The sequence below is a fragment of the Oncorhynchus masou genome, chromosome 23, assembly GCF_036934945.1.
Source record: "Oncorhynchus masou masou isolate Uvic2021 chromosome 23, UVic_Omas_1.1, whole genome shotgun sequence".
In the NCBI taxonomy this organism is placed as follows: Eukaryota; Metazoa; Chordata; class Actinopteri; order Salmoniformes; family Salmonidae; genus Oncorhynchus; species Oncorhynchus masou.
Window position 1 is genome coordinate 13,569,362 of NC_088234.1, and position 72,089 is coordinate 13,641,450.

Genomic DNA, 72,089 nt, shown 5'->3' on the forward strand with positions numbered 1-72,089 from the left:
AAGTATAGCCCACAAAGATCTCCGCCACGGCACAACCCAAGGGGGGCGCCAACCCAGACAGGAAGATCACGTCAGTGACTCAACCCACTCAAGTGGCGCACCCCTCCTAGGGACGGCATAGAAGAGCACCAGTAAGACAGTGACTCAGCCCCTGTAATAGGGTTAGAGGCAGAGAATCCCAGTGGAGAGAGGGGAACCGGCCAGTCAGAGACAGCAAGGGCGGTTCGTTGCTCCAGTGCCTTTCCATACACCTTCACACTCCTGGGCCAGACTACACTCAATCGTAGGACCTACTGAAGAGACGAGTCTTCAATAAAGACTTAAAAGTTGAGACCGAGTCTGCGTCTCTCACATGGGTAGGCAAACCATACCATAAAAATGGAGCTCTATAGGAGAAAGCCCTGTCTCCAGCTGTTTGCTTAGAAATTCTAGGGACAGTTAAGAAACTACCTGCCCTCCAGGACACTTACAGCACACGATGTCACAGGAAGGCCAAAAAGATAATCAAGGACAACAACCATCTGAGCCACTGCCTGTTCATCTCACTACCATCCAGGAGACAAGGTCAGTATAGGTACATCAAAGCTGGGACAGAGAGACTGAAAAAACAGCTTCTATCTCAAGGCCATCAGACTGTTAAAAAACCATCACTAACACAGAGGCTACTTCCAACATACATACTCAAATCATTAGCCACTTTAATAAATGGATCACTAGTCACTTTTAAAAAATGGCACTTTAATGTTTACATATCTTACATTACTCATCTCATATGTATATACTTTATTTTATACCATCTATTGCATCTTGCCTATGCCGCTCGGCCATTGCTCATCCATATATTTATATATACATAATCTTATTCCATCCCTTTACATTTGAGTGTATTAAGTAGATTACTGTACTGTCAAAACTAGTAGCACAAGCATATCGCTACACTTGCATTAACATCTGCTAACCATGTTTATGTGACCAAGAACATTTGATTTGATTTTTGAAGAGTGTGCAAAGCTGTCATCAAGGCAAAGGGTGGCTACTTTGAAAAATCTCAAATCTCAAATATTTTTTTATTTGCTTAACACTTTTTTGGTTACTATATCATTCCATATGTGTTATATATACATATAACACCCACAGTCTCCCTCACATGTATCCAAAATAACTTAATTGACACGGGCCTCTCCCTTCAGGCCTGAGATTCCTGTGGAGAATTTAAAAGCAAATATGTTAGGAACATGGTATGAAATATGTTAGGAACATGGTATGAAATATGTTAGGAACATGGTATGAAATATGTTAGGAACATGGTATGAAATATGTTAGGAACATGGTATGAAATATGTTAGGAACATGGTATGAAATATGTTAGGAACATGGTATGAAATATGTTAGGAACATGGTATGAAATATGTTAGGAACATGGTATGAAATACTACTGATGGACTTCTGTAAATAACATACATGTTACATGTGAAAGAGTAGGTCATATGGAGTGACAAATAAAATCATATTATCAACAAGTGGAAGATGTGTGTGTGAGAGAGAGAGAGAGAGAGAGAGAGAGAGAGAGAGAGAGAGAGAGAGAGAGAGAGAGAGAGAGAGAGAGATGGAGAGGGAGTAGAGAGAGAGAGAGAGAGAGAGATGGAGAGAGAGTAGAGAGAGAGAGAGAGAGAGAAGAGAGTGAGAGTGAGAGTGAGAGAGAGAGAGAGAGAGAGAGAGAGAGTAGAGAGAGAGAGAGAGTAGAGAGAGAGAGAGAGTAGAGAGAGAGAGAGAGTAGAGAGAGAGAGAGAGAGAGAGAGAAGAGAGAAGAGAGAGTAGAGAGAGAGAGAGTAGAGAGAGAGAGAGTAGAGAGAGAGAGTAGAGAGAGAGAGAGAGAGAGAGAAGAGAGAAGAGAAAGAGAGAGTAGAGAGAGAGAGAGAGAAGAGAGCTTAGAGTGAGAGTGAGAGTGAGAGAGCGAGTGAGAGTGAGAGAGAGAAAGATGGAAAAATGTACTGCATTGTTTTTATTTTGACAGGATTATTTAGGCAGCATGTTGCTCCTGGACCGCAAGCTTAGCCTCGACGGATTCACGGCTCAGAGGTCAGAGGTGACAGCTGACATGACGCGATGGGAAAACAGGATATTTCAGGGAGGACAAAAATGTCACAACATCATCTCATTGTGTATTGGCATTCTAGCCCAAACGGCTAAAAAAGTAGTGCCCTATGTAAAGAACAAGGTTACATTAAGGATGCAACCTCAGTGTAGTCAAGGATGCCCAGGCCCGCATCTCTAATAAGATGACAGCTTTAAATGAAGTGAAACACTACAGTACATTGCAATGGCTTTTTACCCTAGTCTCGATATTTTCCCTAGAGTCTTCCCACTGGGCGCAGACATCAATTTAACGTCTATTCCAAGTTGGTTTAATGTTATTTCATTGATATGACGTGGAAACAACGTTGATTCAACCAGTGTGTGCCCAGTGGGTTGCCTCAATACTTTTTGCTTATTAAAATGCAAATGGTTCACCCAAACATTCTCCCACGGAGGTGGGTGTCATAATGGATTCATTTGATGTGCAGATTATTGGGTCAACAATGGACAGGGTTGAAACTAATGAAATGGAATTCTCAGAATTTCAAAGTACAAGACGGAGTGAGGAGGAATATGATAAGCTCGCAAGCAGACACGCAAGCACAAATGCTCACTCGCACACACACACACACACACACACACACACACACACACACACACACACACACACACACACACACACACACACACACACACACACACACACACACACACACACACACACACACACACACACAGGTTTGATATGAGGGGCACTTTGGTTAGAGGTTCACGCTGCCCTGGCTAGAGAGTCCTGCCTGCACAGCCTACACTTGCGCTATTAAGGCTGGGCTAGAGTAAAATCCTGCACTCCCTACTTTACCATAGATCAGGGGTAACTATAACTACTGCTATATCCCACTGATAAAAGCATCATCTCTATCTGTCACAAGGTGTCATTAAAAACCAATGATCTGATAAAGTAGACCGTGGCTGTGAATGATCATTACCCCATTTACATCAAAACGTCACTTTAATCTACTTCCTCCACACATTCAGGCATAACCTAGAATGTATTGTCTGACTAGAACATGTTGTAATCTGGGGACAGTGGAAACCAGATGACTTCCCCAAATCTCTGAAGATTAAAGAGATTACCGGCCGGCCGGCCAGCCTCCCAAATGGCACCCTATTCACTATATAGGCTACTAGTGCATTATTGACTAGAACCCTATGGCCCCTGTTAAAGCAATGTGCACTATAAAAGGGCAAATTTGGAATGCTGCCGGGGATAACTGCTGCATTCATATGATACCCCTCCCTCACGATAACAGCTGTTATTCCCACTACTTCCAAGACGAGTCACACTTATCCACTGATACCAGACCCTAGTCATCCAACCATCCCACATCCAGTTGCCATGCTGTCATTGCACTTATCCACTGATACCAGACCCTAGTCATCCAACCATCCCACATCCAGCTGCCATGCTGTCATTGCACTTATCCACTGATACCAGACCCTAGTCATCCAACCATCCCACATCCAGCTGCCATGCTGTCATTGCACTTATCCACTGATACCAGACCCTAGTCATCCAACCATCCCACATCCAGCTGCCATGCTGTCATTGCACTTATCCACTGATACCAGACCCTAGTCATCCAACCATCCCACATCCAGCTGCCATGCTGTCATTGCACTTATCCACTGATACCAGACCCTAGTCATCCAACCATCCCACATCCAGCTGCCATGCTGTCATTGCACTTATCCACTGATACCAGACCCTAGTCATCCAACCATCCCACATCCAGCTACCATGCTGTCATTGCACTTATCCACTGATACCAGACCCTAGTCATCCAACCATCCCACATCCAGCTGCCATGCTGTCATTGCACTTATCCACTGATACCAGACCCTAGTCATCCAACCATCCCACATCCAGCTGCCATGCTCTCATTCTGCCAAAACCACTTTGGGTTCTCAAAACGAGTTTGAGGTACATTGATCTAATAATTTGTAATTTAGAAAATATATATATCACAGGTGGTTGGTGGCACCTTAATTGGGGGGGGCAGGCTCGTGGTAATGGCTGGAGCGGAACAGGTGGAATGGTATCAAATACATCAAACACATGGTTTCCATGTCATTCCATTTACTCCGTTCCAGACATTATTATGAGCCGTCCTCCCCTCTGCAGCCTCCACTGAACTATATATATGTTGATCTGTTTTTAGTTGAAGTAGTATCCCTAACCGCCCACCCTAATGGGGCAAACTGCCCCCAGGGCAATCAATGATACTTATTATTAGCATTTTCCATATGATCTATAAGTAACTTCTTTGAGTTAAACAATAGATTTTGAGATGCTTTAGAATGGATTTCATATTGACTGCAGACTCCATGTGAAATATCATACCAGTTATAATGATGCCAATTTAAAAAAAATAATTGAACCTTTTTTGATTAACCTCCTTTAAATGTTCACACCCAATGCAACAAAAACATGTTCTCTGATTTATGCCCTTACTAATTTTGTAATTTATTTTGTAAAGGAAGGGCGAAAATAAAAGAGGGGGGAGAACATCAAAACCTCATCATAGTGAGGATATTAATCATGTGCAACATAATTTGGTTCCGATATTTTACTTATTTAATTGAGATAAGATACCTAGACTTTAGCTTTTAAGGTTCAATGACTCTGAAATTCCAAAATAAAATATATAAAATTGATTTTTAACGCACTAATCTTCAGGGTCCATTTTGCCCAGAATATCGGCATTTCTCTTAAGGTGGACGTTACCCTATGACATAACATAAGCATGCTGCATTCATGAATCCACTGTTCATCCATATGATATGAGAAAGAAAGACCATAGCCTTTCCTAACTTTGGGATCCATCATTTAATGCATATGATTACATTAATTACAAGTCAATTGATTACTAAGCAATTAGTATTAAAATAGGGTATGCATGCCATTTCAATTCTATTTCATACTGTTACTACTGTATAGCCTAATCATTTTTTCTCTTTAATTGTGTTCAATATTAAATGTTGATATTGTCATGTTTCTAGGCCTACTTTAGCAATGTATTCAATTCAAATTGCGAGAGAGTGAGAGACAAAGAGAGAGTGAGAGAGAGTGAGAGAGAGTGAGAGTCAGAGACAGAGAGTGAGAGAGAGTGAGAGAGCGCCGAGAGAGAGAGAGCGAGAGAGAGTGAGAGAGAGAGCGAGCGAGAGAGCTAGAGAGAGAGTCAGAGAGAGAGCGCGTGAGAGAGAGTCAGAGACAGAGAGTGAGAGAGCGAGAGAGAGAGCGAGAGAGAGAGCGAGAGAGAGAGCGAGAGAGAGAGAGTCAGAGAGAGAGAGTCAGAGAGAGAGAGAGAGAGTGGGGGCTATACTGGTGATGATGGTGTGGGGTTAGACAGGATAGCCTAGCCTACTACCAGGGGGAGAGGGTTTGTAGGAGGGGCTTAAACTTATACATCTCTTATATTGAAAGTTCGAGCCAGTGGCTTGGATAATTTGTATTTTATCCTGAAACTGAACAGTAGCCGCTGTAACCATCCACCTCTCGCACCTGGCAATACACCTGCCTGTTGTTACCGTCAACACCCGCACGAGACCTCCGGGCTTCACTAACGGTAAGAGGGAAAAAATTCCACCGGCCGGCAGCGCTAGATATTTGGAGCACGTTGTCGGCTGTGAACATAGTCTAGCCTATCGATCACTTACGATAACGGTATCCATCTATGATCGATCATTATGATTTCGTAATATTTTTTGTCTGACTTCTAAATACTGTTTTCATATAAGGCAACGTAGCCTATAGCCTACGTGTGGTCGCGTTTTCTGCATAACCTTCAGTCTCTGTACCAAGCCTTTTCTCATATTAGGAACCGTTTATCCCACCATCATATTCTTTTCCGCCATTTTGTGTCCAATTTAAGGAATTTATAAGAGACTGAGTAACGGGATGGTAAAGCTAACACAATGATTCGATGGATAGTCTAATGAAACGGGTTCAATCCTCCACATTTGTAGCCTTATGTAGGTTTGCTATTCTACTGTATAGCATTATGGCATTGTGTGTCTGTCTGTATTCCAGGCCTATATGCAATGCATAGGGATGAATGATGCCGGTAGCCCATATGATTGAATATCGATATGATTAAAGATTCATCCAATCACCGTTGAGGATGCAATGCTGTACTTGACAGCGCCTCAGACTAATTTAATAAATGCATAGTCTGAAACGAAAAAGAAAACACACATATGTTCATCAGATATCACCTTACGGCATCACTTTTGTGATATTTGTTTCTTCTTATATCCAATGAAAGCTATGCAGTCTATGTGGAACGCTGAAAGCCACGGCTAAAGCAGTCCCATACGGACAGATGGGGGCGGGCAGAATAGGGGGATATAACGGGGCAGAGTTGCCAAGGTATGATGAATAATTCCTTTATCCACAACATTGATTCGGAGTATTCCTTAAATTTCGGGTGCGTACATGTGTTCTATGAAAACGTATGTGCGCAATGCCATGGCAGCGGTAAGGGAGCCTCTGAGCGGTGCGCCCGCCTCCAGTGTGTCTGCATACAGCATGTGCTTGGGTAGAAGAGTCGTGACAACTACAATTGTGAGGTTCTCTATACGCTGGTGCACGTGTGGTGCCATTTACGTAGGTCCCTAGGTAGGCCTATAAGCTTAGGCTATTTCTCAGAAATGAGCTATAACAGCAATTCCTGTAATTCTAGGTATACATTTACCTTCAATTGTAAAGACAATGTATAGGCGCAAATGTTAATTTCTAGCCTATGGCGGGTTTTATTTCTCCACATTCCATTGGGGTTGAGATACTCGGTCACGGGCAGCACGAGGAGGTGAGTGCTGGAGACGGAGTGAGACATTTCTTATATCCAACCTGCCCATACAGTGCGCGTGCCGTGCGCGCTCGCGTGTCTGCTCCTTCCCTCGGCCTGCCTTGTGATCTGATTCCACTTGACAGTTTGGAATTCGGGAATGAAAGAGGGGAGACGTGACTGTGTACTCATGATTAGACGCATCAAGGGACAGTTGGAAGATGAGAGCAGATTCGGAGCATCAAACTGCCCAACATTTTATAGATAGACAAGTTTCTCTTTCATCCCACTCTGTCATTCTCTCTCTCTCCAGGCCCTCTTGCTCTCACTCGACCTCTCTCCCTTTACTCTTATGCATTCTCTCACTTTCGCTCTCTCTCTCTATCTCCCCTGTCTCTCTCTCCCACTCTCTCTCTATTTCCAACCCCTCTATCTCTATCTCCCCCTCTCTCTCGCTCTCTCTATCTCCCCCCTCTCTCTATCTCCCACCCTCTTTCCCCTACCCCCCCTCTATATATCCCCCTCTCTCTCGCTTTCACTCGTTCTGTTTCTATCTCTCTTTTCCTCTCACTTTTATTGTATATATCTATCTCTCTATCTGTCTCTGTTGTCTGTCTTTTTCTAAACTCCAACGCTGTCTCAGTCAAACAAACACCTTGTAGCATCATCCATCCCTCCATCCCTCTGCACCTTGCACATTTACACGTTTCTAGCAAGTTTCTTATATGCTAGCATCCTTCCATCTGTCTATAAAAATATAGCAACGCAGCTTTTAACAGAGGCTCCGTAACAAGTAGCCTGATAGACTCAGAGTAAGTAAGCTGTTTGGGACATTAGCCTAAAGCATTTTTAAAGAGCATGCCCGAGGGAGTGGGTGTGCTGCCCAAATGGTGCCTATTCCCTATGTAGTGCACGACTTTGACGATGGTCCATAGGGGTTCTGGTGAAAAGTAGTGCACTACATAGGGTATAGGGTGCTATTTGGGACATAGCCTGGGAGATTATTCAGTCTATAGGTGCTGGTGAGGCAGAGGGGGAGAGGTGGGGGACCAGAGGTGAGGGGGAGGAGGCGGAGAGCCTGGCACTATTGTCCCGCCTGAGCAGTTTTATGTTTTATCATGAAGGGCCCCTACTACTTACTCATGGTTGATCAGGGCAACTGCAAAGTCATCTAGGGAGTAAAGCTTTAGTTTGTGCGCACAAACACACACACACACACACACACACACACACACACACACACACACACACACACACACACACACACACACACACACACACACACACACACACACACACACACACACACACACACACACACACACACACACTCTTACATCTGCTCCCCCCTTCATCCGTTCTCTTTTTCATCCATTCACCCCCTCTTTTACACACACGTGCACACAGCACACACCCATAACTCTATAAACACTCAATCACCACCCGCTCTCCACCCGATATTCATTCGCCTGGTCACATTTATCCACCCCTACCCCCTCCCTCCCGTCCTTTTTCACCCAAAAGCAATTCTGGTGAAGCTCATTGATTCAGACTCACTGGGGTGCCCTCTATATCCACACAATGCTGAGTACCGACTCTGCAGTACACACACACACACACACACACACACACACACACACACACACACACACACACACACACACACACACACACACAGTTGGTCCTCATGCATAGCCTACATACTGATCCAAGAAAAGGTCTGTATATTTCCACCGTAATAGTTAAGGTTAGGTGTAGGTGGAGGTTAAGCTGATCCTAGATCTGTGTGGATGGGCTCACTCTCTTCCCGGAGTGAGTGACAGATAGAGAAAGGTAAAAGCAGGGATGAGATCAGTGCAGTCATCAACATAATTACCATCAGCTGTTCAATCTTGGCAGTCTCTTGCTACGTTTGCTTGTTCTTGATGCCGACCTAAAGGGTCGTGTTGATTGGGCACAAAACAGAAGACAAAAGACTGAAACAAAAATAAACTCTAATTTTATTTTCCGTTGCGTGTCCTACTGAAAATGACGAGCCATCTTTCTTGTTTAATGGACCTCTAGGGAGACAGCCTCAAGCCTTCATCATTCACACCTGGATAAGAATAGGATAGGATTGTTACCCATCGCCCCCACCCCCAATCCCATCCCATCACCCCCACTCCCCAATCCCATCCCATCTCCCCCACTCCCAATCACATCCCATCGCCCCCACTCCCCAATCCCATCCCATCGCCCCCAACCCCAATCCCATCCCATCGCCCCCACTCCCCAATCCATCCCATCGCCCCCAACCCCAATCCCATCCCATCGCCCCCAATCCCATCCCATCGCCCCCACCCCCAATCCCATCCCATCTCCCCCACTCCCAATCCCATCCCATCGCCCCCACTCCCCAATCCCATCCCATCGCCCCCACCCCCAATCCCATCCCATCGCCCCCAATCCCATCCCATCGCCCCCCCTCCCCAATCCCATCCCATCGCCCCCACCACCAATCCCATCCCATCGCCCCCACCCCCAATCCCATCCCATCTCCCCCACTCCCAATCCCATCCCATCGCCCCCACCCCCAATCCCATCCCATCGCCCCCAATCCCATCCCATCGCCCCCACTCCCCAATCCCATCCCATCGCCCCCACCCCAATCCCATCCCATCGCCCCCACTCCCAATCCCATCCCATCTCCCCCAATCCCATCCCATCGCCCCCACCCCCAATCCCATCCCATCGCCCCCACCCCCAATCCCATCCCATCTCCCCCACTCCCAATCCCATCCCATCGCCCCACTCCCCAATCCCATCCCATCACCCCCAATCCCATCCCATCGCCCCCAATCCCATCCCATCGCCCCCACTCCCCAATCCCATCCCATTGCCCCCACCCCCAATCCCATCCCATCGCCCCCACTCCCCAATCCCATCCCATCGCCCCCTCTCCCCAATCCCATCCCATCGCCCCCAATCCCATCCCATCGCCCCCACCCCCAATCCAATCCCATCCCATCGCCCCCACCCCCAATCCCATCCCATCTCCCCCACTCCCAATCCCATCCCATCGCCCCCAATCGCATCCCATCGCCCCCACCCCCAATCCCATCCCATCGCCCCCAATCCCATCCCATCGCCCCCACTCCCCAATCCCATCCCATCGCCCCCACCCCAATCCCATCCCATCGCCCCCACTCCCCAATCCCATCCCATCGCCCCCACCCCAATCCCATCCCATCTCCCCCACCCCCAATCCCATCCCATCGCCCCCACCCCCAATCCCATCCCATCGCCATTAATCCCATCCCATCGCCCCCACTCCCCAATCCCACCCCATCGCCCCCACCCCCAATCCCATCCCATCGCCCCCACCCCCAATCCCATCCCATCTCCCCCACTCCCAATCCCATCGCCCCCACCCCCAATCCCATCCCATCGCCCCCAATCCCATCCCATCGCCCCCACTCCCCAATCCCATCCCATCGCCCCCACCCCCAATCCCATCCCATCGCCCCACTCCCCAATCCCATCCCATCGCCCCCACCCCCAATCCCATCCCATCTCCCCCACCCCCAATCCCATCCCATCGCCCCCACCCCCAATCCCATCCCATCGCCATTAATCCCATCCCATCGCCCCCACTCCCCAATCCCATCCCATCGCCCCCACTCCCCAATCCCATCCCATCGCCCCCACCCCCAATCCCATCCCATCTCCCCCACCCCCAATCCCATCCCATCGCCCCCACCCCCAATCCCATCCCATCGCCAGTAATCCCATCCCATCGCCCCCACTCCCCAATCCCACCCCATCGCCCCCACCCCCAATCCCATCCCATCGCCCCCACCCCCAATCCCATCCCATCTCCCCCACTCCCAATCCCATCGCCCCCACCCCCAATCCCATCCCATCGCCCCCAATCCCATCCCTTCGCCCCCACTCCCCAATCCCATCCCATCGCCCCCACCCCCAATCCCATCCCATCGCCCCCACTCCCCAATCCCATCCCATCGCCCCCACCCCCAATCCCATCCCATCTCCCCCACCACCAATCCCATCCCATCGCCCCCACCCCCAATCCCATCCCATCTCCCCCACTCCCAATCCCATCCCATCGCCCCCACCCCCAATCCCATCCCATCGCCCCCAATCCCATCCCATCGCCCCCACTCCCCAATCCCATCCCATCGCCCCCACCCCAATCCCATCCCATCGCCCCCACTCCCAATCCCATCCCATCTCCCCCAATCCCATCCCATCGCCCCCACCCCCAATCCCATCCCATCGCCCCCACCCCCAATCCCATCCCATCTCCCCCACTCCCAATCCCATCCCATCGCCCCACTCCCCAATCCCATCCCATCACCCCCACCCCCAATCCCATCCCATCGCCCCCAATCCCATCCCATCGCCCCCACTCCCCAATCCCATCCCATTGCCCCCACCCCCAATCCCATCCCATCGCCCCCACTCCCCAATCCCATCCCATCGCCCCCACTCCCCAATCCCATCCCATCGCCCCCAATCCCATCCCATCGCCCCCACTCCCCAATCCCATCCCATCGCCCCCACCCCCAATCCAATCCCATCCCATCGCCCCCACCGCCAATCCCATCCCATCTCCCCCACTCCCAATCCCATCCCATCGCCCCCAATCGCATCCCATCGCCCCCACCCCCAATCCCATCCCATCGCCCCCAATCCCATCCCATCGCCCCCACTCCCCAATCCCATCCCATCGCCCCCACCCCCAATCCCATCCCATCGCCCCCACTCCCCAATCCCATCCCATCGCCCCCACCCCCAATCCCATCCCATCTCCCCCACCCCCAATCCCATCCCATCGCCCCCACCCCCAATCCCATCCCATCGCCATTAATCCCATCCCATCGCCCCCACTCCCCAATCCCACCCCATCGCCCCCACCCCCAATCCCATCCCATCGCCCCCACCCCCAATCCCATCCCATCTCCCCCACTCCCAATCCCATCGCCCCCACCCCCAATCCCATCCCATCGCCCCCTCCCCCAATCCCATCCCATCTCCCCCACTCCCAATCCCATGCCATCGCCCCCACCCCCAATCCCATTCCATCGCCCCCACCCCCAATCCCATCCCATCTCCCCCACTCCCAATCCCATCCCATCGCCCCCAATCCCATCCCATCTCCCCCACTCCCAATCCCATCCCATCGCCCCCACTCCTCAATCCCATCCCATCGCCCCCAATCCCATCCCATCGCCCCCACTCCCCAATCCCATCCCATCCCATCGCCCCCACCCCCAATCCCATCCCATCTCCCCCACTCCCAATCCCATCCCATCGCCCCCACTCCCCAATCCCATCCCATTGCCCCCACCCCCTATCCCATCCCATCGCCCCCAATCCCATCCCATCGCCCCCACTCCCCAATCCCATCCCATCGCCCCCACCCCCAATCCCATCCCATCGCCCCCACTCCCCAATCCCATCCCATCGCCCCCACTCCCCAATCCCATCCCATCGCCCCCACCCCCAATCCCATCCCATCACCCCCACTCCCCAATCCCATCCCATCGCCCCCACCCCCATTCCCATCCCATCGCCCCCACTCCCCAATCCCATCCCATCGCCCCCACCCCCAATCCCATCCCATCGCCCCCACTCCCCAATCCCAGCTCATTAAATGGGTCTCTGTTTTGTTTATGGTTATGTTTGTGTGTTAGTGTTTGCTTGGTCCAGTGCAGCTCTAGTATGATGTATTTCTATATTTCTGCAGCTCTATAATCATGTATGTCTACATTTCTGCAGCTCTAGTATGATGTACATCTATATTTCTGCAGCTCTAGTATGATGCATGTCTATATTTCTGCAGCTCAAGAATTATGTATGACTATATTTCTGCAGCTCTAGTATCTACATCTATATTTCTTCTTTTTGAAGTTTCCTAACCTAAACCAAGGTTATTATTTGTAATCACCCTTTAATAATCAGATAAAGACATAGAGGGGGAAATGAGTCTTGAAATTATGCCAGATATCAGGATAGTAAGTTTGGGATTGGGACAAAAAGATAATGATAGGATAAGAGAGAGAGAGAGATAGAGAGAAAGAGGTGGAGAGATAGAGACAATAAGATAGATAGATAGATAGATAGATAGATAGATAGATAGATAGATAGATAGATAGATAGATAGATAGATATATGGCTAAAGAGAGAGAGAGATAGATAGCGAGATAGATAGAGAGAGAGGTAGAGGGAGAGATAGATAGAGAGGTAGAGAGAGAGAGATGGAGAGAGAGGTAGAGGGAGAGATAGATAGAGAGGTAGAGAGAGAGAGATAGAGACAGCGAGAGTCAGAGAGATAGAGCGATAGATAGATAGAGAGAGAGCTACAGATGGGGTGATAGAAAAATACAGTAAAAATAAGTAGAAAGAGAGTGAGATTTACTGCACTCGTGTTTGATGATGATGCCCTCAAAAAGCTCTAAAACTAGGCCACATATTTATGACAGTTAAATGCGATGTCCCATAACGTGTGTGATATTCTCTAGCGGAGAAATGATCTAACTCCGACTGATTAACCATTATACGAATGAGAGCTCCGGGTACATGCTGCCAAAAGAACAGATCTAGGATCAGTGCACCCTCCCCCAATACTAACCTTAACCATTAGAAGGGGGAAGCCAAAACTGATCTCAGATCAGCAGCTATAGGAGTGAAATACTGCACAGGTGAAATCAAGAGGACAAGTGTATAAATATATCATGGGATTTTACCACAGAGAGTTATGTAAACACACAAGCATGAACACATGGACTAGATATGGAGGGAGGGAAGGAGGGAGGGAGGGAGGGAGGGAGGGAGGGAGGGAGGGAGGGAGGGAGGGAGGGAGAGAAGGAGGGAGAGAAGGAGGGAGAGAAGGAGGGAGAGAAGGAGGGAGAGAAGGAGGGAGAGAAGGAGGGAGAGTGGGTGGGAAGGAGGAAGAAAGAGATGGAGGGAGGTAGAGAGGGCGGAAGGAGAAAGAGAGAGAGGTGGGAAGAATGGAGGGAGGGAAGGAGGGAGAAAGAGATAGAGGGCGAGAGAGAGAGGGAAGGAAGGAGGGAGGGAGGTAGAGAGGGAGAAAGAGTGAGAGAGACAGGGGGGGCACTGCAGCAAACGAGGAAGAGAGATTTATTTAAATGCCAGAACCTTCAGTGTAGCCTAACTCAGGAATCAGGACTGATGTTTAGTATATGGAAATTCACTGTAATCTCCTTTTAGATCATGTTGATTGGTCCGTCCTGTTTACATGAGAAGAGAGAGAATTGTCTAATGAATTTATTTCAGTTGGCTGATTTCCTTCTGTGAACTGTCACTCAGAAAAATCTTTGAAATTGTTGCATGTTGCATTTATATTTCTGTCCAGTGTAATAGGTATAAAAAAAGATTAAAGAACATTTCATGGAGACTGTGAGGAGACACACACAGACACAGTACAATTATTATTATTATTAGCGTTGTATTTTTAATGTGTGTGACTGTCCTTGTCTATCGCTGCTGCTTCGGAAAAATCAAATGGGGATCCGAATAAACCAAACACTCACGTGTCTTCACTAACATTTTCAAACTGTCCCTGACCAAGTCTGTAATACCAACATGTTTGAAGCAGCCCAAGAATGCCATGGTAACCTGCCTAATGACTATCGCCCCGTAGCACTCACATATGTAGCCATTAAATGTTTTGAAAGGCTGGTCATGGCTCACATCAACACCATCATCCCAGACACCTTGGATCCACTTCAATTTACATATCGCTCCAATAGATCCACAGATGACGCAATCTCTTTTGCACTCCAACCTGCCCTTTCCAACCTGGACAAAAGGAACACCTAGGTGAGAATGCTGTTCATTGACTACAGTTCAGCTTTCAACACCATAGTGACCTCTAAGCTCATCACTAAGTTCAGGAGCCTGGGACTGAACACCTGCAACTAGGTCCTGGACATCCAGATGTGACGCACCAAGGTGGTGAAGGTAGGCAACAACACATCCGCCACGCTGACCCTCAACATGGGGCCCCCTCAGGGATACGGCTTAATCCCCTCCTGTACTCCCTGTTCACCCACGACTGGTATGGCTGGGGCTGTTACAGTGTCCGTATTACAGCCACTCTGGCGGTCACGAGTCATGAAGGCAGTCAAATTCCATGTGAATGTTTAGTCACGGTAACTAGGCTTCTCCAAACTCTGATGCTGCTGCTGGTCATTAGTAACCTACCAAACTTGCTAACTGCCTGGTACCATCAATGCAAATGTGATAGGAAATCTAATCGAACACTTCATGAGCTCATGTTGCGTAAAATTTCTATAGGCTATGCAATTGCGTGAGAAAACAGAGTGATGGCCTCTATTAAAAGAAGGAGGATCCCATCAGCTTTCTATAGGCTAGGCCTACTATATTTATTTATCAACTTTACTAATATTAAGCACATTTCTTCTCTTGACAACAGGAGTATAACCTACCTGTCTGGCATGAAAATGAAACACAGGAAACAGCGTCCTCCATTCGCTATTTAAGTGCAGAGATGACATTTTTCCACCCCCTGCCCCTGTTTCGAGACAGGTGCATGATAATGGTCCATTCTAAATAAAAACAAATTTAACACATATTATTTAGTATATGCAAAGACAAAATTAAATCAAGAATAGTCTGATTGGTGGGTGACAATATCAGCCTATCGGTTGTGAATCATGCCCAGCTTTTGTGCAGTAAGGCAAGAAAGTGCCTTTTCTTTGTGACTTTTTCAAATCATAGTCGCAGTAGTCATAGGTCTATACACCTTAGATCAGTGGTTAGATGTAACCACTGATGTGTACAGTGCATTCAGAAAGTATTCAGACCCCTTCCCTTTTTCCACATTTTGTTACGTTACAGCCTTATTCTAAAATGGATTGTTTGTTTCCTCATCAATCTACACACAATACACTGTCGTGTCTTTACTATCATTAAATTGAAGACTTATAGTTTTTATCAAAGATTCTCTGTAATTGATTAATCAACTGATTAATCATGTAACTAATTAACTAGGAAGTCGGGGCACCTATAGAAATATTCAGATTACAAAGTTATCATATCCTAAAACAACTTTTCAGATATTTTATCTGATCAATTAGTCTTCAAATTAATGAATTATTTACTTTACCTCACGTTAGTCTCATTCCAAACGTCGTAAATTGTTGGTTATCTGCACAAACCCTGTCTTCACTATGAGTCATCCATACATCAATTGTCTTAAATCATTTATTTAATACTAACTAAGTCATTCACAGAAATGAATAAACAAACAGTAAATATGTTTACAAGAAATGATAGGAGAATGTGCCCGAGTGGGCTAAACCGGTATGGCGGCTTGTTAGACAAAAGGGTAGGTGGGGGTCGACTAAGAAATCACTACAAAGTGATAATTACAACATTTGAAAAGCTAGTCCTTTGCACATTAACGCTCACTCTTTCGGGAACAATTGCAATCAATCAATATATTTACGCTCAGTGTGTCTTCTTGATCGCTGGTGACAAGTTTGCTTCTTTAGTAGAATTGTCCATTTCTCTCCCTCTCTCTCTCTGTTGTGGTTAGAGTGGATAGTTCAGAGTGAAATTAATTTGTTTCGTTATAGAATGGATGTTTTGGCGGTTGTCATTCTTCGCGTTCAATGATACCGAATTCCTAGCTGCAGACTAGTAATTAATATCAAAGACTTGTTCTTATTCTGTCGGTATCGATAGTCTAAGAGTTTAACCACGTGGTATGGTTAAAAGAGTCAGCAAGGGTTTACAACCTTTGTCCCCTCCTAATGGAAAAAACATGGTCTGGTGATAATTTCTCAAAGTTAGGTTTTATTCGGAATTGCAGAAAAGGGCCGTCCCAGAATGCCTGACCTTAACTGGGCTCAGGGACGGTCCTCTGATTTAGTTAACTCCAATCCCCTTTTTGAGTTTTCCTTCATTAAACAGTCCAAAATCACAATGTAAAATTGTGTAAACAGTATCATACTCACTCATTCATCTTATACAACAATTAGATGTAAACATCATATCTGAGGCTATTATATAAACAGCGTTATGGTAATGTGGCCACATCGTAACCCATGAGCTTCCCCAAGTTGTAACAAACGGACCAGTTCGTAGCTGGATTCTTCACCGATCTTCTATACTTTCTCCGGAACATGAAATTTGTTCAGACCTCGAGTTCTGTGAGGTGGAAGAAATTCCCCTGTTCTCTATGAAAATGTACTCTCTCTATACTGTGTGTCCATGAGGAGATCCTCGGGAATTTACGATGTCTCTCTGACCACAGCAGCCTAGTTGAAGGAGGAAAGGGGGAGGCAGGGAGAGGGGGATGGGGCTCGCCACACCCAAAGAGGGCAACGTCATGACAACACCATAATGACAAATTGAAAATAGCTTTTTTTTAAATGTAGCAGTATATATAAAAAAACAGACCCTTTGCTATGAGACTTGAAATTGAGCTCAGGTGCATCCTGTTTCCATTGATCATCCTTGAGATGTTTCTACAAATTGATTGTAATCCACCTGTGATAAATTCAATTGATTTGACATAATTTGGAAAGGCACACATCTGTCTATATAAGGTCTCAAAGCTAACAGTGCATTTCACAACAGAAACCAAGCCATGCGGTCGAAGGAATTGCCCGTAGAGCTCCTAGACAGGATTGTGTCATGCACAGATGAGGAAGGGGAAGGGTACCAACAAATGTCTGAAGATCACCAAGAGCATAGGGGCCTCCATCATTCTTAAATGGAAGAAGTTTGGAACCACCAAGACTCTTCCTAGAGCTGGCCGCCCGGCCAAACTGACCAAGAACCCAATTGTCACTCTGACAGAGCTCCAGAGTTCCTCTGTGGAAATGGGAGAACCTTCCAGAAGGACAACCATCTCTGCTGCGCTCCACCAATCAGGCCTTTATGGTAGAGTGGCCAGCCAGAAGCCACTCCTCAGTAAAAGGCACATGACAGCCCGCTTGGAGTTTGCCAAAAGGTACCTAAAGGACTCTCGGACCATGAGAAACAAGATTCTTTGGTCTGATGAAACCAAGATTGAACACTTTGGACTGAATGCCAAGCGTCATGCCTGGAGGAAACCTGGCACCATCCCTACAGTGAAGCATGGTGGTGGCAGCAACATGCTGTGGGGATGTTTTTCAGTGGCAGGGACTATGAGACTAGTCAGGATGGAGAAAAAGCTGAATGGAGCAAAGTACAAAGAGATCCTTGATGAACACTTGCTCCAGAGCACTCAGAACCTCAGAATGGGGAGAAGGTTCACCTTCCAACAGGACAATGACCCTAAGCACACAGCCAAGACAACTCAGTAGTGGCTTCGAGACAAGTCTCTGAATGTCCTTGAGTGGCCCAGCCAGATCCCAGACTTGAACCTGATTGAACATCTCTGGAGAGACCTGAAAATAGCTGTGCAGTGGTGCACCCCATCCAACCTGACAGAAATTGAGAGGATCTGCAGAGAATAATGGGAGAAACTCCCAAAATACAGATTTGCCAAGCTTATAGCGTCATACCCAAGAAGACTTGAGGCTGTGATCGCTGCCAAAGGTGCTTCAAAGAAAGTACTGAGTAAAGGGTCTGACTTATGTAAATGTGATATTTCTATTTTTTATTTATACATTTGCAAAAATGTCTGATAACCTATCTTGCTTTGTTATTATGGGGTATTGTGTGTATATTGATCAGGGGAAAAAAAACAATTTAATACATTTTAGAATAAGGCTGTAATGTAACAAAATGTGGAAAAAGTCAAGGATTCTGAATAGTTTCCGAATGCAATGTATGTTTTGATAAGGTTTGTATCACAACTAAAGTGGCCAAATAACTTCTTGAAATGAAGCATAGTAATCCACTTTACAACCGGTGTTTACAACCCTAACTGGCATAAGAGGCGTGTGAGTTTGGGGAAGATCATTTTCACCATAAAAATGCACCATTATAATAATGCATTACATGCATAATCGCATTTGTGGTCATTTTTGAGAATGGCGTTTTTCTGCTAATTGATTGCATTTAGGAACATTCGTGCTTATAGCCTTCTGCCTTGTGTGCATCGCTGTGGTTATAATGTGAAGAAAGAGCCTAATAAACTCAGCAAAAAAAGAAATGTCCTCTCACTGTCAACTGCGTTTATTTTCAGCAAACTTAACATGTGTAAATATTTGTATGAACATAACAAGATTCAACAACTGAGACATAAACTGAACAAGTTCCACAGACATGTAACTAACAGAAATTGAATAATGTATTCCTGAACAAAGGGGGCAGGGTGGTCAAAATCAAAAGAAGCAGTCAGTATCTGGTGTGGCCACCAGCTGCATTAAGTACTGCAGTGCATCTCCTCCTCATGGACTGCACCAGATTTGCCAGTTCTGGCTGTGAGATGTTACCCCACTCTTCCACCAAGGCACCTGCAAGTTCCCGGACATTTCTGGGGGGAATGGCCCTACCCCTCACCCTCCAATCCAACAGGTCCCAGCCGCACTCAATGTGATTGATTTCCGGGCTCTTCGCTGGCCATGGCAGAACTCTGACATTCCTGTCTTGCAGGAAATCACACACAGAGCGAGCAGTATGGCTGATGGCATTGTCATGCTGGAGGGTCATGTCAGGATGAGCCTGCAGGAAGGGTACCACATGAGGGAGGAGGATGTCTTCCCTGTAACGCACTGCATTGAAATTGCCTGCAATAACAACAAGCTCAGTCCGATGATGCTGTGACACACCACCCCAGACCATGATGGACCCTCCACCTCCAAATCAATCCCGCTCCAGAGTTCAGGCCCCGGTGTAACACTCATTCCTTTGACATTAAACATGAATCTGACCATCACCCCTGGTGAGACAAAACTGCCACTCGTCAGTGAAGAGCACTTTTTGCCAGTTCTATATGGTCCAGCGACGGTGTGTTTCTGCCCATAGGCGACATTGTTGCCGGTGATGTCTGGTGAGGACCTGCCTTACAACAGGCCTACAAGCCGTCAGTCCAGCCTCTCTCAGCATATTACGGACAGTCTGAGCACTGACAGAGGGATTGCGCATTCCTGGTGTAACTCGGGCAGTTGTTGTTGCCATCCTGTACCTGTTCCACAGGTGTGATGTTCGGATGTACCGATCCTGTGCAGGTTTTGTTACACGTGGTCTGCCACTGTGAGGACGATCAGCTGTCCGTCCTGTCTCCCTGTAGCGCTGTCTTAGGCATCTCACAGTACGGACATTGCAATTTATTGCCCTGGCCATATCTGCAGTCCTCATGCCTCCTTGCAGCATGCCTAAGGCACGTTAACGCAGATGAGCAGGGACCCTAGGCATCTTTCTTTTGGTGTTTTTCAGAGTCAGTTGAAAGGCCTCTCTAGTTTTCATAACTGCGACCTTAGTTGTCTACCGTCTGTAAGCTGTTAGTGTCTTAATGACCGTTCCAAAGGTGTGTGTTCATTAATTGTTTATGGTTCATTGAACAAGCATGAGAATGAAGATCTGTGAAGTTTTTGGGATTATTACAAATTGTCTTTGAAAGACAAGGTCCTGAAAAAGGGATGTTTCATTTTTTGCTGAGTTTAGTTTATCAACATTTTAAGCTAAACATTCTGATTTGTTGCATTTTTTTATGCTAGTGGTTGTATTCATTTGAGATCTATCGCATCCCACAACTGTCCCAGACTATGCTTGGAATGTTTATTTCTCGCACAGAAGGACAAGTTGACCACTAGAATAGGTCAACTTTTTACTATGGGGGATAGTAGATTGACATAGGCTAGAACCTTTGCTGTTCATCAGGCCTACTCATCTTGTTGGCTGACGAAAAGTAAATATGGACAGTTCTTCCAACATTTTCAATATGCACCTCGGAATTCAATAAGGTCCAAGAGGTGTCTGTCTTCACTTGTAGCCTGTGAGAAGGACCCGATCACATGATGGGTCACATTGGCTAATAATAATTGAGATATCTAAGAAAGCCATGTGAGTGAGAGGTGATTCTGAGCAGGCAGCCGGGAGAAGGGAATTATAATTATTATATTTTGCCCAAGGGTACAATGGCCGCTAGCCGCGAAAGGCATTCATTTTTTTAGGGGCATTACAGCCACACTAAGGGGATGCTGCCGTGAAATTCTAGGCATTATCAAGTGCTTCTCAAATTGTGAATGAGAGACTGATGAATGTGTGTAGCCTGCGTAAGAAACCAATCAGAGCTCATGTCTTTCATGTGACTTTTTTCATATCATCATTAGAGTCGCATCATGCAGCCTTAGAATGTATTAAAAATCAAAACATATAGCCCAACATTTGTATCACAACAAAAGTTGCATAAATAACTCTAAAGGAAGCATTTAGCAGGACCAGTTTCTTTGTTAACCGCTCAACACAGAATAGCCCCATGTGCGCACACTATTTTTTGGAGAAAATATCCTTGCTATTTTATTCAATCAATTGTATTGTTTATACTATAAATAATATAAAATAATGCCACAGAATTCTAAGGAAATTTTGTCTGAACTAGTGTAGCCCACAGCCATATGGCATAGCCAGATCACGGCCTAACATAAGGACAACTCAGTGTATGCTATTCTGTTCTTCTGAAATAGACTACATTTTCTTCATATCATGTTTCTTTAGCCATGTTCCAAAGGTTTGCATCAGCGGCTTGTAGGCTATGCGTGGAAACCTAGAGATGTTAAATGTGTTTATGTTAATTCATGGTCAATTATTGCGAGACGGAAGTTAATTGCTTGACAATCACCGGCTGACCAAATTTCATGACTGCCACAGCCCTCGGTTTTACAACTGCTTGGCATCCGACTGCAAAGCGACACAGAGGGTAGTGCGGATGGCCAAGGACATCACTGGGGCCAAGCTCCCTGCCATCCAGGACCTTGTCAAAGATTCCAGCCACCCAAGTGATAGACTGTTCCTTCAGCGGTACCGTTTAACAAGTCTGGAAACAACGGGACCCTGAACAGCTTCTACCCCCAAGCCATATGACTGCTAAATAGTTATTAGTTTACCAAATAGCTACTCGGACTATCTGCATTGACCTGTTTTGCACGAACACTTTTAACTCATCACATACCCTGCTGCTACTGTTTAATATCTGTCACTTTATTCCTAGTTATCCTCTTGATACTACCCATCCTGGATCCGGTATCGTGAATACAGCCTCAGGCTCATTACCATAACGCAACGTTAACGATTTCTGAAAATCGCAAATGAAATGAAATAAATATGCCTGCTCTCAAGCTTAGCCTTTTCTTAACAACACTGTCATCTCAGATTTTCAAAATATGCTTTTGAACCATAGCAAATCAAGCATTTGTGTAAGAGTATTGATATCTAGCGTAGCATTTAGCGTATCATTTAGCACGCAACATTTTCACAAAAAACAGAAAACCAATCAAATAAAATCATTTACCTTTGAAGAACTTCGGATGTTTTCAATGAGGAGACTCTCAGTTACATAGCAAATGTTCAGTTTTTCCTGAAAGATTCTTTGTGTAGGAGAAATCGCTCCGTTTTGTACATCACATTTGGCTACCGAAACGAACCGAAAATTCAGTCACCAAAACTTCAAACTTTTTTCCAAATTAACTCCATAATATTGACCGAAACATGGCAAACGTTGTTTAGAATCAATCCTCAAGGTGTTTTTTCACATATCTCTTCATTGATATGCCGTTCGTGGAAGCCTGCTTTCGTCTCAGAATCCCATGGAAAAATACCAGCAGCTGAAGATGACGCACCAATTTCGACGGAGGACACCGGGCGGACACCTGGCAAATGTAGTCTCTTATGGTCAATCTTCCAATGATATGCCTACAAATACGTCACAATGCTGTAGACACCTTGGGGAAACGATAGATAGGGCAGGCTCATTCCTGTCGCATTCACAGCCATATAAGAAGACAATGAAAAACAGAGCCTCAAAAATCCTGCTCATTTCCTGGTTGCAGTTTCATCTTGGTTTTGCCTGTAGCTTCTGTTCTGGGGCACTTGCAGACAATATCTTTGCAGTTCTGGAAACGTCAGAGTGTTTTCTTTCCAAAGCTATCAATTATATGCATAGTCGAGCATCTTTTTGTGACAAAATATTGAGCTTAAAACGGGCATGTCTTTTTATCCAAAAATGAAATACTGCCCCTAGAGTTCCAAGAGGTTATATGTAGATATCTACCATGATTACCTCGTACCCCTGCACATCACTAGCCTGTTCAACCTCTCTTTCGTATCGTCTGAGATTCCCAAAGTTTGGAATGCTGCAGCGGTCATCCCCCTCTTCAAAGGGGGAGACACTCTAGACCCAAACTGCCCCAGACCTATATCTATCCTACCCTGTCTTTCTAAGGTCTTCGAAAGCCAATTTAACGAACAGATTACCGACCATTTCGAATCTCACCATACATTCTCAGCTATGCAATCTGGTTTCAGAGCTGGTCATGGGTGCACTTCATCCACGCTCAAGGTCCTAAATGATATCATAACCGCCATCGATAAGAGACATTACTGTGCAGCCGTATTCATCGACCTGGCCAAGGCTTTCAACTTTGTCAATCACCACATTCTTATTGGCAGACTCAACAGCCTTGGTTTCTCAAATGATTACCAACTACTTCTCTGATAGAGTTCAGTCTGTCAAATCGGAGGGGCTATGGGGGTGCCACAGGGTTCAATTCTCGGGCCGACCGTCTTCTCTGTATACATCAATTATGTCGTTCTTGCTGCTGGTGATTCTCTGATCCAACTCTATGCAGACGACACCATTCTGTATACTTCTGGCCCTTCGCTGGACACTGTGTTAACTAACCTCCAGACGAGCTTCAATGCCATACAACAATCCAAAATTAAATTCCTTCCTATTTCGCATCACAGCATCCTTCACTCATGCTGCCAAACATACCCTCGTAAAACTGACCATCCTACCGATCCTCGACTTCGGCAATGTCATTTATTAAATAGCCTTCGAACACTCTACTCAACAAATTGGATGCAGTCTATCACAGTGCCATCTGTTTTGTCACCAAAGCCCCATATTCCTCCACCACTGAACCTCTTGTTGGCTGCTCCTCGCTTTATACTCGTCGCCAAACCCACTGGTTCCAGGTCATCTACAAGTCTCTGCTAGGTAAAGCCCCGCCTTATCTCAGCTCACTGGTCACCATAGCAGCACCCACTCGTAGCACGCACTCCAGCAGGTATATCTCACTGGTCACCCCCAAAGCCAATTCCTCCTTTGGCCGCCTTTCCTTCCAGTTCTCTGCTGCCAATGATTGGAATGAACTGCAAAATTCACTGAAGCTGGAGACTCATATTTCCCTCACTAGCTTTAAGCACCAGCTGTCAGAGCAGCTCACAGATCACTGCACCTGTACATAGCCAATCTGTAAACAGCCCATCCAACTACCTCATCCCCATACTGTATTTATTTATTTATCTTGCTCCTTTCCACCCCAGTATCTCTACTTGTACATTCATCTTCTGCACATCTACCATTCCAGTGTTTAATTGCTATATTGTAATTACTTTGCCACCATAGCCTTTTTATTGCCTTAGCTCCCTTATCTTACCTAATTTGCACTCACTGTATATAGACTTTTTGTTTTATTATTGACTGTATGATTGTTTATTCCATGTGTAACTCTGTGTTGTTGTATGTGTTGAATTGCTACGCTTTATCTTGGCCAGGTTGCAGTTGCAAATGAGAACTTGTTCTCAACTAGCCTACCTGGTTAAATAAAGGTGAAATAAAAAAATAAAAATCATTGACTTGGTACTGGTACCCCTTGTATATAGCACAGTTATCATGTATATATTACTAGTTTTGTTCTTGTTTTACTTTTCTATTATTTCTCTATTTTCTTTCTCTCTGCATTGTTAGAAAGGGCCGGTAAGTAAGCATTTCACTGTTAGTCCACACCTGTTGTTTACGAAGCATGTGGCGACTAAACATGTTTTTGGTTTGATTTGCCACACACATAATTGCGCCTGAGTTATAGGACAGGTTGTTGTTTTGATATTGGACTGCAATAGCATAGAATACTGAGGTCAGACTCATTGAATGATTGAATACTCCTCTTTGTTTTGTTTTGGGTTCCGGCATTCTAAGAGTTCTAAAACTCATAATAACTTGAATTTTAGGCCCGAGGCCAACAGGCACAGTTACAGAGATGACTACTGTACAGTATTATTGTTGATTAACACCTAGAGAACTTCTACATTTCCACAGAAACATCATCTGCGTCTCAACTTCCACAGTGAAGAGGCGACGCCGGGATGCTGGCCTTCTGTGTTCTTTTGCCCATCTTAATCTTTTCTTTTTATTGGCCAGTCTGAGATATGGCTTTTTCTTTGCAACTCTGCCTAGAAGGCCAGCATCCCGGAGTCGCCTCTTCACTGTTGACGTTGCGACTGGTGTTTTGCGAGTGCTATTTAATGAAGCTGCCAGTTGAGGACTTGTAAAGCATCTGTTTCTCAAACTAGACACTCTAATGTACTTGTCCTCTTGCTCAGTTGTGTACCGGGGCCTCCCACTCTCTTTCTATTCTGGTTAGGGCCAGTTTGCGCTGTTCTGTGAAGGGAGAAGTACACAGCGTTGTACGAGATCTTCCGTTTCTTGGCAATTTCTCGCATGGAATAGCCTCCATTTCTCAGAACAAGAATAGACTGAAGAGTTTCAGAAGAAAGTTCTTTGTTTCTGGCCATTTTGAGCCTGTAATAAAACCCACAAATGCTGATGCACCAGATACTCAACTAGTCTAAAGAAGGCCAGTTTTATTGCTGTTTTATTGATGTTGTTGCCTACCCTCACCACCTGGGGGCGGCCCGTCAGGGAGTCCAGCACCCAGTTGCACAGGGTGGGGTCGAGACCCAGGGTCTCGAGCTTGATGACGAGCTTGGAGGGTATTATGGTGTTAAATGCCGAGCTGTAGTCGATGAACAGCATTCTCACATAGGTATTCCTCTTGTCCAGATGGGTTAGGGCAGTGTGCAGTGTGGTTGAGATTGCATCGTCTGTGGACCTATTTGGGCGGTAAGCAAATTGGAGTGGGTCTAGGGTGTCAGGTAGGGTGGAGGTGATATGGTCCTTGACTAGTCTCTTAAAGCACTTCATGATGACGGAAGTGAGTGCTACGGGGCGGTAGTCGTTTTGCTCAGTTACCTTAGCTTTCTTGGGAACAGGAACAATGGTGGGCCTCTTGAAGCATGTGGGAACAGCAGACTGGGATAGGGATTGATTGAATATGTCCGTAAACACACCAGCCAGCTGGTCTGCGCATGCTCTGAGGGCGCGGCTGGGGATGCCGTCTGGGCCTGCAGCCTTGCGAGGGTTAACACGTTTAAATGTTTTACTCACCTCGGCTGCAGTGAAGGAGAGGCCGCATGTTTTGGTTGCAGGCCGTGTCAGTGGCACTGTATTGTCCTCAAAGCGGGCAAAAAAGTTATTTAGTCTGCCTGGGAGCAAGACATCCTGGTCCGTGACGGGGCTGGTTTTCTTTTTGTAATCCGTGATTGACTGTAGACCCTGCCACATACCTCTTGTGTCTGAGCCGTTGAATTGAGATTCTACTTTGACTCTATACTGACGCTTAGCTTGTTTGATTGGCTTGTGGAGGGAATAGCTACACTGTTTGTATTCGGTCATGTTTCCTGTCACCTTGCCCTGATTAAAAGCAGTGGTTCGCACTTTCAGTTTCACGCGAATGCTGCCATCAATCCACGGTTTCTGGTTTGGGAATGTTTTAATCGTTGCTATGGGAACGACATCTTCAACGCACGTTCTAATGAACTCGCACACCGAATCAGCGTATTCGTCAATGTTGTTGTCTGACGCAATACGAAACATAACCCAGTCCACGTGATGGAAGCAGTCTTGGAGTGTGGAATCAGATTGGACGGACCAGCGTTGAACAGATCTCAGTGTGGGAGCTTCTTGTTTTAGTTTCTGTCTGTAGGCAGGGATCAACAAAATGGAGTCGTGGTCAGCTTTTCCAAAAGGAGGGCGGGGCAGGGCCTTATATGTGTCGCGGAAGTTAGAATAGCAGTGATCCAAGGTTTTGCCAGCCCTGGTTGCGCAATCGATATGCTGATACAATTTAGAGAGTCTTGTTTTCAGATTAGCCTTGTTGAAATCCCCAGCTACAATGAAGAAACCAGGTGGCTGTACCGACTCCGATAACGTCTCTCCAGTGAGCCATGTTTCCGTGAAGCAAAGAACGTTACAGTCTCTGATGTCCCTCTGGAATGCTACCCTTGCTCGGATTTCATCAACCTTGTTGTCAAGAGACTGGACATTGGCGAGAAGTATACTAGGGAGTGGTGCACGATGTGCCCGTCTCCGGAGTCTGACCAGAAGACCGCTACGTTTCCCTCTTTTACGAAGTCGTTTTTTTGGGTCGCCGGCTGGGATACATTCCGTTGTCCTGGGTGAAGGGCAGAACACAGGATCCGCTTTGCGAAAGTCATATTCTTGGTCGTACTGATGGTGAGTTGACGCTGCTCTTATATTCAGTAGTTCTTCTCGACTGTATGTAATGAAACCTAAGAGGACCTGGGGTACTAATGTAAGAAATAACACATAAAAAAACAAAAAACTGCATAGTTTCCTAGGAACGCGAAGCGAGGCGGCCATCTCTGTCGGCGCCGGAAGTAGTAAGAACATTTCTAAGTGACCCCATACTCTTGAACGGTAGTATATATCACACACTACTTTTGGCCAGAGCCTATGGGCCCTTAGAGCCTATGGGCCCTCAGAGCCTATGTGCCCTCAGAGCCTATGGGCCCTCAGAGCCTATGGGCCCTCAGAGCCTATGGGCCCTCAGAACCTATGTGCCCTCAGAGCCTATAGGCCCTCAGAGCCTATGGGCCCTCAGAGCCTATGGGCCCTCAGAGCCTATGGGCCCTCAGAGCCTATGGGTCCTGGTCAAAAGTAGTGCACTAAATAGGGAATAATTGGGATGCAGACATCTATTTCAAACCTTGACACATCTGTCGCCGTGTCCCTTCAATTACGTGAAGGGATAACGTACAGTAGTGTTCTAATCTCTTTCAAGTCCTCTGTGTTTATTACAGGACAGCTGTGTGTGTGTGTGTGTGTGTGTGTGTGTGTGTGTGTGTGTGTGTGTGTGTGTGTGTGTGTGTGTGTGTGTGTGTGTGTGTGTGTGTGTGTGTGTGTGTGTGTGTGTGTGTGTGTGTGTGTGTGATTAGGTGTACTGTGTGTGAGTATGTACTGTCTGTGTGGTGTGTGTGTTTTTGTGTGTGTGTGTAGTCAGAGCACCACAAGAGTGTGACATCAGCACTGTATAGCCTAAATCCTCCTCTTTGCTGTCCTCCTCTGTTGACATCATGTGACTACTAGTCTGTTTCACTGCGGTTTCAAAGGAAGAGAGAAACAATTTGAGGGCAGATTATATTCTGTTCAGTATTATATTACATTATATGTACTATATTACATTATACAGTATGTGGTTTGAGCATATCACTCAGTGCCTCTTTGTACACTACATTGCCTGCCTTCCGTCCAATGTTGTTAAAGGACATAATTTACTGTATGTTTCAATAGGGAATGGTTGTTTGAGTTTGACGCATCCATATCTCCTGTTACCAATAGACCTTCAACTCCTATCTTTAACACTGATACTATGACAAACGGTGTGTGTGTGTGTGTGTGTGTGTGTGTGTGTGTGTGTGTGTGTGTGTGTGTGTGTGTGTGTGTGTGTGTGTGTGTGTGTGTGTGTGTGTGTGTGTGTGTGTGTGTGTGTGTGTGTGTGTGTGTGTGTGTGTGTGTACGTACAGTGGATTCAGAAAGTATTCAGACCCCTTCCCCTTTTCCACATTTTGTTACGTTACAGCCTTATTATAAAATTGATTTTTTTTAAACATCATTGTACACACAATATCCCATAATGAATAAGCGAAAACAGGTTTTTTTAAATGTTTTTTTTAAAGTTTAATTTAAAAAATTAAAAACCTGAAAATAGTTGTGCTGCGACGCTCCCCATCCAACCTGACATACACTCCCGGTCAAAAGTTTTAGAACACCTACTCATTCAAGGTTTTTTTTTTTTTTTTTTACAATTTTCTACATTGTAGAAGAATAGTGAAGACATTAAAACTATGAAATAACACATATGGAATAATATAGTAACCAAAAAAGTGTTAAACAAATCAAAATATATTTTATATTTGAGATTCTTCAAATAGCCACCCATTTTTTACCTTTATTTAACCAGGCAAGTCAGTTAAGAACAAATTCTTATTTTCAATGACGGCCTTGGAACAGTGGGTTAACTGCCTGTTCAGGGGCAGAACGACAGATTTGTACCTTGTCAGCTCGGCGGTTTGAACTTGCAACCTTCCGGTTACGAGTCCAACGCTCTAACCACTAGGCTACCCTGCCGCCTCTACACTCTAACCACTAGGCTACCCTGCCGCCTCTACACTCTAACCACTAGGCTACCCTGCCGCCCCAGCTGTGGCAGAAGAATCAGAATTAGTTAGGTAACATAGATAATTAAGATGTCTTATCTGCATGATATGCTTATATGATATGCTTGTTATTAAAATGTATCCCTTCGGACTCTGGTGTTGGCAGTTGCACTTCCTCCCTCAGTTGGGGCTCAGTCACCTGGGGCCCAGAGAGGGGAGAGGTCAGGCTTGTCTTTCACATGTCCCTGTTGCTATGCAGAATATCAGAAAGAGAAGAGGACAGGAGGGATTCTCTTCATATGTGAATGTGTCTTTACCTATTCTAAACCATGTGAATGTGTTTTTACCTATTCATAAACCATGTGAATGTGTCTTTACCTATTCTAAACCATGTGAATGTGTTTTTACCTATTCATAAACCATGTGAATGTGTCTTTACCTATTCTAAACCATGTGCATGTGTTTTTACCTATTCATAAACCATGTGAATGTGTCTTTACCTATTCTAAACCATGTGAATGTGTCTTTACCTATTCATAAACCATGTGAATGTGTCTTTACCTATTCTAAACCATGTGAATGTGTCTTTACCTATTCTAAACCATGTGAATGTGTCTTTACCTATTCTAAACCATGTGAATGTGTTTTTACCTATTCATAAACCATGTGACTGTGTCTTTACCTATTCTAAACCATGTGAATGTGTCTTTACCTATTCTAAACCATGTGAATGTGTCTTTACCTATTCTAAACCATGTGAATGTGCCTTTACCTATTCTAAACCATGTGAATGTGTCTTTACCTATTCTAAACCATGTGAATGTGTCTTTACCTATTCTAAACCATGTGAATGTGTCTTTACCTATTCTATGCCATGTAAATGTGTCTTTCCCTATTCTAAACCATGTGAATGTGTCTTTACCTATTCTAAACCATGTGAATGTGTCTTTACCTATTCTAAACCATGTGAATGTGTCTTTACCTATTCTAAACCATGTGAATGTGCCTTTACCTATTCTAAACCATGTGAATGTGTCTTTACCTATTCTAAACCATGTGAATGTGTCTTTACCTATTCTAAACCATGTGAATGTGTCTTTACCTATTCTATGCCATGTAAATGTGTCTTTCCCTATTCTAAACCATGTGAATGTGTCTTTACCTATTCTAAACCATGTGAATGTGTCTTTACCTATTCTAAACCATGTGAATGTGTCTTTACCTATTCTAAACCATGTGAATGTGTCTTTACCTATTCTAAACCATGTGAATGTGTCTTTACCTATTCTATGCCATGTAAATGTGTCTTTACCTATTCTAAACCATGTGAATGTGTCTTTACCTATTCTAAACCATGTGAATGTGTTTTTACCTATTCATAAAACATGTGAATGTGTCTTTACCTGTTCTAAACCATGTGCATGTGTTTTTACCTATTCATAAACCATGTGAATGTGTCTTTACCTATTCTAAACCATGTAAATGTGTTTTTACCTATTCATAAACCATGTGAATGTGTCTTTACCTATTCTAAACCATGTGAATGTGTCTTTACCTATTCTAAACCATGTGAATGTGTCTTTACCTATTCTAAACCATGTGAATGTGTCTTTACCTATTCTAAACCATGTAAATGTGTTTTTACCTATTCATAAACCATGTGAATGGATGGTGTGATTAATGAGGAACCAATTACTTGTCTCCACAATGTCTGTGTGCTTGTCACTCCCTCCTTTGGCCTTGGAGTAGATAGTGTCTAAGAAAAGATGTGTGTGGTAGTGTCTGGAACCATCGTATGTCATCTCTGATGTTGCACCTATCCTGGGGTAGTGTATGACCTAGAGGCTCACTCCCCTCAGTCAGCTTGTCCAGGTATGTGGTCAAGAAGGGGTTTTACTTGAGATGGGAGTATCTGAAGTTGACAATTGATTTATGCCATAGAATGAATTGATGTTTCTGTGCTTGATGTTTCTGTTTTCGGAGCCTCATCTTAGGGGCCAGACTAAAAAGTAAGTATAGTCTTCATAGCAAATGCTGTCTGGCTACGGGAGACTCCTTTCTCATATATCAAGTTTTACCTTGTGACCCATTCCATACATCTGTTGTTTGTAATGAAGACTAAAAGGGCGTGTCTTTTCTATAAAATATATTTGTATTCTTCCTGTGTCAGAGGTACTCGTCACAACACTTGGAAGTGTTGAGCCCACAAGCCTCATCATTATAGAAGCAATTGCTCTATGCTTTCCTTATGAATACATTTTAAATAAAGTAATATCCTGATTGGTGATTGACCTTGTTTCTCCTCATTACAGATTAGAATTTCCACGACACAGCTTTGAACACTCTTAACATTTTCTCAACCAGCTTCATGAGGTAGTCACCTGGAATGCATTTCAATTAACAGGAGTGCCTTCTTAAAAGTTCATTTCTGAAATGTATTTCCTTAATGCATTTGAGCCATTCAGTTGTGTTGTGACCAGTCCATATCATGGCAAGAACATGTCAAATAAGCAAAGAGAAACGACAGTCCATCATTATTTTAAGACATGAAGGTCAGTTTATCCCGAACATTTCAAGATCTTTTAAAGTTTCTTCAAGTGCAGCTGCAAAAACCATCAAGCGATATAATGAAACTGACTCAGAGTTACCTCTGCTGCAGAGGATAAGTTCATTAGAGTTACCAGCCTCAGAAATTGCAGCCCAAATAAATTCTTCACGGAGTAACAGACACATCTCAGCATCAACTATTCAGAAGAGTCTGTGTGAATTAAGCCACATTTCTGCAAAGAAATCACTACTAAAGGACACCAATAAGAAGAAGAGAATTGTTTGGGTCAAGAAACACAAGCAATGGACATTAGACTGGTGGAAATGTGTCCTTTGGTCTGGAGTCCAAATTTAAGATTTTTGGTTCTAATCGCCGTGTCTTTGTCTTTGCCTCCACAATCCCCTGACCTCAACCAAATTGAGATGGTTTGGTATGAGTCGGACTGCAGAGTTAAGGTAAATCAGCTAACATGTGCTCATCATATGTGGGAACTCCTTCAAGACTGTTGGAAAAGCATTCCAGGTGAAGCTAGTTGAGAGAATGGTGGCTATTTGAAGAATCTCAAATATAAAATATATTTTGATTTGTTGAACACTTTTTGGTTACTACATGATTTGATATGTGTTATTTCATAGTTTTGATGTCTTCACTATTATTCTACAATATAGAAAATAGTAAAAATGAAGAAAAACCCTTGAATGAGTTGGTGTTCTAAGACTTTTGACCGGTAGTGTAGCTTGAGAGGATCTGCAGAGAAGGTTGGGAGAAACTCCCCAAATACAGGTGTGCCAAGCTTGTGGTGTCATACCCAAGAAGACTTGATGCTGTAATCGCTGCCAAAGTTGCTTCAACAAAATACTGAGTAAAGGGTCTGAATACTTATGTAAATGTGATATTTCAGTTTTGAATTTTTATACATTTGCAAAAAAAAAAATCGAAAAACCTGTTTTTTCTTTGTCATTGTATGTAGATTGATGAGGAAAAAAAATACAATTTAATACATTTTAATGTAAGGCTGTAACGTAACAAAATGTGGATAAAGTCAAGCTGTCTGAATACTTTCCGAATGCACTGTATATATATTTTTTATGTTTATCTTACATAATATAATGTAATAATGTAAAAGTATGCATTAAGGTGTCTGTAATAGAATAAACAAATATAGATATTAATAAAAGCCTTTCTATAGCTTCCAACACATTTTTTATTTTTTTTACAATTGAGGAGTACCAAGATGGCTGCGCAGTGGCTTCAATTCAGTCATCCTGGGTTTATACACATTGTTGACGGCACCATGTCTGTGCATGCCAGTTGATGGAAAAGTACCAGAGAGAAAGAGAGAGAGAGAGAGAGTTGGGATCTGGTGGGGCGAGACAGTGTTTTCTCTGTCTCATGCAGGCGTCCGGCCTCTCTCTCTCCCTCCCTCCGTCCCCGCCGCCCCTTCTCCAGACTCACATCTCCCATCGACAGATTATCAGAAATGTCCGGCCCTGCTTCACCGCTTCAGCTAGAAGCCTCATTCCCCCTGGGGCCAACTAACGCTGACTGTCCATGCATGCATGGGGCTGAGAACACACAGACGGAGACAGAGACACACACATGGACAGAGACACACCCACACACACATACAAACAGTCTTTAACTGCCCAAGCTTCTCTGCACCTTTCTGGAATCACATTCCAACGACCTGAGCCCTCCGCTCCTCTCGCCCGTCTCGCCACGTTTTTTTCCCAAGCCTGGAGAAATGGTGTTTGTTTTCCGAGCGAGACTGTGTTTTCTGAGGAATCCAAAGAGGTTACAAAGGGGATTAGGGGGGTAGGGGGTTGGTAGAGAGGAGTGGGAGGGGGACAGATGCCAGTCTCCTCATTCCGTGCCACATGTAAACTGGTGCCAAACTGGACAGGCAAAGTGGCCTGGCATCCTGAAAATGACCAGACCAGAAAATACACTAGTGCCGTCTGTGTGGTTAGGGGGTCCTGTTGTCTGTGTGGTTAGGGGGTCCTGTTGTCTGTGTGGTTAGGGGTTGTGTTGTCTGTGTGGTTAGGGGTTGTGTTGTCTGTGTGGTTAGTGGTTGTGTTGTCTGTGTGGTTAGGGGGTCCTGTTGTCTGTGTGGTTAGGGGTCCTGTTGTCTGTGTGGTTAGGGGTTGTGTTGTCTGTGTGGTTAGGGGTTGTGTTGTCTGTGTGGTTAGGGGGTCCTGTTGTCTGTGTGGTTAGGGTTTGTGCTGTCTGTGTGGTTAGGGGTTGTGTTGTCTGTGTGGTTAGGGGGTCCTGTTGTCTGTGTGGTTAGGGGGTCCTGTTGTCTGTGTGGTTAGGGGGTCCTGTTGTCTGTGTGGTTAGGGGTCCTGTTGTCTGTGTGGTTAGGGGTTGTGTTGTCTGTGTGGTTAGGGGTTGTGTTGTCTGTGTGGTTAGGGGTCCTGTTGTCTGTGTGGTTAGGGGTCCTGTTGTCTGTGTGGTTAGGGGTCCTGTTGTCTGTGTGGTTAGGGGGTCCTGTTGTCTGTGTGGTTAGGGGTCCTGTTGTCTGTGTGGTTAGAGGTTGTGTTGTCTGTGTGGTTAGGGGTTGTGTTGTCTGTGTGGTTAGAGGTTGTGTTGTCTGTGTTGTTAGGGGTTGTGTTGTCTGTGTGGTTAGGGGTTGTGTTTTCTGTGTGGTTAGAGGTCCTGTTGTCTGTGTGGTTAGGGGTTGTGTTGTCTGTGTGGTTAGAGGTTGTGTTGTCTGTGTGGTTAGAGGTTGTGTTGTCTGTGTGGTGAGGGGTTGTGTTGTCTGTGTGGTTAGAGGTTGTGTTGTCTCTGTGGTTAGAGGTCCTGTTGTCTGTGTGGTTAGAGGTTGTGTTGTCTGTATGGTTAGGGGTTGTGTTGTCTGTGTGGTTAGGGGTTGTGTTGTCTGTGTGGTGAGGGGTCCTGTTGTCTGTGTGGTTAGGGGTTGTGTTGTCTGTGTGGTTAGGGTTCGGCTGTCTGTGTGGTTAGGGGGTCCTGTTGTCTGTGTGGTTAGGGTTCGTGCTGTCTGTGTGGTTAGAGGTTGTGTTGGCTGTGTGGTTAGGGGGTCCTGTTGTCTGTGTGGTGAGGGGTCCTGTTGTCTGTGTGGTGAGGGGTCCTGTTGTCTGTGTGGTTAGGGTTTGTGCTGTCTGTGTGGTTAGAGGTTGTGTTGTCTGTATGGTTAGGGGGTCCTGTTGTCTGTGTGGTTAGGGGTTGTGTTGTCTGTGTGGTGAGGGGTCCTGTTGTCTGTGTGGTTAGAACCTTTTTGGTTCCTGGTAGAACCCTTTTGATTTCCATGTAGGACCCTTTCCACAGAGGGTTCCACATGGAACCTATGTGGAACCAAAAATGATCTCCCTGGAACCAAAAATGGTTACCCTACGGGGACATCGGAAGAACCCTTTAGGAACCCTTTTTTCTAAGAGTGTGATTGATGCCAGACTGGAGGTACAAGGACAGAGGACACACTGATTATTCACTGTTATACATTTTGCTTGGCTAGTTATAGCCATATATACCTGGTTGGTTAGCTACCTGCAGATTCACGCAGGGTAGTAAGGTCATGAGTTGTGATTATGGTTAATTGTTTAGCTAGCTAGCTAGCTACATGTCTTAACAAAAGACTCCACTATGCCAGTATCCATTTCAATAGAATGTTACTGTGACAACTGTTGATAGACGTAGCTGGTAAATTCGCTCTGGCTATCTACTCCGATTTCTGACCTGATTTTCAGATATTACAAGTTTCAAATTTTGACATGAAGTCTTTTCATTTCAAGTTAAAGTGTACTGTTAGATAGCTAGCTAACGTTACGTGTATGATCTTATTACTTGTATCTCAGAGCTATTTGCTTGGCTAGTTAAAGTCTAATGTTAGCTAGCTAACTGTTAGCTAGCTAACATTGAACCTGGTGGTTAGCTACCTGTAGATTCATGCAGGGTAGTAACATCATGAGTTGGGATTATGGTTCATTGTTCAGCTAGCTAGCTACATGTCTTAACAAAAGACTCCACTATGCAAGTGTCCATTGTAATAGAATGTCACTGCGACAACTGTTAGCTAGTTAGCTTGGGAGCTTGACTGCTGTTGTTAGGACAGAACGCTCGCATCAACCCTTAAAGAGATTGGTTGAACTAAAGCTTAAGAGGGTGTGAACGATGCTGAATGGGGGTAGACAAAGAAGAGCTCTCCAGTAGGTACCAAAACATTCAAAGGCCATTTTCTCAAAAGTGAGGTTACAAGTTCATCAACTTTCAAAGCAGAATTGCTTTCCCATTGTAGCTCTGTGTCTCTGATTTTATCCAATGTAAAAAAACACAATTTCAAATTTTTATACAGTACATAAGACCAAATCAAGGCTCTGAGATACGAATAATAACATTGTAAACGTAACGTTAGCTAGTGAGCCAGTCAACTAACATCAGCTCGCTAGCTAACAGCACACTTTAACTTTAAATGAAAATTACTTTGTCAAAATTAGAAACATGTAATATCTGAAAATGCAGCTTGCTAGACTATTTTACCCGTATACATCATGGTTGGATGCTTCTCCCTGTCACAGATGCCATGGTAGCACTTAGTTTGAAGATGTAATCCGGAGACAGGTGTTTTCTCCATCTCCTTAGCTATCATACTCGAATTCCACTGATTTCAAAACTCGTTCCTCCAGAAAGTGGAGAGTAACACTTATGCAGTTTTATTACACAATACATTTTTTTTAAAAGCTGCATTAGACAGGATTACCAAGACGTACTGACCAGCTCAACGAGACAGAAGCGTGCTATATAGCAGACCAATCTGAACTCATCTCTCGGCATGTCCAGCCCCTTCATTATCTCAACCAATCCTGGTTAGCGGGAAGGTTGCTGACTTTTTCTGTGGTTAAACCAGCTAGGCTCGTAATTTAACAATTTTATTTGAATTTACAGATTGAATACAAGTTTGTTAGTTAGGCACATGAAAGTTCATGTGTTCCAGAAGGCATTTATGCTAAAAAACACATAAAAAATTTATTAAAAAAAGATTGTGTTCAAATGGCTCTTGTCACCTGTGACATATGCCTAGTTTCCTGAAATGGGTTACATAATGTATTGATGACATTCAACACTATCAGCAGTGTATAATCAGTGTGTCCTCTGTCCTTGTACCTCCACATTATGCGGCAGGTAGTCTAGTGGTTAGAGCTTCGGACGAATCTCTGAGCTGAGAAGGTGAAAATCTGTTGTTCTGCCCCTGTACAAGGTCATTCACCCACTGTTCCTAGGCTGTCATTGGAATAAGAATGTATTCTGACTTGCCTAGTTGAATAAAGGTCAAAAATAAAATCACTATCAACAGATATGAGAATAATCCATAACATTCAGTATAAAGTGACCATCAACCCACACCTGGAAATCATGAGTACAGATGTAGGATCTTAATTTCAGCCAGTTTGCTACAGCAGAAAAATCATTTTGCAGGAACAGAAAATGTGAATTATTATGTCTGCACGTACACAGGCAGTGTCACGTTCTGACCCTAGTTATTGTGTTAATTGTTTGTTTTAGTTGGTCAGGACGTGAGTTGGGTGGGCATTCTATGTTTTGTGTGTCTAGGTTGTTTTTGTGTGTTCGGCCCAGTATGGTTCTCAATCAGAGACAGGTGTCGTTAGTTGTCTCTGATTGAGAATCATACTTAGGAAGCCTGGGTTTCACTGTAGTTTGGTGGGTGGTTGTTTCCGTGTCGGTGTTTTACACCACACGGTACTGTTTTCGGTTTTTGTTAGTCACGTTACGTTTATTGTTTTGTATGGAGTGTTCAGTTTATGTGTTTAATAAACAACCATGGACACTTATCACGCCGCATATTGGTCCTCCGATATTTCTCGCCTCTCCTCTTCAGACTAAGGGGAGGAAAACCATTACAAGCAGCCTAATTCAGATTTTCTCTCCCTCATTCCTATCTTCTCTCTTCCCCATCTCTATCAATCTCTCTCCCTCTCAATCTACTCTCTCCCTCATTCCTATCCTCTCTCTACCCCATCTCTATCAATCTCTCTCCCTCATTCCTATCCTCTCTCTACCCCATCTCTATCAATCTCTCTCCCTCATTCCTATCCTCTCTCTACCCCATCTCTATCAATCTCTCTCCCTCATTCCTATCCTCTCTCTACCCCATCTCTATCAATCTCTCTCCCTCATTCCTATCCTCTCTCTTCCCCATGTCTATCAATCTATCTCCCTCATTCCTATCCTCTCTCTTCCCCATGTCTATCAATCTCTCTCCCTAATTCCTATCCTCTCTCTTCCCCATCTCTATCGATCTCTCTCTCCCTCATTCCTATCCTCTCTCTACCCCATCTCTATCAATCTCTCCCCCTTTCAATCTCCTCTCTCCCTCATTCATTTCCTCTCTCTTCCCCATCTCTATAAATCTCTCTCCCTCTCAATCTACTCTCTCCCTCATTCCTGTCTTCTCTCTACCCCATCTCTATCGATCTCTCTCTCCCTCATTCCTATCCTCTCTCTACCCCATCTCTATCAATCTCTCTCCCTCTCAATCTACTCTCCCTCATTCCTATCCTCTCTCTTCCCCATCTCTTCATCGATCTATCTCTCTCTCTTGCCTTTTTCCACCTTTCTCTCTCACTCCCTTTCTTTCCTTCATCTTCCTTCTCTAACCCTTTTCCTTTCCTCAATCCTCACTTTCTCTTTCCTTTCCTTTCTCCTCCTCCCTTTCTTTCTCCTCCTTCCTCCTCCCTCGCTCCCCCCCCAGCTGTAAGGATGAAGATTGAGAACAGCCTGCCCCGCCCCCAGCTCCCCGAGACTCCGCCCCAGACAGGCCTGCAGTTCACCGTGGCGACGGAGGAGGACTTTGATGAGATCATGGCCATAAGCCAAGACATCTACGGAGGGCTTGACTACCTACCGACCCGCTACACCGCCTGGCTATCCGAGTCCAACCGCACTGTCATACTGGCCCGCAAGCAGGGCAAAGTGGTGAGAAAAGGTTATAAAGTGTGTCATAAACCTGTTATAGCATGTGTATAAGGGTTCTATTACGGGTGTTATAAGAGTGTTATGAACGCTAACAAGCATGGCTGTCCGAGCGCAACCGCACCGTCATACTGGCACATAAGCAGGTCAAAGTGGTGAAAAATGGTTATTAAAGAGTGTTATAAATGTGTTATATCATGTTTATAAGGCCATTATAAGGGCTGTATTAGAAGCTACCAGTATCTGCTACATCACCTGGCTGTCCGAGACCAACCTGCCGCCACACTACTGCTTTGCACGCAAGCAGGGCAAAGTGTTGTGAGAAGGAGTGACAAGAGCATTACAAGGGTGTTACCATATAAATAGAATCCATGTTAGAAGAGTCCTAAAGGAACCTGTTCTACTTTGGAACCATTGAGAGTTCTATTACCTACAAACAACCATGAAAAAATTACAAGAAAATGACTCACAAAATGTATTTATTCAGTTGTTCATAATCTCCCTTTGTTTTTCTTTTCCCCTCTCCTCTATCCCTGTCTTCTTCATTTCTCCCATCTTCCCTCAACAGATTGCCCTGGAGTCAGTGTGTGTGATTGACGATGGTGAGACCATGCTGGTGGAGGGGCTACGTGTGGCCCCCCAGGAAAGGGGGAAGGGCGTGGCAGGGGTGCTGCTACGGTTCTGCTCTCAACTGGTCAAGTCCAAGTGGCCTGAGGTGAAGGTGACCAGGCTGACCCGTGACGACCAGCTGGGGCCCAAAGACTTCCAGAAGTACCGCCTCATCACCAAACAGGTAGGTATTGGTTGATTATTTAATTGCTTGGTTGATTGGTTAATTGCTTGGTTGATTGGTTAATTGCTTGGTTGATTGGTTAATTGCTAAGTTGATTGGTTCATTGATGGATTTGTACCATAAGTCAAGTATTCCAAGTTGTCAATTTTGTTTCTAGTTATTTTTATAGTCGTTATATTTGTGACTACACTCAGACCTGAGTCAAGCCATTATAACTCAAATCTACTTTTGCAGTTTACAAAGAATTGTCAGGGAAGCATGTTTTACCAAAATGACAGATTTAACCTTTCACAATGCTTCATTATGTGATACTTTTGATTCACAGTCTATTATCCAACCATACAAGCATCTCTTTACCCTACACCATTTCACCACTGCCTTTCTCGCTAAGGGCATACTGCTGGTTCGCTTCAACGCTGAAGATCTCAAGCTCCGGCTCTCCGAACTGGGACCGGTTGTGACCCTCCCCACCTACTCCGAAGGTATCCCCCAGAGTTCTGAGACCCCTCTGGTTCCCCCTGTCCTTCTGGACCTCAACGAGGCCCACCAGATGTTCCTCAACTCGGGCCTGATGTCCAACGTGCTCCCTAACGCTACCATCGTCCAGGACTGGCAGCCGTTCAAGCCAGTGCCCAGCAACATGGTCATACTTCTGAAGAAGGTAAGATTATAATCACAGGAGGACCACAATGGAAATAAGTCAGTTGACTTTATCATGCTTTAGGGTTGCAAACTTCTGGAAAGGGGGGCAGCTCTATATGTATTTCACATTTCTCAAATAAAATTGATGAATTGATTAATTCAAGGACATCGACTGGATGGTGGACGAGCGCTACACCCCCACTGTGGCCAGCCTGTGCACCCACCCCTTCTGGGTTCCCGGAGGTCCTCGCGGAGTGGGGACGGACACATACTACCTCAACATCGACGTGTTCGGCAAGGACATAGGCCTGGTGCTCCAGCAGTTCCTGAGTCACCTGAGGCGCCACGCCACCACCCTGAAGGGCCACGTCATGTGTCAGATGTTCCTGGATCCTCCCATGTGGAAACCCATGGCCGAGTTCTGTTGCCAGACACTGAATGTGGAGCTGGTGAAGGAATACACGGAGCAATGCGTGGTCGAGTCGGATGTCGTGTAGCCCGGAGGAAGAGGAAGGAGGAAGAGGAGAGACAAGATGGAAGAAGAAGTAACATGAAATCATTTTAAAAGTTTCCAGAGACCCAATGAACCTCATTCTCTTTAGAAAATGAAATGGAAAAGTTCCCCAAGAAACTTCAGAAGGATTGGCAACAACCTCGCTAAGCAACCATAGCGAAACACCTCAGAAGCTGCATAATATTTGCAATACGTTTGATTTGAACACTACCGCTAACGGAAATATTTGACACAAAAAAAGGCAGCTACATGAAAAACGTTTTACTAATTCGTTTGAATTAGTTTCTCACCTTTTTTTTTACCATTTAGTCATTTACACAAATCTAGCTCTTAACAACAGGATGCTAATGTTATTCCTTTAAAAAAGAAAAAGAGAAAAATGCAAGCTAGCTTGGAGAATATCATGCCTTTCAATCCTTTTAATGTAAATATAAAGTATAAATATGTACACATTCTGAATTGCAAATAAGTCTGCACAACTCTTGAGGCACTTTATGAAACCATATGGGCTGTTGTGCTAAAGTGCAAGTGATGACAGGAGGAGGAGAGGAGTCGTTTAACTTTTAGAAATAACAGAATATAACTGATTCAGAATGCATCACTCCCATGGTAATGGTAGAACTCCTTATGGACCTATTCTATCCAGCACCAAATCCCCAAATATTGTCCAACAAACAATAGCCCTTCAGTGAATCTTACAGAGCATTTGCACGCTTATAATTCACACAAAATGGCTGAAATGGAACAGCTATAATTACACTTAGCTTATAACACTAAAACATGGCCAGTTTGCATTTAAAACAATTTCATTTTTTTTAAACAATTGCTCAGTTGTTTTGTTTTTATGTTTTTAAGCACTTAATCATATTGCTAATTTATTGTTACTTTTCCTCGTGTACTTGAATGCAACCGTAGTATCTAAAGAGGTAATATATTATCAGCAGAAGCTTTCTGGAGGCTTTCTAACACTTAATGTGCAATCCAAGCTTACTCTATAGTACATTGCTAATAGTGTGAAAAAGGGAGCTGTACTTACTTTACAGTAAACCACAAAGACTAAAACAATTTAACTAAAATAGTTATGATTGACTTAACATTAACAACATCGTTCAGTAGCTAGAGAAATATTTCCATGGTAAATGTCGCCATCGCAAATATTAGCTGACAACCTTTGTAAAGACTGAATTGTAGTCCCTCATCAACATAGACTCAGTCATCATACATGCTGTGAAACAGCCCTCTGAAACCATTTTAAGCTTCGTAGCCACTCTAAGATGCTTCATAACCCCTCTACGAAGCTCCATAGCTACCCTAAGAAGCTTCATAAGCTTTGGGAAATGATCAGAGCTCAGATAAGCAAATGGGACACCCTTTGCTCTCGAAAGTTTCATAACCACTCTACTAAGCTTCATAGCCACTCTAAGAAGCTTTATAAGCTTTCGGCTCTTGAACGTTCCCTTTAAGACATGATGCCCTTGACACTACGTAGCACTGAACGAGCCTACATTGCAACCCCCAACTTGAGACTAAAACCACTACAGATCAGTTACTGGCCACTTCACTGACTCCAACCTGCCCTCGTTGTAAAGGGACCTTGTTGTAAAGGATGAAATGGACGGAGGAAGAGAATAGCTTTTTATTTTTTGGTAGACTGATCAGTGGTTTGCCTGTCTTTCCCTGACTCTAAAGGATGAATGCACTCACCCATGATAAATTAAGGATTTAGGACTGGATCAATATCGGACGATGGATGAGATGCCTGGAGAAAGTGGAATGAAGAATGAAGCAAATTACATACCGGATTCCATATCCTTCAAACCAACAAAACAATACTTTGTCAAGGCTGACAATGATTTTCTCAGTTCTCTGAGAAGCACTTCCTATTTTTTTCACCGATCGAAGAAGCAAACATGGACTGACCCCCCTTCTTTTTCTGTTGCGAGTCGTGAGGAAGCCAAAGATGAAGATGAAGATGTGAGTGGCCTGACTCCAGTGGCGAAGAGAAGACGCAGTACACAATCATTCCTACACCACCCCACCCTTGTCTCTAAAGGCATTCCCCTACACAACGTACGAAACCCCACATGAAACCCCCCCAATCAAATCATTTCTAAGAAATTCTCCATAATATGGGAAAGTGGAGCTTTTCCTCACAAGCCCATACAACCCCTCTCTCTTTCCATCTCTCCTCATGAATAGATTGAAGACCAATTTAAAGCCACAGAGTTTAAAACATCACTATGTAGGTTATCTAAAACTCTTGGCTGGTCAAAGGTAAGGTTCCCTGGATGCACTGTCGTATCCATGCCGACCATCTGGTGTATGTAAATGATCTTGGAGAGCGTGCTTTCCTGCTGCGAGTGTGTGCCCACAAGACCAGATGATTTACCAAACGTATTGTTCAGAAAACCGCCTAGTTAAATTTCTCCCTATTTTTTTAAAGCTGGTTTGAACAATTCAGATTTTGGCTTCGTAGGCTACGCCACAACACGAGAGTAGTCGTTTTAAATTTACCTTGGTCGTGGTTGGACATTTAATGAATAGAGCTCAGTGTATTTACAAAAAGGTCACTGAGATGGGAGAATATGAGCTAATTTGTCTCTTTGATTTTAAAAACATTTGAAAAACTCCAGTCCACACCCCATATCTGTGTCTGTCTGTCTGCACGATTGGCAAATGGAAAGCAGTGCTACTGTTACTTCATGTTCTCCTTTATCTCGTCATGGTAAAGTTAAAAGCATCTGAGTGCGAGTGGGGAGTGTGATTTTATAATTCCACAGTGTCACGGTGGTGTTGGTGTTAGTGGTGGTAGTGGACTTTGCATGGTCACAGACACACAGTGTTGTATTGTATGACTGCCGATATACCCTGCAGAGTCCACAGATCAACTGATCCAATGGCTTTCCAAGACCATATGGCTAAAATGGATACCAGTACACACCGCAGCACGTCCAGGGATACGACAGGTTGGAGGGTATTTGGTTGGAGGGTGAACACAATCTTTGATATGATGCACACAGACATGTATTAAAAACTTAAAAACTATTCCCACAGACTCACCACGCCCATGCAATCTATTGCCAAAATGCCCACTACTTACCCACCCAACAACATGTTCTAATCAATGTTGTATCCACTACTACGATAGGGACAAGGTTGTTGCCATTCAAACTGCCTCAGTCCTCAACATACCCATCCAGTAAAGACTATATCCCACCTCCATCTTCATACGGACTAGACATGATGGTTTTTATCTTAATTGTTGTCTGGTGAATTGGTTGTTTGTCACCTGGTATATTTCTGTACTGTATATTTCTATATTTGACATGCAGATATATGCACAGTGTTTCAGGGGGATGTGAATGTTGAAGATGCAGTACTGTAGGTGTCTTTTGTCTTGTTCTTAAAGGTATGTTTTGTGTGTTTGAGGGAAAGCTCGAAGGAGAATGTTTGGCAGAGATCCAAGGAGATTTGATTGGTTATAGAGTGCTCCAAATCTGATAATTCCGGACTCATTCCAGAATTAAAATAATTCCGGGCACTCTTAAAAGATTATGTAGCAGTACAAGTCATCCACTGTTGTAAAATGGGAACTCTCCTTCCTCCCTTGTCCCCCATTCCACACAAACACAGCCGAGAGAACAAATGGTGTTGAACCAACAGCTTTGGGAATAGATATGACGAACAGGGTCGATATTTAAGGGTTTCCTAAAGCACTGTGTATTAGTATGTGACATGCATTTTACATGTGAAAGATACTGTATGGTTATGTACTAAACCAGGAGGAGGGTATTTAATGCTCTCCCTTGATTAGGGGCTTCTCAACACAATGAGGTTACTGTTACTGCACTGTGCTGCCATTGAGTCGGAGCTCGGTCTGAGGGCGGGAAAGTAAGCACTTTGTTCAGCCGATTCATTGGCTCTCTGCTGCTGTGATAATGTCGGGGAGGGCAGCAGGGTGAAGTGAAACCGAAAGGATGTAACATCAGTCATTCATAGGTCTAACTGAACAGCTGGTGTGTTCTGATGTGTTCTGTCGCGCTGTCATCGTCGTCAAGGGCGATGTTAATCAGCCACCGTTATGGAGCAAACATTAGATTGAGACTAAACACCCTGTGTGTCATCAGTTCAAGCGCACTGTGCTTGTCCATTGCCGCGACAGACGAAGAACCGATCACACGCTATTATTGAATAATTTATCGTTATGAATCTGATTGCATGCTTAGTTCTATATTTGCTGATTAAACATACATATCATATTCCCCACCCCCCAAAAAATATTTATTTTTATTAATTAAGACATTAATGATCAAGTTTGATGTACAAACCGTACTTCATTTGATGGCTGGTTATCATTTAGCTGTGACTCTGTGTTCTCTAATTGTACAAATGTATGCAGGTGTTTTTTGTGTCTTTTTAAAAATACTAATTATTTCCTCTTATATACCTTGTATTCCACCCATCCCATTCTTTTCATTTTAATTCCTCACCGCTTTTCACTTTGTTCTTAAAACCGTCACAGCATGTAATCTTTTTAAATCTATATTTGGTCATTTTGAATACGGACACACTTGCAGTATTATAAACAGCTGGAGCTGAGATGAAGTAGATGAATGGGAGTTGCTACAGTTCATAGCATTTTGTCTGACAGAAAGTGTGACAGGTGCCATGGTTGAAACAGACGGGAGGAAGTTCAGAGATGAGCTTCTATTGATAACATAGACTGATCCCAGATCTGTTTGCGTTTTAGCCAACTCCTCTGTCTATGATAGTCATAACAAATTTGGCTGAAGTACGTACTGATCTCGAACCATTATAGTGGCTCGTCTTAGTAGTTATGGCTATGCTTGGTGGTGAAGAAAGGGAGAGCAAACCGAAACACTCATCCCTCATTTATGAAATGGTAGAGGTGGAGGTCATAAGGACGAGGGGGATGGAGGAAGGAGAGGTCAGGGAGAGAGAGGGAATGAGGGATGGTGTGGGTGTTGTGGAGGAGGAGATGAGGGAGTTTCTCTCTGTCTATTATTGCAGTACCTAAGAGGCAAAACCAGGGGAGGATGGTTACAGTAGGTTACAGAACCCTGAAAAAGTATATGAAGCTTTGTCGCCAAGCTAAGATGCTTTATAACCACTCTATGAAGCTCCACACGGTAGAGTCTGACCTTTAACCCACATGCACAGTATGTGGGTAAAAGTTCAGACAAAAACGTGGGGGAGACAGAGATAGCAACAGTAGGGAGAGGTGAATGACAATAGAGGACCAGGCCGGTCAAACTATTTATATCTACTACATTGTTATGTATCCACACTATGTACCCTTCTAGTGTCTAGGGCAGAGCACATGACTTCCTGGTTCTCTAGCTACCCATGGACAGCAGGTGACAATTTATCACTCACAACGCTGACATTGAGACACTGACTAGACCAGAGCTCTCCAACCCTGTTCCTGGACAGCTACCCTCCTGCAGCTTTTAACCCCAGTTGTAACTAACCTGATTTAGCTTATCAACCAGCTGGGATATTAGAATCAGGTTTGCCGGTTTAGGGTTGGAGTGAAATCCGTGAGGACGGTCGCTCTCCAGGAACAGCGTTGGAGATCCCTGGTCTAGAGTCAGTGTGTCTCAATGTCAGCGTTGTGAGTTTTACACCTGCTGTCCATGGGTAGCTAGAGAACCAGGAAGTCAAGTTAAAGCTGTTCTGTTTGCAGACTGAGGCTGTGTTCAGAGTGAACATCTATTCCCTACATAGTGCACACTAGGCAATAGTGTGCCATTTGGGACGCACAATCAGTGTCCTTTCCAAGCTAAAATACATTTGGCTTATCGTTGAATCCCCTATGGTGAGGTGAGAGCCAGCAAGGTTTGTATTTATATCTATAGGCTAACTCCACATGAGATGGAGTTGAAGGCCCGTCACCTGCTGATATTAGGATACATGATACAGTAAGGCCCCTTAAACACACACACACACACTTTATACACAGACAGAAGAGTCTATTCCTCTCCTAAACTGCTTACTGCTTAGCCAGTGACATTTAAGAGGCGACAGTTAGCTAGAGTTAGCTAGAGTTTCAGAGTTGAGTGTGTGTGGGTGTGTGTGTAGATGTGTGTGGGTGTGTGTGTGTGTGTGAGTGAGTGCGTGTCTGTGTGTAATCTGTCGATGTGTCACAGTGTCTGGTTGCACGGCGAGAGACACAGAGACCCTTTTCAGACAGATTTCTCAGCTGGTTGTGAATGGAAAGTCTGGTTGTGTCCCAAATGGCACCATGCTACCTATGTAGGGTACTACTTTTAACAAGGGCCCATAGGGAATAGGGCGAGATTTGGGGCAACAACTCTGCGAAAGAGAGAACGGGGGGAAGGGGCAGAGGAAAAAGAGGGAAGGGGGAGAGGTTAGGGAAAAGAGAGAGAGTTTTTCAGATGCTTGTTGTGGGTTTTGGAGAGAGACAGATGGGTACCTACAGTACTGTCTGGTTTTATGGTTGTTGGAAGCTGCTGCTGGTGTAAGTGGTTTTGGCTGGGTGTTTAATAAGGATCTAGGACTGCGTGGAATGGATTCAAACAGCTGTCTCGACCAGTTATTGGGATCGAGTAGCCACGAGTAATGTAGATGTACACACACACACACACACACACACACTTGCAACATATGTAACACACACACACACCCACACCCACACGCTTGCACATTTAACACATTTGAAAACTATTTTTTCATAATCCTATTTTTCTACATCTTCTAAATGAGTAAAAGCTAAGACCCTAATGCATGTTTTATTATGGCCTTGTCAACTTCAGAAAGGGCTGTTGAATTTATATTTCATTTTGTTCTCCGTTTTTCATCCATTCATTTATTTGTTTATTTCTCCTTCTTTTAACCCTCTGTATTCAGACACATCTTAATCTATGACAAAGATTAGGATAATTTTGTGACTCCATTTTTGTCTGAACCTGGGAAAGGAATCAATAAGAAAAGCACAAATGAACCCTTGATTGCCTGACTACTAGCAAATATAAAGTCTTTGCCAAATTATAAATTCAACTAAAACCACCATCAAAACAAAACTGAAAATAAACTGGAAAGACACAACGAAACTGAAAAGGCAGCTGGAATTGACCAGTGGGTACAAGCTTTTGAAGTATGTTCTTCTTAATGTCCTGCTTAAGGGAAAAACAAAGAAAAAACCCTTGTGAAAAAAAAATGAATCTAATCTTACTACTTGTCCATACTGCACCATGCCGATGCCTATTTTGTGAACAACTACTGTATGTGTGCTCTTGTGCAATTATCTCTTATGTTACTGTTGATGCGAAATACTGTAAGGAACATGGGAGTGGTAGAAACCGTAGGAATAGAAACATGGCCGCTGTTACTGTTGATTTGAATGTGAATGGCCGTTCTAGGAATTCTATTTCGATGGGTGAGAAACGCAGCTGGACCTTCTACCCTATCAACCATGCATATAGCCCAAGTGTTGTGATAGCTAATGATGCTAACCGTGCTACATGCATGTTATCCAACCCAAATTATCATCTGACTGTCCTGCATATACAGTACAGTAATATATGTGGCCTGGTCACGTAAATGTGTACATTGTAAATAACCTAAAAGCCTATCTATCCATCTGAATGGAAGAAAACAAGACACAGCATATTGTAATTTTGTACGTTTGAACAGAGATTTTAGATGCTATGTGCAAGATAAAAACAAGCACTAAAACACAATTTCTGGTTATGCCTCCACGCCCAAGTTCTGAAAACGTTTTATATGGGGAATGATTTTTCTGTAACACCAGATGTAAAGGGGGGGGGGTAGATTTCTGTGTAACACCAGACATGGTCATTCAATGGGTTTTCATTCAATTCAAAGTAATTAGAGCTTTGTGATGAAATAGTCCACCAGCACATTCATTCCGCAGGTAATGTTGAGTGAATACTCTTACTTCGTTCCCTTATTTCTTTCATCTTCACATCCAAACATGTACAGAAAAGAAACAGCATATTATTCCCTTTATTGGGTGGAATCCACCTGAACACGGGGGTTTTGGGGGTCTGAAGTCGTACCAAAGACTTCTCAGATGGTCTCCCAAGGCAACGCAGCAAAGACACAACTGTCAATCTATATATTATTGTTATCAGAATCAGCTTTGGTTATCTATGATAACAAGGTCCAAACACAGCTTCTCTGTACGACCTACTATACAAATTCTCCTAAATGTACTTGTGCAGAAAATGACCGATTCCAATAACTGCAGAGCCTGAAAGAGATTTAACAATAATTAGAGATATTTTGAGATTAGATATATCTGGATACGCTGAATAATCAAATTAAACAAACAGACAGCTGAGGTCAAAGACATGGCCGCTGTTGCTCATGATTGTTTTTATTTTTCAACAACAAAAAATATTCACACTTACCTTGCCAAGCTTTCACTATAGCGGTCCTACTAAATGACCAATGTCTGAATAAACATACATACCTTATATAGATTTAGGTTAGATGAAAATGCCCAGACCTTGACCCCTGCTCGGAACCACCAAGGTCATAGGTCAAAGGTCATAGAGCAAAGGTTATGGTTCCGGAGTTTTCATTTAGCCCTTTTTCCTTGATATGGCTGCAGCTGTTGAGTATCCGCTAGAGTTTCACGATTATATACGGACGCACAGTACAGTGTAAAATATATTGAACGTTGAAGCCTATATATGTCATTGACTCACAGTTATAACAGGTTATAACCAAGATCCTGTGAGATAAAAGACAGGATATATATTCATTCATCTCGTAACTTTACAGTTTTAAATCATTTTAGTGAGACTTCTTATTGGATTCACAGCTGTGTGTCTGTCGAGGTGGTAAATACAGTGGTCATGCCATTTGAAGGTATGTTGGTAATCTGGAAAAAATGTATCATTTTTTTTTTTGGTCCTTCTATTCATTTTAATATTTTATTTTATACCCAACTTTCTCTGCTTATTCTCAAGCGGTGATTTGGAGAATTTGATTTTTGATTTTTTTTTTCTCGTTTCTTAAATGTATTATTATGTTTTTTGATTGTTATTATTTTTCAGTTATCAGAAGCTATTTTTTTTGTGAGACTGAGATGCAAAACTATTTTAAATACAATACTTAAAAAAACAACTTTACAATCTACGAGAGATCTATGGGATGTGGGGTTTTTCCTCCAATTCGGATGCAAAAATGTGTGTATGTTGGGGATTGACAATGGGTATGGAACAGAAACATGTGGCTAGGTTTACACGGAGTCCGAACACACTCAGCATAATACTTAAGAAATGTCTTAAGACAATACGTAAGATGCTAATTAATAAGATATGCATTTTTACTTTGTCTAGGGCAATACTTATTCCTGTTTTGATTTAATATTCGAGTTATGCATTTTTTAAAGTTGTCAAAGCTTGACAGGTTAGCTAGTATTATTAACGTTGTAAAAACTAGACAGGTTAGCTAGTATTATTAACGTTGTAAAAACTAGACAGGTTAGCTAGTATTATTAACGTTGTAAAAACTAGACAGGTTAGCTAGTATTATTAATGTTGTAAAAACTAGACAGGTTAGCTAGTATTATTATCGTTGTAAAAACTAGACAGGTTAGCTAGTATTATTAACATTGCAAAAACTAGACAGGTTAGCTAGTATTATTAACGTTGTAAAAACTAGACAGGTTAGCTAGTATTATTAACATTGCAAAAACTAGACAGGTTAGCTAGTATTATTAACGTTGTAAAAACTAGACAGGTTAGCTAGTATTATTAACGTTGTAAAAACTAGACAGGTTAGCTAGTATTATTAACGTTGTAAAAACTATACAGGTTAGCTAGTATTATTAACGTTGTAAAAACTAGACAGGTTAGCTAGTATTATTAACGTTGTATGGATATTAATGTTGTGCTACTATTATTTTGGGGGAAAGTATAGACTTAGGTATGGGGCACAGGATAGATGTTAAAGTTAAATAACACACCTCACACACACACACTCCCAAAATGTTTTTTCAGTGTAAACCTAGCCATATACTTACATGGAGTACAATTTTTTGAATGCTTTATAATTATAAAGTGATGGCTACAAACGGGTTAGTAGTAGTATTTAGTGATGAAAAAATATATCTTTTTAATTTTGCTTGCATTTATATAATATTGTTGTAGTAGTAGTAATACTGTAAAAAAATGTGTACATTTCAACATACCTCCCTTTCTCTCCATTCTCTGGATAAGTAGTTTAATCAAGGTCATTTTAACATCTACAAACATATAAACCTTATTAAGTGTATATTGCAACATTGTTAAGGACAAAACAGCCGTGGAACACAGTAACTTTGTTTAATAATAGCAACTATTGTGAAGTCAAGTCCAGGCTGTTTATGTATGTAGTAGCATTTGAGTAGTATTTTTGTAGTAGCATATTCTGAGATGAAGTAGTGATGAAAGTAACAAACATGGCAGAAATGCATATTGTTAGAAAATGAAACTCCGCACTACAGACGGACGTTTTCAAAAGTTCTTTGTTGATTGTTTCTTTATTATTATTTTTGTTCTTTTTTTAAATTTATTTTTTACTTTCTCTGTTCAGATTATTGCCTTTGTTAGGTGTTGTCAGCTAAAAAGAAAACATTTTTTAAAAACGAAACAACAAGTGCATGTCAGAATGTTAAGCTCTTTCTATATATTAAAAGAGCTCACTTTTTGTGTTAGAGTTACGGAAATTTACAAGGACAAAAAAAAGAAAACAAAACAAGAGAAATAAAGGTGGGGTGGTGAGATGTGTGTGTTTTACAGGGGCACAAACAAACAAAACGCCAATACCACGTGAGAGTGTTATTACGCATCGCAATGTACAAACACACAAACAGACAGAATTTTCCCCCAAGCACTTCTAGCCTACCCAATTGACCAAAACTGGCATATATCATTTTCTTTCTTCACATTTTACAGTTACATTTTAAGATAGCTATGTTAAGATAGCTAGGTGAGACAACCACATATATCAATTATAGTAAGTACATTTAAGAGTGTGTTTACAATCAAACACACAAACACAGTAGAATGTTGTGTGGGTTGTAATCGACGTTAAGTTGACATTTGGGTAAAAACGTTTGTAAACCTTGTCTGAAATGGTGAAACTGAAAGGGGCTTGATGGGTGGATGGTTTCTGAAATGGTGAAACTAAAAGGGGCTTGATGGGTGGATGGTTTCTGAAATGGTGAAACTAAAAGGGGCTTGATGGGTGGATGGTTTCTGAAATGGTGAAACTAAAAGGGGCTTGATGGGTGGATGGTTTCTGAAATGGTGAAACTAAAAGGGGCTTGATGTGTGGATGGTTTCTGAAATGGTGAAACTAAAAGGGGCTTGATGGGTGGATGGTTTCTGAAATGGTGAAACTAAAAGGGGCTTGATGGGTGGATGGTTTCTGAAATGGTGAAACTAAAAGGGGCTTGATGGGTGGATGGTTTCTGAAATGGTGAAACTAAAAGGGACTTGATGGGTGGATGGTTTCTGAAATGGTGAAACTAAAAGGGGCTTGATGGGTGGATGGTTTCTGAAATGGTGAAACTAAAAGGGACTTGATGGGTGGATGGTTTCTGAAATGGTGAAACTAAAAGGGGCTTGATGGGTGGATGGTTTCTGAAATGGTGAAACTAAAAGGGACTTGATGGGTGGATGGTTTCTGAAATGGTGAAACTAAAAGGGACTTGATGGGTGGATGGTTTCTGAAATGGTGAAACTAAAAGGGGCTTGATGGGTGGATGGTTTCTGAAATGGTGAAACTAAAAGGGGCTTGATGGCTACATTACACATGACATTATAGTAATTTAGCAGACACTCTTATCCAGAGAGACTTACTTACTTATTAAGGTTAAGTGCCTTGCTCAAGGGCATATTGGCAGATTCGAACAAGCAACCTTTTGGTTTCTGGCCCAATGCTCTTAACCGATACACTCTTAGAAAAAAGGTTGTTGCTATAGGAGAACCCTTTTTGGTTCCAGGTAGAACCCTTTTGGGTTCCATGTAGAACCCTCTATAGAAAGGGTTCTTCATGGAAGCCAAAATGGTTCTTCCTGCAAACAAAAAGGGTTCTTTAAAAGGGTCCTCCTATGAGGATAACCAAAAAACCCTTTTAGGTTCCAGATAGCACCTTTTTTTCCTAAGAGTGTAGGCTACCAGCGCTGATTACTTTACTTTACACATTTCAATGGGAGACAATGTTACTCAAGCAGTTAATATGTGGTAGAGCACAGAGATTCACAGGGTTGGGTCGAAACCATGAAAAACCAATATGATTGGATTTTCCCATCAAAGTACCATGAACAATACGGTGTGGATTTTGGGTCACGCATGAACACACACACGCTTACACATTTGCGTCACAACTTTGGCCCAACACCGGGTTTGACAGAGCCATTACTAAACAACAGTATAGCCAAGCACAGTGTTATATATGCCTCAGGGACACAGTCGATGTTGGAACTCAATGTTTAATGCAAATGGAAACGAGGTGGTCGAAACACAACAATACAATAGAATGGCACAATTACCATATAGCACAAACTGGTACTTTTAGGTTGTAACATGTTATAAAGAATTATATAGAGGTTATAACAGGCTATATAGAGGTTAGCAAAGGGTTACAAGGTTTTCCTTGTCATTGTGGTTTGCAATACTAGCACACTGTATGTTAGGGTTCCATTAGTCAGGGGTTCCATTAGTCAGAAAGTTCCATGAGTCAGGGGTTCCATGAGTCAGGGGTTCCATTAGTCAGGGGTTCCATTAGTCAGAAAGTTCCATGAGTCAGCGGTTCCACGAGTCAGCGGTTCCATTAGTCAGGGGTTCCATGAGTCAGCGGTTTCATGAGTCAGGGGTTCCATTAGTCAGAAAGTTCCATGAGTCAGCGGTTCCACGAGTCAGCGGTTCCATTAGTCAGGGGTTCCATGAGTCAGCGGTTTCATGAGTCAGGGGATCCATTAGTCAGGCGTTCCATGAGTCAGGGGTTTCATGAGTCAGTGGTTCCATTAGTCAGGCGTTCCATTAGTCAGGGGTTTCATGAGTCAGGGGTTTCATGAGTCAGTGGTTCCATGAGTCAGGGGTTCCATTAGTCAGGGGTTCCATTAGTCAGGGGTTCCATTAGTCAGGGGTTTCATGAGTCAGGGGTTTCATGAGTCAGGGGTTCCATTAGTCAGGGGTTCCATGAGTCAGCAGTTCCATTAGTCAGGGGTTCCATGAGTCAGCGGTTTCATGAGTCGGGGGATCCATTAACAGCGGTGTCATGAGTCAGGGGTTTCATGAGTCAGGGGTTTGATGAGTCAGGGGTTTCATGAGTCAGGGGTTTCATGAGTCAGGGGTTCCATGAGACAGCGTTCCATTAGTCAGGGGTTCCATGAGTCAGGGTTGCTGTTGGTCAGTATTTGTCTGAAAAGTCCTGTAGCTACAGTACCTACCCAGCTACTTTGGGTAGTCAAATGTTGGTCCCTTTTTCTTTGACAAGAAAATCAGTGTGTGTGTGTGTTATGCTCTCCCTGACCCAGAAAGTAAACAAATAACCTCCTCTCCCCATCAAAACAAAACAAAGCACAGAGATAAGGACAGTGGATTTAATAAGGGCAGATGCATTGTATGTAGTCCTCTGGTTAGTTTTTTCCCATGGGTGCCAAGTGCGTGTGTGCGTGCGTGCGTGCGTGCGCGCGCGTGCGTGTGCGTGTGTGTGTGTGTGTGTGTGTGTGTGTGTGTGTGTGGAGCTCTTATCAATGCCTTTCTGACATGAATTCCCTCACTCTTTCTCTCTCTCTCTCTCTTTCACTCAGTCTCTCTCCTTCTCTTTCTCTCTCCAAGTCAAGCTCTATCCAATTCTCTCTGTGTCTACCTTTATTTAAAACACAACAACCCACCCACACATCTAAAGGTATCTATCTGCTGTATAACACTGTTAAAGAAGACCACACCACGTGTTAAGGACAAATGGGCAGTTTAATAGAAATCCAAAGCTTTGGAATATATAGCCTCTCTATATGGCCTATGGTATCCTCTCTGCTGAGGTGTTGGGTTGATTTAGGGGGAACAACAAATGGCTGTGAATATTTGACAACATGCAATGACGGGATCACACTCCCACACACACATACACACGTACACACATCCACACACACCTGTCTTGAGAGGGAGATGGAGAACGAGTGAAAGAAAGAGAGGAAGAATGACAGAGAGAGGTAGTGAAGGAAAAGGCTTTATTTTGCGACAGAGGAAAGGAAACTACATGAGAAGGTAACTTCTTCTAAGATGGCTGGGGCCATATAGTAGAGCAGGGTTTCAGAAACTATGGGTCAGGACCCAAAGTGGGTCTGGGCATGTGAGAGGTGGGTCATTTGGGTCTCGAGCTGAAAAAGTTTAAGAACCCCTGATTTAGAGAGTTTTTTCATATTTCTAAACATACAGTCATATAGCATTATTTAAATATTCCCCATTTAATATTATTAATGTGAGCTAACATGGCTGCCATAGAATGTTGTAGTGTTATACTCTCTAAATGCATGGCTCTGGTGTCTGGTTGGGATAACCAGTAGATTAGGGTTTATTTCTGGTAACAACAAATGGTGTCCATGTTTGACAGGTGGGGTTAGAAGGGGCTGATCCACCAGGGCCCGCTGACCCCACCTGCTCTAGAAACAAGACCCCAGATGGTGGCCCCTCACTGGGGAAAGACAGACAGATAGTACCCTCCCACAATCCTGAATCTAAACCCAACCACCTCTACCATGGTGTGGCTAATACACACACACACAGAGACGCACACGCACAAGAGCGCACACACACACACTGGAGAAAGACAGACAGAGTCCTCCCCTAACCTTGACCCTAACCCCACCCCTCCCCCCATTGAGCTAAAAATCTGTAGGTTCAAGTTCCACCTCAAAGATTTTAGACAAATGTTCTTCAATTCCAGACAGTCCAAGGGGCCCACTGGGTGTGTAGACTTCTGTGTCCAACAATTTAACCCATCATCACATCCTTCATAAATGGACACAGATTTTATGGTTACAACATCTACCCAGAGGTGTCACATTAATATTAATACAAGCTGTTCCCTTTGCTACCATCCGGCAAATGGTACCGGAGCATCAGCTCTCGGATCAACAGGCTCCGAGACAGATTCTACCCCCAAGTCATTAAATAGTTCATTCATGGTTAGCCGGATTATCTGCGCTGACTCTATGCACACACTATATACACACTTTAATATTCTGCTCCTAGTCTGTTCTTTATTTTGCTCTTATTATTATGTATCTGGATGTCTATTCACTTTACCCTGCCTTCATGTACATATCTAACACAAATAACTTATTATTGTCTATCCTGATGACTAGTCACTTTACCCTGCCTTCATGTACATATCTACCTCAAATACCTTATTATTATGTATCTGGATGTCTATTCACTTTACCCTGCCTTCATGTACATATCTACCTCATATACCTTATTATTATCTATCCTGATGACTAGTCACTTTACCCTGCCTTCATGTACATATCTACCTCATATACCTTATTATTGTCTATCCTGATGACTAGTCACTTTACCCTGCCTTCATGTACATATCTACCTCAAATACCTTATTATTATGTATCTGGATGTCTATTCACTTTACCCTGCCTTCATGTACATATCTACCTCAAATACCTTATTATTATCTATCCTGATGCCTAGTCATTTTACCCTGCCTTCATGTACATATCTACCTCAAATACCTTATTATTATCTATCCTGATGCCTAGTCATTTTACCCTGCCTTCATGTACATATCTACCTCAAATACCTTATTATTATCTATCCTGATGCCTAGTCATTTTACCCTGCCTTCATGTACATATCTACCTCAAATACCTTATTATTATCTATCCTGATGCCTAGTCATTTTACCCTGCCTTCATGTACATATCTACCTCAAATACCTTATTATTATCTATCCTGATGACGAGTCACTTTCAGGGATCAGGGCTACCACTGTTGTGTCATTGGCAAATTCAATGATGGTGCCTGACCGTGCAGTCATGAGTAAACAAGTACAGGAGGGGACTGAGCACGCACCCCTGACGGGCCCCTGTGTTGAGGATCAGCGTGGCGGATGTGTTGTTACCTACCCTTACCACCTGGGGGCGGCCCGTTAGGAAGTCCTGGATCCAGTTGCAGAGGGAGGTGTTTAGTCCCAGGGTCCTTAGCTTATTGATGAGCTTTGAGGGCACTATGGTTTTGAACGCTGAGCTGTAGTCAATGAATAGCATTCATTGACTACAGCAGCCTGGTTTACAAGTTGGAAAGCTGTAATGTGAGATGTAATCTACACCTCCATTAGGAACACTGTAATGTGAGATGTAATCTACACCTCCATTAGGAACACTGTAATGTGAGATGTAATCTACACCTCCATTAGGAACACTGGAATGTGAGATGTAATCTACACCTCCATTAGGAACACTGGAATGTGAGATGTAATCTACACCTCCATTAGGAACACTGGAATGTGAGATGTAATCTACACCTCCATTAGGAACACTGTAATGTGAGATGTAATCTACACCTCCATTAGGAACACTGTAATGTGAGATGTAATCTACACCTCCATTAGGAACACTGTAATGTGAGATGTAATCTACACCTCCATTAGGAACACTGGAATGTGAGATGTAATCTACACCTCCATTTGGAACACTGGAATGTGAGATGTAATCTACACCTCCATTAGGAACACTGTAATGTGAGATGTAATCTACACCTCCATTAGGAACACTGTAATGTGAGATGTAATCTACACCTCCATTAGGAACACTGGAATGTGAGATGTAATCTACACCTCCATTAAGAACACTGGAATGTGAGATGTAATCTACACCTCCGTTAGGAACACTGGAATGTGATATATAATCTACACCTCCGTTAGGCTGATAGAAGCCCTTCTTATTTTGTTTCATTATGTTCAATGTGAGCGTCATTATTTATATTTAGTCTACACCAGGGTTCCCCAACTGGCAGCCTGTGTATATAGTCAACACCTTCTTGTTCTAAACGTCTAACTCGAGTGGGAGGGGTGTGTCTTTGTGACAATGATCAAGATCGGCTGCTTACTGATTTGACAGCTTCAACGCTGTTCCATCTCCTACCCTGACAAAACATCAGCTATGCGGGTGTTCGCTAATGCCAGTTCAATCTAGGCCTTAGTCTCTCCTCTCACTTCTCTTCAATCTTCTAGATGAAAGACGGACAGACAGACAGACAGACAGACAGACAGACAGACAGACAGACAGACAGACAGACAGACAGACAGACAGACAGACAGACAGACAGACAGACAGACTCCAGGTATAGGGTTACACCACTAATAAGTAGTCTATGGTAATAACACCCTTTGAAGTACCCTAAACCTGGCCCTAAGGATGGAGAGAAGGAGGATGGAGGGGTGGAGGGGGATTGGTGAAGGGACAAGTTGGGTTGGAGACATTGAGAAGAGGAGGGGTGGAAGGAGTTATTAGATAGAAATATGTAGAAGTGGAGGGGTGGAATGAGTTATTAGATAGAAAGATGTAGAAGTGGAGGGGAGGGGAGGAAGGAGTTATTAGATAGAAAGATGTAGAAGTGGAGGGGAGGAAGGAGTTATTAGATAGAAAGATGTAGAAGAGGAGGGGAGGGAGGAGTTATTAGATAGAAAGATGTAGAAGTGGAGGGGAGGAAGGAGTTATTAGATAGAAAGATGTAGAAGTGGAGGGGAGAAAGGAGTTATTAGATAGAAAGATGTAGAAGTGGAGGGGAGGAAGGAGTTATTAGATAGAAAGATGTAGAAGTGGAGGGGTGGATGGAGTTATTAGACAGAAAGATGTAGAAGTGGAGGGGAGGAAGGAGTTATTAGATAGAAAGATGTAGAAGTGGAGGGGTGGATGGAGTTATTAGACAGAAAGATGTAGAAGTGGAGGGGAGGGGAGGAGTAATTAGATAGAAAGATGTAGAAGTGGAGGGGAGGGGAGGAGTAATTAGATAGAAAGATGTAGAAGTGGAGGGGAGGAAGGAGTTATTAGATAGAAAGATGTAGAAGTGGAGGGGAGGGGTTTTGAAATAATTAGGACTCCAAATGTGATGCAAATATCAACTCTGTAAGGGGATCTGGGACATGACAGTGTGAGGAGAGAGCTGTGGAACATGTTCTATGGAGAGGTTCTACACTCTTAGAAAAAGCTGTCCCCATAGGAGAACAACTTTGGTTCCAGGCAGAACCTTTTTTGGTTCCAGGTAGAATTATTTTGCGTTCCATGTAGGGTTCTACATGGAACCCAAAATAGTTCTACCTGGAACCAAAAAGGGTTCTTCAAAGGGTTTTCCTATGGGACAGCCAAAGTTCTAGATAGCATCTTTTTTCTAAGATTGTAGGATTTCCTCTCTAATGCAAAGGGTGTGATTGTTGCTCTTTTGTAGCACACACGACAGGGTGTACGCTGAGGAGTGAGGGTCGTGAGGGGTCCCCATGGGGCCGACATTAGGAGATAATGACTCGGTTAAATATCCTAGAGTTCACACCAGCTTCTTCCTACTGTACTGTCTGTGAGCACAATGGTAATAGGAATGATGGTTCATAAAATTCACATGTAATAATCTGGGGCCATAGAGTCTCAGAGTTGGAGTGCTGATCTAGAATCATCCCCCTGTATCCATGTGATCGTATTCATTGTTATCTAAAATGCCAAACTGATCCTAGATCAGGGGGCAGTTCATACTGTACATGGCAGGGTTCTTAGGAAAATAGTTATGTTTCACATTGTTGTGTATGAGAATCATCACGTCGGAGTTGTATGTGCACGGCCTATTGGTTAAATTTGCATGCACTTGTTCAGTAGTTACAATAGCCACAAAGTCAAAATTGGCTATATCATAAAAATGTATCATTTTTTTGTTGTTGCTTTTTTTGGTCTTCATTTAAGATTAGGATTAGGCATAACGTTTGTAGTGTGGTTAAAGTTAGGGATAATGTTAGGGGTTAGGTTTAAATACTTTGATTTGAATGAAGAAGAGACATTTTTGAAATAGGCGAGTTTATGACTTTGTGGCTGTGGTAACTAGTGACGACCCAGTTGAAAAAAATGGTCATGTTGTGAGTTGGGGAACCCTGTCAGCATGTCCATTGCTCTTTAAATACTGTACGTCACTCATTGCTTCAAGCCACAACCACCAAACGGGAGCAAACGTGCCTCAAAGTCTGTTCACGACCGTACAAGAACGTTTGGGGAAATGTGTCGTTCAGTGCAAACCGTTACGCAACGTAGTAAACTTTCAAGCAAACTGAACGCACTTGAGGTTCGTGCCGTGGGAGCAACAGTGCGTGAGGACAAAACCTGCCATAAAAAAGTTGAATGTTTTTAGAACGAATTTCTCTGTTATTTCGAGCTGAAGCTGCAGCAAGAGGGGAGAAATGGTCTACAAAGCTGGCCATATCAATACATACATCCGTAATTGATTGTGAAGTAGTTTTATTTTGCTGAGGAAGTCCTAGTCACTCAATTAATGAATTGTATATCTAACGCAGAAGTTTGGTGCTTTTGACGGGGCAGTATTTCTGGAGTTTGGCAATGTGCACGACAACAATCTTCGATTGGTCCATTAGCTTGCGAACATACCTCTAAGCCAGTCACTTTGTTTGAAATTAATAGGAAGCTAACCGAGTGCACACACTCAATGCTAAACACCAAATGTTTCCTCCACAAGTTAGCTAGCAAACTACTTTAGCAACATTATGTTATCACAATGAATGAGTTTTGAAGAAGAATCTAGAGCTGCCTGTTCCGCCGCTAGTCAGTAGCCTCCCGTCTGATTTTGGAGGTATGGCAACGCGAGACTAGTGTGTGTATAATGCCACTGGAGCAGTCAATATCCCAGTGGAATTTTCCTCTCCCTCTTCACCCTCCCTCCTGTTCCCCTCTTATCCACTCCTATCCCCCTTATCCACTCTCCCTCTCAATTCCGTTGCGAGGGAGGGGCGGCATGCTGATTGGGCAGAGTCAGGGCAAAGGGGGGGTTGGGTGTGTGCGTGCATACGTGCACAAGGCCCGCTGGCACAGTTATCCCAGCTGGCAGTGTCTCTCAGATCCCTTGGACATCCATGCCAAGCACATGCCGCAGCATCAGAGAGAGGGGGAGAGGGGGGAAAGGAAGAGAAGAGAGGGGGGAAAGAAGGAGAGAGAGGGGGGGAAAGGAGAGAGAGGGGGGAAAGAAGGAGAAGAGAGGGGGAAAGAAGGAGAAGAGAGGGGGGAAAGAAGGAGATGAGATGCTGGTGAGAATCAATTTGAGTAACTATTCGATTTTAGTTGCAAATTACTTCATAACACCTGCAGGTATACGGACCAAGATCTCACGGTTTTACCAACTTGACTTCAGTATCTGACATTTATCCACAGTTCTCCAAACGTTTACATTTTGAAGTGAATGGTTGAATTTTGGATAAGGTAAATATATATATATATATATATATATATATATATATATATATATATATATATATATTTACAAAAATATGTTTCTACCACTGGGAGTGAACACCTTCAGATCAGGACTGATGTGATTAAAACAAAGAACGAGTTTCTACCACTAGGGTTGAACACGTGACCTTTGGTTCCGGAGAATTTGCAACGCCACACACACACACACACACACACACACACACACACACACACACACACACACACACACACACACACACACGCACACATTCCTGAAACAAGATAGTTTATAATGCATACATATACACTCATGCTGTGCCAACTGAGGCCACAGTGTAGTGTGAGTGTGAGTGTGAGTGTGAGTGTGAGTGTGTGTGTGTGTGTGTGTGTGTGTGTGTGTGTGTGTGTGTGTGTCATGAAGCTGCCGCTGATGCAGCCTCTTCAAGCGTAATATACCCTCACAGACTGGAGGCTTAGAGCGAGGATGGACATATACTGGAGGGAAGCAGGAGAACAGAGGGAAGGAGAGAGGTGGAGTCAGGAAAATAGAGAGAAGAAGGAGTGAGATAGATAGATGAAGGCAAAGAGAGAGAGAAGAGGGAGAGGATGAGAGAACGAGAGAGATTGGGAGATAGAAGAGAGGGGGAAGAGAGGCGGACAGAGAAAAGAGGAAGTGGGAGAGAGGGAGGTTGAAAAGAACAGAGAGTAACAGAACTCAGATCAAATAGTTTCTAATGATGTAATAATGAGAATAAGATGTAGTTCATTACCCTTGTCTTGTAGTAATTCATCCGTCTTGTACATGCGTGTTGGCATGTGTGTGTGTGTGTGTGTGTGTGTGTGTGTGTGTGTGTGTGTGTGTGTGTGTGTGTGTGTGTGTGTGTGTGTGTGTGTGTGTGTGTGTTGAAATGCATTTGGGTTGAGCTAATTCATTGGTCACTGGTCGGCTGGTCCATGGTGCATAACAGAGGTCAAAAATAATACTGGGGGATAAGGTTGTGTGTGTGTGTGCCTGTGTGCTAGTGCTTGAACAGAGAGAGGGGTGAAGAGAGGCATAAAAGGGGGAGGAGAAGCAATCAATGAAGTGGGTGGCTGGGAAAGGATGGTTGAAGGGGTTTTAAGGGTGCAACGAGGAGGGGTAGGATTGAAAGGGTTAAGAATTGGGTAGGTCGTGGGGACAAGGGAGAGGGGAAAGGAATAGGGGGTAGGGAGAGGGGAGAGGGGAGAGGGGGAGGGAAAAGGAGGGTGAGTTCATTCATAGATAATGACTAACCTATGGGTCCTGCTTAAACTTTTTTTTGTGTGTGTGTGTTTTCACAAAGTTTTCTGAAGTCGATCAACGATAAGAGATAAAAGAGAGAGAGAGAGAGAAAAAGCGTTAGTGTTAGTGACTTTTTCATGGTTACACATTTCTGAGGGCTGTTCAGATACAGATTTGTCAGTAGGAGGTCTAATTGTGCAGAGATATTTTCCCAGAGACCAGGGCCTGTATTCTCAACTTGCCTGATCTAAGTCCCACCTCTTACTCACTATGATTTATAAGGCAAAACTGATCCTAGATCAGACACCGCTTCTACTCAAAACACATCCTAGTCTTTTTACCACAACAAGATCAACAGACAACCAGTGAACGTTGTCAGAATGTTGATGGAACGTTGACGGAATGTAGGCATAGCTCCACAACAGCTTCCAGCATCTCTCTCACTGCAGACAGCAAAGCACTCATCTTAACATTCCACCCCATTGTTACGTAACCTTGACACCCCGGTCCTGCGATCTAATTGGCTACTGCACCCCGGCCCTGCGATCTGATTGGCTGCTGTGCCTGTGATCCTGGAGGCCAACGGCGGGCAGCGACACACAGAAGCTCCCCTCTGTCTTAATTGACTTTGCTTCAGGGACGCCTGACGTATCACACTCACACATGTACACACACACACACACACACACACACACACACACACACACACACACACACACACACACACACACACACACACACAGCTCAGATCAATCTGCAGAACTCAGGAAGACAAGGAGTGGAAGGCCAAAGCCCACATCACTCACATGCAACCAAGGCTTCCATCCTAAATGGCACCCTACTCCCTATATAGGGCACTACTTTTGACCAGGGCCCATGGGGCTCTAGTGACCTATATAGGGAAAAGGGTGCTATTTGGGATGCAGACCCAGTGTGTAGGAAGACTGCAGGCATCTGTGTCTATCATCCATCTATCTGCAGAGCTAAAAATACTCCTGACTAATACACTGACTAATACCACCTCTGTGGTGCTGACCTGGGTTCAAACACTATTCAAAATAATTCAAATTACTTTATCTGTGCTTGACTGAGCTTCCCTGGTTTAATGGAACCAATATAACTGTCCCAGAATGACAATACCCTCCTATATGGTACTTCAGGCAAGCTAGATCAAACACTCAACATGTTTGAAAAATGTAGAATAGTATTTGAACCCAGGTCTGGTGTGCTGAAACATCCTGCATGCAAGCTGTTAGTGATGGTGGAGCAGCCCAGTGTGCCCTCTGGTGGTGAGAGCTTTGATGTGCGCGTCTCTCTCTCTCATGTTTGGAATTTCCATGTGATCAATATTTAATATCATATATAATAGAAGAGCACACTTTTAGAACAGACAGGACACAAACACACACACACACACTTCCTCCACCATTACATCAAACAGCTGTTATGTTTCCTCATCAAATGCCTATTAAAGCCACATTCTGGAGTTTGACACAGTAAGACAGAGGTACTTAACTAAATGAAGCATTGGGTACTGCTCTCTAATATAATGTATATCTGTGTGTGGTTTAGAAGATGTTAGCACAATGGAAAAACCCAAGCAGTCTACGAACATGGAACTGCAGTTCTATCGCTTCACTCTTCAAATTCACTTCCTCTTCCTTTCTCTAGAAAAAAAGAGAGAGAGTAAGAGAGAGAGAGTGAGAGAGAGAGAGAGAGGGTAAGAGAGAGAGAGAGTGATTGAGAGAGAGAGAGATATAAAAAGAGAGAGCGAGTGATTGAGAGAGAGAGAGAGAGAGGGAGTAAGAGAGATAGATAAAAAAGAGAGAGAGAGATTGAGAGAGATGAAAAGTTGTTCTGCTGAAAGTGTACGGAAGGAGGAAGTTGAGAGTTGTGAATCAGAGAGATTCAGAGACAGACAGCTGTTATGAAGACAGACAGCTGTTATGAAGACAGACAGGTGGTGTGAAGACAGACACATACAGGTTGTGTGAAGACAGAGATTAAACACAGTGAAACAGAATGTATAAATTAAATTAAATATGTGGTGAAAGAGGAGACTGGAAAACAACAAAAAGACAACAAGAGACGAGGATCAGAGACGAGGACCAGAGACGAGGATAAGAGAAGAGGATCAGAGACGAGGATCAGAGAAGTGGATCAGAGACGAGGATCAGAGACGAGGATCAGAGAAGTGGATCAGAGAAGAGGATCAGAGACGAGGATCAGAGACGAGGATCAGAGAAGTGGATCAGAGAAGTGGATCAGAGAAGACGATCAAGATTGGTGGGGCTGACAACAGAGCAAGAGATGAGAAAACACTGGGTCTACTTTCTTCTGGCCCTCGTGCTGATACATACAGGTTGGTGTCACTTACAAAAAACTAGAATAAGAGGAAAGTTTTAGTTTAGTAGAACACACAGAGCAAGAAAGTGCATTTATCAAATAATCGAGGACGACAAAAAAGTTAAATACTTACAGTTGAAGTCGGATGTTTACATACACTTTAGCTAAACGCATTTAAACTCAGTTTACACAATTCCTGACATTTAATCCTAATAAAAAATTCCCTGTCATAGGTCAGTTAATATTTGATAGCATTGCCTTTAAATTGTTTAACTTGGGTCAAACTTTTTGTCAGCCTTCCACAAGCTTCCCACAATAAGTTGGGTGAATTTTGGACCATTCCTCCTGATAGAGCTGATGTAACTGAGTCAGGTTTGTAGGCCTCCTTGCTCGCACACGCTTTTTCAGTTCTGCCCACAAGTTTTTTATGGAATTGAGGTCAGGGCTTTGTGATGGCCACTCCGATACCTTGAGTTTGTTGTCCTTAAGCCATTTTGCCACAACTTTGGAAGTATGCTTGGGGTCATTGTCCATTTGGAAGACCCGTTTGTGACCATGCTTTAACTTCCTGACTGATGTCTTGAGATGTTGCTTCAATATATCCACATAATTTTCCTCCCTCTTGATGCCATCTATTTTGTGAAGTGCACCAGTCCCTCCTGCAGCAAAGCACCCCCACAACATGATGCTGCCACCCCCATGCTTCACGGCTGGCATGGTGTTCTTCAGGCTTGCCTTTTTCCTCCAAACATAACGATGGTCATTATGGCCAAACAGTTCTATTTTTGTTTCATCAGACCAGATGACATTTCTCCAAAAAGTATCATCTTTGTCCCCATGTGCAGTTGCAAACCGTAGCCTGGCTTTTTTATGGAGGTTTTGGAGCAGTGGCTTCTTCCTTGCTGAGCGGCCTTTCAGGTTATGTCAATATAGGACTCGTTTTATTGTAGATATAGATACTTTTGTACCTGTTTCCTCCAGCATATTCAGAAGGTTCTTTGCTGTTGATCTGGAATTGATTTGCACTTTTCGCACCAATTTACGTTCATCTCTAGGAGACAGAACGCGTCTCCTTCCTGAGCGGTATGACGGCTGCATGGTCCAATGGTGTTTATACTTGTGTAATATTGTTTGTACAGATGAACGTGGTACCTTCAGGTATTTGGAAATTGCTCCCAAGGATGATCCAGACTTGTGGAGGTCTATATTTTTTTCTGAGGTCTTGCCTGATTTCTTTTCATTTTCTCATGATGTCAAGCAAAGAGTCACTGCATTTGAAGGTAGGCCTTGAAATACATCCACAGGTACACCTCCAATTCAAATGATGTCAATTGTTGTAAAAATTACTTGTGTCATGCACAAAGTAGATGTCCTAACCGACTGGACAAAACTATAGTTTGTTAACAAGAAATTTGTGGAGTGGTTGAAAAACTAGTTTTAATGACTCCAACCTAAGTCTATGTAAACTTGCGACTTCAACTGTATGTGTGTGTGTCTGAATGTGTGTCTGAATGTGTGTCTGAATGTGTATTAATGCAAAAAACTTCATTTCACTGGAAGTGGCTGTGACTTTTTCTAGCGCCCACACATAACTGACTTCTACCCTATTGCTTCACACAGGCATAGCCGGCAGTGTGATCGCTGTGTCTCACACACAGGACAGAGAGCATCTGTCTATTACCTGTCGTCTCCTGTCGGAGATCGACACTGTATCTCAGATTAATTGGGAGATGATCAGCAGTCACAACCATACAACTACCAAACTGAAACTGGGCACCTTCCATCCCGTGTTCGGTACATATATAATAATAATAATAATAATAATAATAATAATAATAAATATATATATATGTATATATATATATATATATATATATATATATATATATATATATATACATACACACAGTGGGGCAAAAAAGTATTTAGTCAGCCACCAATTGTGCAAGCTCTCCCACTTAAAAAGATGAGAGAGGCCTGTAATTTTCATCATAGGTGCGCTTCAACTATGACAAACAAAATGAGAAGAAAAAAAATCCAGAAAATCGCATTGTAGGATTTTCAATTAATTTATTTGCAAATTATGGTGGAAAATAAGTATTTGGTCACCTACAAACAAGCAAGATTTCTGTCTCTCACAGACCTGTAACTTCTTCTTTAAGAGGCTCCTCTGTCCTCCACTCGTTACCTGTATTAATGACACCTGTTTGAACTTGTTATCAGTATAAAAGACACATGTCCACAACCTCAAACAGTCACACTCCAAACTCCACTATGGCCAAGACCAAAGAGCTCTCAAAGGACACCAGAAGCAAAATTGTAGATCTGCACCAGGCTGGGAAGACTGAATCTGCAATAGGTAAGCAGCTTGGTTTGAAGAAATCAACTGTGGGAGCAATTATTAGGAAATGGAAGACATACAAGACCACCAATCTCCCTCGATCTGGGGCTCCACGCAAGATCTCACCCCGTGGGGTCAAAATTATCACAAGAACAGTGAGCAAAAATCCCAGAACCACACGGGGGGACCTAGTGAATGACCTGCATAGAGCTGGGACCAAAGTAACAAAGCCTACCATCAGTAACACACTACGCCGCCAGGGACTCACATCCTCCAGTGCCAGACGTGTCCTCCTGCTTAAGCCAGTACATGTCCAGGCCCGTCTGAAGTTTGCTAGAGCATTTGGATGATCCTGAAGAAGATTGGGAGAATGTTATATGGTCAGATGAAACCAAAATAGAAATTTTTGGTAAAAACTCAACTCGTCGTGTTTGGAGGACAAAGAATGCTGAGTTGCATCCAAAGAACACCATACCTACTGTGAGCATGGGGGTGGAAACATCATGCTTTGGGGCTGTTTCTCTGCAAAGGTTCCAGGACGACTGATCCGTGGAAAGGAAAGAATAAATGGGGCCATGTATCGTGAGATTTTGAGTGAAAACCTCCTTCCATCAGCAAGGGCATTGAAGATGAAACGTGGCTGGGTCTTTCAGCATGACAATGATCCCAAACACACCGCCCGGGCAACGAAGGAGTGGCTTCGTAAGAATCAAATCAAATCAAATGTATTTATATAGCCCTTCGTACATCAGCTGATATCTCAAAGTGCTGTACAGAAACCCAGCCTAAAACCCCAAACAGCAAGCAATGCAGGTGTAGAAGCACGGTGGCTAGGAAAAACTCCCGAGAAAGGCCAAAACCTAGGAAGAAACCTAGAGAGGAACCAGGCTATGTGGTGTGGCCAGTCCTCTTCTGGCTGTGCCGGGTGGGCCAAACAGGAAGGATATAACCCCACCCACTTTGCCAAAGCACAGCCCCCACACCACTAGAGGGATATCTTCAACCACCAACTTACCATCCTGAGACAAGGCTGAGTATAGCCCACAAAGATCTCCGCCATGGCACAACCCAAGGGGGGGCGCCAACCCAGACAGGATGACCACATCAGTGAATCAACCCACTCAGGTGACGCACCCCTTCCAGGGACGGCATGAGAGAGCCCCAGTAAGCCAGTGACTCAGCCCCTGTAATAGGGTTAGAGGCAGAGAATCCCAGTGGAAAGAGGGGAACCGGCCAGGCAGAGACAGCAAGGGCGGATCGTTGCTCCAGAGCCTTTTCGTTCACCTTCCCACTCCTGGGCCAGACTACACTCAATCATATGACCCACTGAAGAGATGAGTCTTTGTTATAAGAAGCATTTCAAGGTCCTGGAGTGGCCTAGCCAGTCTCCAATTCTCAACCCCATAGAAAATCTTTGGAGGGACTTGAAAGTCCGTGTTGCCCAGCAACAGCCCCAAAACATCACTGCTCGAGAGGAGATCTGCATGGAGGAATGGGCCAAAATACCAGCAACAGTGTGTGAAAACCTTGTGAAGACTTACAGAAAACGTTTGACCTCTGTCATTTCCAACAAAGGGTATATAACAAATAATTGATATAAACTTTTGTTATTGACCAAATACTTATTTTCCACCATAATTTGCAAATAAATTCATTAAAAATCCTACAATGTGATTTTCTGGATTTTTCTTCTCATTTTGTCTGTCATAGTTGAAGTGTACCTATAATTACAGGCCTCTCTCGTCTTTTTAAGTGGGAGAACTTGCACAATTGGTGGCTGACTAAATACTTTATTATATACAGAACTTTGGGATTTGTGTATGTGAATAAAAAGTAAATAAAAAGTATTATTGTTGTTATTATCAATATCATATATATGCCGTTTAGGTACCTACGTGGTCCCAGTGTACAACGACACTGTGAAGATTCAAAGTAGTGCCTCCAGCCGTAGTTCCAGACTCGACCAGAAGGGAGGCGCTGTGGAGGAGGTCAGCCAACTCTGCTGTGTTTTCATCACGTTTCCCTCTGGGGTCCTGGAGCACTGTACACATACCCGGATCAATGAAATCACTGGTACTCTCCCTCTCTACCTTTATCTCATTTCCTTCTCTCTCTCTCTAACTCTCACTCTCACTCTTACTCTCACTCTCTCTCTCACTACTCTCTCTCTCTCTCTCTCTACCTCTCTCTGTCTCTCTCTCTCTCTCTCTCTCTCTACACCTCTCTCTCTCTCTCTCTCTCTCTCTCTCCAATTTCAATTTCAGGGGCAATGTAAGCACATTCACACACTCTCTCTGTCTCTCTGTCTCTCTGTCTCTCTCTCTCACTCTGTGTGTCTCTCTCCACTCTCTCAATTTAAATTCAAGGGGCTTTATTGGCATGGCAAACATATGTTTACCTTCCCAAAGCAAGTGAAATAGATAATTAACAAAAGTTTCTCTCTCTGTCTATGTGAAATACATCCTGAACATTCCCTTCTCTCAGTTCCTCTCTCACTTCCTCTCTCATTTTCTCTGTTGTGTTGTGTTTTACATGTCTGTGTGTCTGTCCACAGTGGAGGCCCACGATCTTCTGCTGTTGGAAGTACTGTGTTTTACATGTCTGTGTGTCTGTCCACAGCAGAGGCCCAGGAGTCAGAGGATGCACAGCGGCTGCTAGGGGAAAGAACTTTGGAACAGTGGTCCCTGTTGGTAGGAGGCTCTACCATCAGCATCCTGGGCATTGTGACCTCACTGTACTACTGCTGGAAGTACTGCGCCAGACATTGCTGTCACAGGTAGGCCTACCTCAGTGGAGGTTGGTGCTGTTTAAGATGAGGCTACTGTAGACCATTGAAAAACGTTTTGTCTGTCTCTCAACCTATCAAAATCATTCTTCCCTCTGTATCTCTATTCCAAGCTCATTTTACTGTCTCTCCATCATCTTTATCACTGCTCTCTCTTCCTCTTTGTTTTTTCTCTTTGTCTCTCTCTCACAGTCACACACAGGATGGAAAGACAGGCCTCACTCTCTCTGTCAGTAAAGTTTCCAGTAGCACTGATTCTAACACCAAAGGTTATCAGCTCTCTGACTCTAACAACAAGACTCATCTGCTCTCTGACTCTAACAACAAGACTCATCTGCTCTCTGACTAACAACAAGACTCATCTGCTCTCTGACTAACAACGAGACGAATCTGCTCTCTGACTAACAACAAGACTCATCTGCTCTCTGACTAACAACGAGACGTATCTGCTCTCTGACTAACAACAAGACTCATCTGCTCTCTGACTAACAACGAGACGTATCTGCTCTCTGACTAACAACAAGACTCATCTGCTCTCTGACTAACAACGAGACGTATCTGCTCTCTGACTAACAACGAGACGTATCTGCTCTCTGACTAACAACGAGACGTATCTGCTCTCTGACTAACAACGAGACGTATCTGCTCTCTGACTAACGAGACGTATCTGCTCTCTGACTAACAACGAGACGTATCTGCTCTCTGACTAACAACGAGACCTATCTGCTCTCTGACTAACAACGAGACGTATCTGCTCTCTGACTAACAACGAGACGTATCTGCTCTCTGACTAACGAGACTCATCTGCTCTCTGACTAACAACGAGACGTATCTGCTCTCTGACTAACAACGAGACGTATCTGCTCTCTGACTAACGAGACGTATCTGCTCTCTGACTAAAAACGAGACGTATCTGCTCTCTGACTAACAACGAGACCTATCTGCTCTCTGACTAACAACGAGACGTATCTGCTCTCTGACTAACAACGAGACGTATCTGCTCTCTGACTAACAACGAGACGTATCTGCTCTCTGACTAACGAGACTCATCTGCTCTCTGACTAACAACGAGACGTATCTGCTCTCTGACTAACACCGAAGGTTTTCAGCTCTCTGACTCTAAAAGAAGACTTATCAGCTCTCTGACTCTAAAATAAGACGTATCAGCTCTCTGACTCTAACACCAAATGTTTTCAGTTCTCTGACTCTAAACCAAGACTTATCTGCTCTTGTCTCTTGTTCCAGGAGGCGAATGTTTGAGGTAGAGGCGTATCTGACAGATCAACACACAGAATCAGAAGTAAAGTTATTTTCTCAGCTACACTTTTAGCTTAACATGCCGTTTTGACACAATGGAAACTTACATCCTTACGTAGAAATATTTTATCTAGAAAGGAAGTGTTGTAACCCAAAGCACACGGAAAAGGTCATTGGTGAAAATTAATATAGGCTACCTAACCACATGTCTCTCTAGAGTCATAGAGATAGAGCCATTGCCTGTCTCTATGGGTAGAGTGACCTCAGTAAACATAGTGACCTGCGTTACCATGAAAACCCACAGGGCCCCCCATTCGGCATGGTTATCACCTTGGTTTCCTGTTGTTCACTGTCTCGGGCCATCGCTCAGCCGTTTCTCACTCTCTCTCTCACACACACACACACACACACACACACACACACACACACACACACACTGGTAAATGTGGTTTGGTGTTTACTGTTAACAGGGCAGAAGAATCAGTCTGTCAAGCAACGCTTTTTATAACATTTGCTGTGTGTTCAGATTTAGTGTGATGTGAACATTGCAGTGAGAATTGCTTTCATTACACTTCTGTTACAGTCCTCCTTTTCATTTGGTCTTTACATGATAGAACATGATGAAATGAAAACTGATACAAGCATCATTACAAATAACATCTCTCTCTCTCTCTCTCATCTCTCACCCAGGGGGTCACAGAAGAGCCCCCCCAGCAACCCCCTCTTCCCTCACCCCCCCAGCCTCAGCCCCAGGGTTTTGACCCCTCCAAGCTCTATGCTAAGATCAAGCTGGACCTGCTGTA

At 43.7% G+C, this 72,089-nt stretch overlaps 2 protein-coding genes across 4 annotated transcripts in view; both read left to right on the plus strand.

The window, feature by feature from the left end:
- The first annotated feature begins 5,564 nt into the window (after positions 1–5,564).
- On the plus strand, positions 5,565–51,518 carry LOC135510341 (histidine N-acetyltransferase-like). Its single transcript, XM_064931189.1, has 5 exons — positions 5,565–5,705; positions 38,645–38,868; positions 39,434–39,658; positions 40,050–40,319; positions 40,465–51,518. The coding sequence occupies exons 2-5, from the start codon at positions 38,653–38,655 to the stop codon at positions 40,795–40,797; spliced, it is 1,044 nt and encodes a 347-aa protein (XP_064787261.1). The 5' UTR covers positions 5,565–5,705; positions 38,645–38,652; the 3' UTR covers positions 40,798–51,518.
- A 12,762-nt stretch (positions 51,519–64,280) lies between these two features.
- The window catches only part of LOC135510342 (uncharacterized), an 11,247-nt gene continuing 3,438 nt past the window's right edge, over positions 64,281–72,089 (plus strand). Inside the window, exons 1-6 of one of the 3 annotated variants that reach the window (XM_064931190.1) lie at positions 64,285–64,919; positions 66,524–66,697; positions 69,132–69,317; positions 69,864–70,020; positions 71,275–71,329; positions 71,977–72,089. The exon at positions 71,977–72,089 is cut by the window's right edge and continues 145 nt beyond it. In XM_064931190.1, the coding sequence (XP_064787262.1) occupies positions 64,868–64,919; positions 66,524–66,697; positions 69,132–69,317; positions 69,864–70,020; positions 71,275–71,329; positions 71,977–72,089 (737 nt within the window). In that variant the 5' untranslated portion in view covers positions 64,285–64,867. Of the gene's footprint in view, positions 64,920–66,523; positions 66,698–69,131; positions 69,318–69,863; positions 70,021–71,274; positions 71,330–71,976 lie in introns of all 3 variants that reach the window. The other 2 variants (XM_064931191.1, XM_064931192.1) reach the window with 2 other exon arrangements.

Coding starts and splice junctions, on each gene's coding strand:
- LOC135510341 (XM_064931189.1), top strand. CDS start 38,653: ATGAAGATTGAGAACAGCCTGCCCCGCCCCCAGCTCCCCGAGACTCCG. Junction 39,659..40,049: donor ACCGCCTCATCACCAAACAG/GTAGGTATTGGT, acceptor TTTCTCGCTAAG/GGCATACTGCTGGTTCGCTT. Junction 40,320..40,464: donor TGGTCATACTTCTGAAGAAG/GTAAGATTATAA, acceptor GATTAATTCAAG/GACATCGACTGGATGGTGGA.